The 51,109-nt window shown below is 39.8% G+C and overlaps 1 protein-coding gene across 2 annotated transcripts; it reads right to left on the bottom strand.

Moving 5' to 3' along the window:
• Positions 1-17,174: 17,174 nt before the first annotated feature.
• PDLIM3 (PDZ and LIM domain 3) lies at positions 17,175-47,476 on the bottom strand. Of its 2 annotated transcripts, XM_081220866.1 has the most exons (8): positions 47,317-47,476; positions 38,374-38,525; positions 36,651-36,735; positions 28,172-28,239; positions 22,938-23,201; positions 21,202-21,329; positions 19,466-19,577; positions 17,175-18,133 (listed from the first exon to the last, which is right to left on the bottom strand). In XM_081220866.1, the coding sequence occupies exons 1-8, from the start codon at positions 47,407-47,409 to the stop codon at positions 17,944-17,946; spliced, it is 1,092 nt and encodes a 363-aa protein (XP_081076992.1). In that variant the 5' UTR covers positions 47,410-47,476; the 3' UTR covers positions 17,175-17,943. The 2 variants fall into 2 exon arrangements, with proteins under 2 accessions (XP_081076992.1, XP_081076993.1); XM_081220867.1 differs by lacking the exons at positions 22,938-23,201; positions 28,172-28,239 and adding an exon at positions 28,645-28,832.
• Positions 47,477-51,109: the final 3,633 nt, after the last annotated feature.

The following is a 51,109-nucleotide window of genomic DNA, read 5'->3' as shown; positions in this document are numbered from 1 at the left end:
GTTTTTGCCCTTTTGGTCTCCATTATGTTTTAAGTTTTGAAATGAGATCACCAACTTATAATAAAGTTGGAAGTATAGTCTGATACATATTTCATTTTCTCCTGAGCCATTAAGAGTGAGTTGTTGACATGTTGTCCCGTCACTTCCGAATACTTTGATGTGTATCTTGTAAGGACACTCCAACATGAGTACAATACAGCCATTAAAGTCTGGAAATTAGCATTGATACATTACTGCCATCTAATCCTCAGACCCCACTAAAGTTTGACCAGTTCTTCCAATAATGTCCTTTACAGCAAAGGGATCCAGTCCAACATCTTGCTTTCCATGTAGTTGTCATGACAGGCCTCTTTACTCAGAGTCTCATGGACCCAGAGTTGCCTGTTTTATTCAGTGGGTTAGAATGGATTATCTCCTGTTGCTGACATGATTTATATTATTGCTTAAATTTCCCTAATTGGGTCAGTGGGAGTGTCTCCAGCTGGCCTCTGCGTACTTTTGACACATCTCCTTCATTACTAGAGCACTTTTTAATTTGCTTGACACAGTCAGATGTTTCAGGCTTATCCTGTATTTTCCCTGCCCTAGCCCTGAAATCAGCCAATTCTCTGAGGAGTTTTGGTTTCTTTTAGAGGAGAATGGTATTTAGAAGCCAGGATGTGAGTGCTAAGTTGCTATCTAGGTGTAGCTGCTCCCAGGCCATCTTAGTAGATAGAGCAAGGGAATGTCTGCCTGGGTATGTATATACATATACACAAGCACACATGCACATTCGCATCCACGTTTATTTATCTATATTGAGAACCATGAGTTCACAATGCCTCCAGTTCCAATGCAACATCACAGTGCTCTTTCTAGTTTTCTCCCTTTCCAGATGAGAAAGTTGACTTCCATTATCCCTTATATATTTACTTATATGCTCTCTCATGCCAGTCTTTCACCATCACCCCCACGTGGATGCCCTCGTTATCCTACTTAGGTTCCAGTACTCTGTATCGCCCCTTCCCAGCTCTGCTGAGACCCTGAACCCTATGCTGGGCCTCCCCTCCACCTAGACACACTCCTCATCCCTTTGGGCTCTGTCACTGTAGGCTGGACCTCCTCTCTGTGGAGAAGACCTTCACGTCCTCCCTGCCTCTGACACCATGCACCGCCCAGTCCCATGCAGGGCCACCCTCTCCACCTGCTTGAGCTCTGACCACTGATGCCAGTGTTCCCACCCATGGGGATGCTTTCTTTTCCCACCTTGGGATGGGACACCCAAAGCCTGCTTTTGCAAGGTCATGAGATGATTCTTCCATGCTTTTTTTTTTTTCTAAAAGCTTTATTGTTTTACCTTTCATTTTTAGACTCACTATTCATCTGGAATTTTTTTTTTATATATATATTTTTTATTAGTTTCTGCTTTATAACAAAGTGAATCAGTCATACATATACATCTGTTCCCACATCCCTTCCCTCATGCATCTCCCTCCCTCCCACCCTCCCCATCCCACCCCTCCAGGCGGTCACAAAGCACCGAGCTGATCTCCCTGTGCTCTGCGGCTGCTTCCCACTATCTATCTACCTTATGTTTGGTAGTGTATATATGTCCATGCCTCTCTTTTGCTTTGTCACAGCTTACCCTTCCCCCTCCCCATATCCACAAGTCCATTCTCAAGTAGGTCTGTGTCTTTATTCCCGTTTTACCCCTAGGTTCTTCATGACATTTTTTTTTTAATTCCGTATATATGTGTTAGCATACGGTATTTGTCTTTCTCTTTCTGACTTACTTCACTCTGTATGACAGACTCTAGGTCTATCCACCTCATTACAAATAGCTCAGTTTCGTTTCTTTTTATGGCTGAGTAATATTCCATTGTATATATGTGCCACATCTTCTTTATCCATTCATCCGATGATGGACACTTAGGTTGTTTCCATCTCCGGGCTATTGTGAATAGAGCTGCAATGAACATTTTGGTACATGTCTCTTTTGGAATTATGGTTTTCTCAGGGTATATGCCTAGTAGTGGGATTGCTGGGTCATATGGTAGCTCTATTTTTAGTTTTTTAAGGAACCTCCATACTGTTCTCCATAGTGGCTGTACCAATTCACATTCCCACCAGCAGTGCAAGAGTGTTCCCTTTTCTCCACACCCTCTCCAGCATTTATTGTTTCTAGATTTCTTGATGATGGCCATTCTGACTGGTGTGAGATGATATCTCATTGTAGTTTTTTTTTTTTTTTTTTTTTTCTTTTTTTTTGCGGTATGCGGGCCTCTCACTGTTGTGGCCTCTCCCGTTGCGGAGCACAGGCTCCGGACGCGCAGGCCCAGAGGCCATGGCTCACGGGCCCAGCCGCTCCGCGGCATATGGGATCCTCCCAGACCGGGGCACGAACCCGTATCCCCTGCATCGGCAGGCGGACTCTCAACCACTGCGCCACCAGGGAGGCCCTCATTGTAGTTTTGATTTGCATTTCTCTAATGATTAATGATGTTGAGCATTCTTTCATGTGTTTGTTGGCAGTCTGTATATCTTCTTTGGAGAAATGCCTATTTAAGTCTTCTGCCCATTTTTGGATTGGGTTGTTTGTTTTTTTGCTATTGAGCTGCATGAGCTGTTTATAAATTTTGGAGATTAATCCTTTGTCAGTTGCTTCATTTGCAAATATTTTCTCCCATTCTGAGGGTTGTCTTTTGGTCTTGTTTATGGTTTCCTTTGCTGTGCAAAAGCTTTGAAGTTTCATTAGGTCCCATTTGTTTATCTTTGTTTTTATTTCCATTTCTCTAGGAGGTGGGTCCAAAAGGATCTTGCTGTGATTTATGTCATAGAGTGTTCTACCTATGTTTTCCTCTAAGAGTTTGATAGTTTCTGGCCTTACATTTAAGTCTTTAATCCATTTTGAGCTTATTTTTGTGTATGGTGTTAGGGAATGATCTAATCTCAAACTTTTACATGTAGCTGTCCAGTTTTGCCAGCACCACTTATTGAAGAGGCTGTCCTTTCTCCACTGTACATTCCTGCCTCCTTTATCAAAGATAAGTTGGCCATATGTGCGTGGGTTTATCTCTGGGCTTTCTATCCTGATCCACTGATCTATCTTTCTGTTTTTATGCCAGTACCACACTGTCTTGATTACTGTAGCTTTGTAGTATAGTCTGAAGTCAGGGAGCCTGATTCCTCCAGCTCCGTTTTTCGTTCTCAAGATTGCTTTGGCTATTCGGGGTCTTTTGTTTTTCCAAACAAATTTTGAAATTTTTTGTTCTAGTTCTGTGAAAAATGCCAGTGGTAGTTTGATAGGGATTGCATTGAATCTGTAGATTGCTTTCGGTAGTAGAGTCATTTTCACAATATTGATTCTTCCAATCCAGGAGCATGGTATATCTCTCCATCTATTTGTATCATCTTTAATTTCTTTCATCAGTGTCTTATAATTTTCTGCATACAGGTCTTTTGTCTCCTTAGGTAGGTTTATTCCTAGATATTTTATTCTTTTTGTTGCAATGGTAAATGGGAGTGATTTATTGATTTCATTTTCAGATTTTTCATCATTAGTGTACAGGAATGCCAGAGATTTCTGTACATTAATTTTGTATCCTGCTACTTTACCAAATTCATTGATTAGCTCTAGTAGTTTTTCGGTAGCATCTTTAGGATTCTCTATGTATAGTATCATGTCATCTGCAAACAGTGACAGCTTTACTTCTTCTTTTCCAATTTGGATTCCTTTTATTTCCTTTTCTTCTCTGGTTGCTGTGGCTAAAACTTCCAAAACTATGTTGAATAAGAGTGGTGAGAGTGGGCAGCCTTGTCTTGTTCCTGATCTTAGTGGAAATGGTTTCAGTTTTTCACCATTGAGGACAATGTTGGCTGTGGGTTTGTCATATATGGCCTTTATGATGTTGAGGAAAGTTCCCTCTATGCCTACTTTCTGCAGGGTTTTTATCATAAATGGGTGTTGAATTTTGTCGAAAGCTTTCTCTGCATCTATTGAGATGATCATATGGTTTTTCTCCTTCAACTTGTTAATATGGTGTATCACATTGATTGATTTGCGTATATTGAAGAATCCTTGCATTCCTGGAATAAACCCCACTTGATCATGGTGTATGATCCTTTTAATGTGCTGTTGGATTCTGTTTGCTAGTATTTTGTTGAGGATTTTTGCATCTATGTTCATCAGTGATATTGGCCTGTAGTTTTCTTTCTTTGTGACATCCTTGCCTGGTTTTGGTATCAAGGTGATGGTGGCCTCGTAGAATGAGTTTGGGAGTGTTCCTTCCTCTGATATTGTTTGGAAGAGTTTGAGAAGGATGGGTGTTAGCTCTTCTCTCAATGTTTGATAGAATTTGCCTGTGAAGCCATCTGGTCCTGGGCTTTTGTTTGATGGAAGATTTTTAATCACAGTTTCAATTTCAGTGCTTGTGATTGGTCTATTCATATTTTCTATTTCTTCCTGAGTCAGTCTTGGCAGGTTGTGCATTTCTAAGAATTTGTCCATCTCTTCCAGGTTGTCCATTTTATGGGCATAGAGTTGCTTATAGTAATCTCTCATGATCTTTTGTATTTCTGCAGTGTCAGTTGTTACTTCTCCTTTTTCATTTCTAATTCTATTGATTTGAGTCTTCTCCCTTCTTTTCTTGATGAGTCTGGCTAATGGTTTATCAATTTTGTTTATCTTCTCAAAGAACCAGCTTTTAGTTTTATTGATCTTTGCTATCGTTTCCTTCATTTCTTTTTCATTTATTTCTGATCTGATTTTTATGATTTCTTTCCTTCTGCTAACTTTGGGATGTTTTTTGTTCTTCTTTTTCTAATTGCTTTAGGTGCAAGGTTAGGTTGTTTATTCGAGATGTTTCCTGTTTCTTAAGGTGGGATTGTATTGCTATAAACTTCCCTCTTAGAACTGCTTTTGCTGCATCCCATAGGTTTTGGGTCGTCGTGTCTCCATTGTCATTTGTTTCTAGGTATTTTTTAATTTCCTCTTTGATTTCTTCAGTGATCACTTCGTTATTAAGTAGTGTATTGTTTAGCCTCCATGTGTTTGTATTTTTTACAGCTCTTTTCCTGTAATTGATATCTAGTCTCATAGCATTGTGGTCAGAAAAGATACTTGATACAATTTCAATTTTCTTAAATTTACCAAGGCTTGATTTGTGACCCAAGATATGATATATCCTGGAGAATGTTCCATGAGCACTTGAGAAAAATGTGTATTCTGTTGTTTTTGGATGGAATGTCCTATAAATATCAATTAAGTCCATCTTGTTTAATGTATCATTTAAAGCTTGTGTTTCCTTATTTATTTTCATTTTGGAAGATCTGTCCATTGGTGAAAGTGGGTTGTTAAAGTCCCCTACTATGATTGTGTTACTGTCGATTTCTCCTTTTATGGCTGTTAGTATTTGCCTTATGTTTTGAGGTGCTCCTATGTTTGGTGCATAAATATTTACAATTGTTATATCTTCTTCTTGGATCGATCCCTTGATCATTATGTAGTGTCCTTCTTTGTCTCTTCTAGTAGTCTTTATTTTAAAGTCTATTTTGTCTGATAGGAGAATTGCTACTCCAGCTTTCTTTTGGTTTCCATTTGCATGGAATATCTTTTTCCATCCCCTTACTTTCAGTCTGTATGTGTCTCTAGGTCTGAAGTGGGTCTCTTGTAGACAGCATATATATGGGTCTTGTTTTTGTATCCATTCAGCCAATCTGTGTCTTTTGGTGGGAGCATTTAGTCCATTTACATTTAAGGTAATTATCGATATGTATGTTCCTATTCCCATTTTCTTAATTGTTTTGGGTTCGTTATTGTAGGTCTTTTCCTTCGTTGTGTTTCTTGCCTAGAGAAGTTCCTTTAGCATTTGTTTTAAAGCTGGTTTGGTGGTGCTGAACTCTCTCAGCTTTTGCTTGTCTGTAAACGTTTTAATTTCTCCATCAAATCTGAATGAGATCCTTGCTGGGTAGAGTAATCTTGGTTGCAGGTTTTTCTCTTTCATCACTTTAATTATGTCCTGCCGCTCCCTTCTGGCTTGTAGAGTTTCTGCTGAGAGATCAGCTGTTATCCTGATGGGGATTCCCTTGTGTGTTATTTGTTGTTTTTGCCTTGCTGCTTTTAATATGATTTCTTTGTGTTTAATTTTTGACAGTTTGATTAATATGTGTCTTGGCGTATTTCTCCTTGGATTTATTCTGTATGGGACTCTCTGTGCCTCCTGGACTTGATTAACTATTTCCTTTCCCATATTAGGTAAGTTTTCAACTATAATCTCTTCAAATATTTTCTCAGTCCCTTTCTTTTTCTCTTCTTCTTCTGGAACCCCTATAATTCGAATGTTGGTGCGTTTAATGTTGTCCCAGAGGTCTCTGAGACTGTCCTCTGTTCTTTTCATTCTTTTTTCTTTATTTTGCTCTGCAGCAGTTATTTCCACTATTTTATCTTCCACGTCACTTATCTGTTCTTCTGCCTCAGTTATTCTGCTATTGATCCCATCTAGAGTATTTTTCATTTCATTTATTGTGTTTTGAATCATTGCTTGATTCATCTTTATTTCTTCTAGGTCCTTGTTAACTGTTTCTTGCATTTTCTCTATTCTATTTCCAAGATTTTGGATCATCTTTACTATCATTATTCTGAATTCTTTTTCAGGTATACTGCCTATTTCCTCTTCATTTGTTAGGTCTGGTGGGTTTTTATCTTGCTCCTTCTCCTGCTCTGTGTTTTTCTGTCTTCTCATTTTGCTTATCTTACTGTGTTTGGGGTCTCCTTTTTGCAGGCTGCAGGTTCGTAGTTCCCGTTGTTTTTGGTGTCTGTCCCCAGTGGCTAAGGTTGGTTCAGTGGGTTGTGTAGGCTTCCTGGTGGAGGGGACTACTGCCTGTGTTCTGGTGGATGAGGCTGGATCTTATCTTTCTGGTGGGCAGGTCCATGTCTGGTGGTGTGTTTTGGGGTGTCTGTGGACTTTTTATGATTTTAGGCAGCCTCTCTGCTAATGGGTGGCGTTGTGTTCCTGTCTTGCTAGTTGTTTGGCATAGGGTGTCCAGCACTGTAGCTTGCTGGTCGTTGAGTGAAGCTGGGTGCTGGTGTTGAGATGGAGATCTCTGGAAGATTTTCGCCGTTTGATATTATGTGGAGCTGGGAGGTCTCTTGTGGACCAGTGTCCTGAAGTTGGCTCTCCCACCTCAGAGGCCCAGCACTGACTCCTGGCTCCTCAATTTGGGATGATTTGTTGTCTATTCATGTATTCCACAGATGCAGGGTCCATCAAGTTGATTGTGGATCTTTAATCCGCTGCTTCTGAGGCTGCTGGGAGAGGTTTCCCTTTCTCTTCTTTGTTCTCACAGCTCCTGGGTCTCAGCTTTGGATTTGGCCCCGCCTCTCCGTGTAGGTCGCCGGAGGGCGTCTGTTCTTCGCTCAGACAGGACAGGGTTAAAGGAGCAGCCTCTTCGGGGACTCTGGCTCACTCAGGCCGGGCGGGAGGGAGGGGCACGGAGTGCGGGGCGAGCCTGCAGCGGCAGAGTTCGGCGTGACGTTGCACCAGCCCGAGGCGCGCCGTGCGTTCTCCCAGGGAAGCCGCCCCTGGATCCCGGGACCCCAGCAGTGGCGGGCTGCACAGGCTCCCGGAAGGGCGGTGTGGACAGTGACCTGCGCTCGCACACAGGCTTCTTGGCGGCGGCAGCAGCAGCCCCAGCGTCCCACGCCCGTCACTGGGCTCCGCGCTTTCAGTCGTGACTCGCGCCCGTCTGTGGAGCCCCTTTAAGCAGCGCTCTTAATCCCCTCTCCTCGCGCACCAGGAAACCAAGAGGGAAGAAAAAGTCTCTTGCCTCTTCGGCAGCTCCAGAGTTTTCCTGGACTCCCTGCCGGCTAGCTGTGGCACATTAGCCCCCTTCAGGCTGAGTTCTCGCCGCCAGCCCCAGTCCTCTCCCTGCGCTCTGACCGAAGCCCGAGCCTCAGCTTCCAGCGCCGCCCGCCCTGGTGGGCGAGCAGACAAGCCTCTCGGGCTGGTGAGTGCCGCTCGGCACCGATCCTCTGTGCGGGAATCTCTCCGCTTTGCCCTACCCAGGTATGTGGGGAGTTTCTTGCCTTTTGGGAGGTCTGGGGTCTTCTGCCAGCGTTCAGTAGGTGTTCTGTAGGAGTTGTTCCACGTGTAGCTGTATTTCTGGTGTATCCGTGGGGAGGAAGGTGATCTCCGCGTCTTACTCTTCCGCCATCTTACCCCGGTCGCCCTTCATCTGGAATTGATTTTTATATAGAGTGTGAGGTAGGTGTCAGTATCCATTTTTTATATGCCTATCCAATTGACCCATCATTTATTATAAAGAATGTGATTTTCCATACCAGCTATATATTTTAATATATTTTACAATGTGTTTTTCTTTTGTGGGCTTATATTCTACTAATCTTGAACCTAAAGTTCCTCATTGCCAAGTTGCTGAAGTCAGGTAAAGTGATTATTTGCTTACCCAGCATATAGATTAGAGTTAGATAAAAGGAATAGTATAGTGAAATTTCCTTTAGACTGCAGAAATGGGGAAAACCCCATTCTCCTGAGTGAGACCAGGAGAACCCTGGGTATCTGAGATTCTCTGTTGAGCACCCAGTGTTTTCTATAGCACTCAGGTTTTCAGTACATAGAAATGAAGGCTCAGTGATATTCAGAAGAATCTGGCAAAAATTTGCATTACACTTGCCCGGCCCTACCTATCATTGTTCCTGCTCCTGTGACACGGAATGGGTTCATTATCCCATTTGAAATTGGTAAACAAAGTTGAGAATTAAAACACTTACTCTGGTGGATGTTCAATTTTCTCCCTCCCTAATGTAATTATCCCCCCCCACCAACCCCCAAATTAAGTTTTTGGTGAAATATTCTTGCTTTTACTTAATGGTGTTGAGAATTGTGGAATTTTATGGAAAAAAGTTATTTTCAAGATTTCTGTGGGGAAAACTGAAACATGGGGAGGTTTAGGAACTTTTCAAAAACTCTCTTAACTGGTCAGTGCTAGACTTCCTGATTCTGAAACCCTGGTTTTGCCCAAATCAGTTTATTTTGATGTTTTGTCCCCCATAACAAGTTATAATTTTATGAGATAGGACAATATTTCATCTAAATTTTCCAAAAGTATAAAGGAGTATAAATATTAATGCTAGAAACTAAGAGTTCCTATTTCCTGATACGGTGTCACACATCACCTGTACTACTTTCTCAGTGTAGTGAGATTGTTTCTGTTTCATTCGACCTCATATCAGATAGACAGTGGAGCATTTTCTGTCATGGGGTATGCTTTCTCTGGCCACACATGTCAGTCAGTCCAGCAACTGCCCTGAAAAAATCTGACTTATTTTTTTTATTGTGAAGTTCATTGCGAAAGGTTGGAATTAAAATCTGTACTGCCAGTCTTTTTTTTAAAAAACTGTGAGTCACAATATTTCAGAGTCTTCAAAGAGTAGCTCTTCTTAGAGAATCCATTTTCACCTGTTGACTAACAGCTGCAGATTCAAGAATCTGGAACAAATTCAGGAGCTTGGACAAAAACAAGGTAGTCAAATCTATTCTTAGCAATTGATGATCAGACTAAAATACTTCTGGGTTTTTCAGCTTCAGGGGATCTTTTTTAAAACCTGAGATCACAAGGCTATCATTAATCATAGCTGAGATCTATAGTAGTGTGAAAAAGTGACCAAACCACTCCTAAAACATAACAAATTCGGGCAATTGTCATAAGGTTGGTGCTTTGGTCAGAGACTCTTGGATGGGTAGTGGGGCCTTCAGCAACTTAAAGGCTTGGTGCCACAGCCAGCTTTAAGCTTCTTTTAGAGTTAATTTTAACCTGATTTCATCTATATAAGAGAATGAACCCCACAACTCACTAAGAATAACCACAAGCTTTGGCTCTTAGGAAGTTGGCTGCAGTCTTAGGGGACTTACTAATATGATATACTGTAGTGGGGATACTAAGAAAGTGGAGTCCATCTACCTGTATGAAGTTTGGTGTGCTCAGGGGTAGGCAGAGGAACATCAAGGGAGCTTGAGAAGGAATAGATGTTCGGGAAAGAGAGATTTCTGGGCTGGTGTAGAGTACTTGAGCATGCTTGCAGGCTGAGAAGAGTCAGTGACACAGAAAGACTGAGTGGGAAAAATAAATTGGAAAGAGAACTTGAGGAATAGAGTGATGGAGATGAGTTGGACCAAGAAGAAAGAGGGAAGAACAGTCTCTTTGAACATGGGAGGGTTTGGCCGTTCTATAGAGATGATAATGTAGAGCTTTCCTCCCTCTGACCAAGGCAGAAGCGATGGGGAATGCACTTTCTCTGGACTGAGGCATGTAGGTCAGATAAGTGCTGTTTGTGAAGCTTATCGAGGCTACGTGGGTGTTTATTGGTTTGAATAAATATAGCGGTCAGAGTCTCTGTAGCTTCTTGTAGACTTTAATTCAGCTCGCAGTATGTGACCTTCTTCTTCCTAATGCTAAGCTGCTTTATGCTTTTTAGATACCGAAGGAGCTGCACTAACTCAGGTCACTTGATCACACATTAATAATAAGAGTTCGTTTCCCTTGCTATATAAAGATACCTAGAATATGTGCTTCCAATGGAGCTAATGAATTTGCAATGATAAATTCATATTCCTTGCTTGATTTCAACTGTGAGCTATGACATGAGTCAGAGGTGGTATCCGTGACCATGGAACAGAATGAAACTTCTAAATTGAACCAAGAGCCTGGTCACATTGACAGCATGCCTTCACTAAATTGAATGTCTAGCCAGTTAACACCAATAAAGACAATGTCAAGAACAGATCAGTGACTTTTTGAGCTGGTAGAAGTCTCAGGGGTCATCCAGTCTGTTTCCCCCATTCTGCAGAAAAGAAGTTGTAGCCCAGTGAGTCCAGTCTTTATCCAGAGCTATTTGCATGACAGTCTTCTTACTTACGCCTTACTTAATCATATCATTACTTAATATTTTTATTATTCCACACTACCTTTTTCTAGCACTCATGGAAGAAATGATTTTTATTATAAAGAGAACAAACATAGACTATAAGTAAATATCGATGTAAATAAAATAATACAATAGAGAATTATAACAATGTCTAGGATTCATAGGTTTAAAGATTTCCAAGCCGTATGACTTATTACTGGGGAATATTAGTGAGGTTAAATGCTATTTTTTCCCCTACTTGTTTGGTCCTGTACCAAAGTTAAACTCTCTGAAACTTCTCCTCATCTATAAAATATTTAGTTGGCAAAGTTGTAAGGAAAAAATTACATTTGACTGTGACCAATATTATGTCAAGAATTTTGTAAGCATTCAATTAAAAATATATATACTAAATAAAATAGATGTAGGCAATTGAGGGACCTTAGTTTTCTTTCTAGCTATAAGATTATAATGTAGAATATTGCCAGTGAGTCTTTGGTGGGGACAGGTTGCTTGTGAGCTCAGGCTTTTAAAATTGTCCTCCTCAAATGAAGAAAAGTTCCAGTGGACTTCCTGAACCTGATCTGTCTTCGTGTGAAATGTCAGTTCTCCTGGGTCACCAAGGATAGGAATCTAGTTCTGGGACTCTTCCAATTTGACACAGTTGTGCTCATTGTAATTGGACCCGGATTTCCAACACCAAAGAACAATTAGAAGGAATAAAGCCACCATTTTGAATCTAGGATTAAACAGTGAAAAGTATACATAATAGTTAGGTGCTTACTTACGTATTACTTGCTAGGAAATTTGTTAGAGCTTTTGATACGAATTATCTTGATTTAATCCTTATAACAAACCTGTAAAGTAGGGATTATTGTCCTCATTTTATGGTTGATGAAACTGAGGTCTGGAGAGATTTCATGTTTCCCTATACCTTACAGCTAGGGGATTGTAGAGCTTGGTTTCAACTCAGCTCTGACCGTGTCCAAAGCTCATTTTTGTAACCACCAAGCTCTAATACCTGGAGTATGTTATACTGAAATGGAATCTAGGTGATAATTTTTACAAAGCTTACTGAGGGCTTTGTTGTCCCATGAAAGCCTTATAGTCATCTTAAACTAAAAGCTACTAAATCTCTCGTGCAGAGATAATGTGAGGTGGTCTAGAGCATGGATTTGGAAGCCAGGCCACCTGCGGTCAAATTCTGGCTCCGTCATTTACTACAGGAGAAACCTTGGATAACCTCTTTGTGTTTCAGTTTCCTCAACTGTAAAATGGGAAGAAAAAGAGGACCCACCTCACAGGGCTGCTGTTAAGATTGGATGAATTAGGGCTTCCCTGGTGGCGCAGTGGTTGAGAGTCCGCCTGCCGATGCAGGGGACACGGGTTCGTGCCCCGGTCTGGGAAGATCCCACATGCCGCGGAGCGGCTAGGCCCGTGAGCCATGGCTGCTGAGCCTGCGCGTCCGGAGCCTGTGCTCTGCAAGGGGAGAGGCCACAACAGTGAGAGGCCCGCCTACCGCAAAAAAAAAAAAAAAAAAAAAAAAAAAAAAAAAAAAAAAAAAAGATTGGATGAATTAATATCGTTAAAGCACTTAGGACCCTGCTTGGTACATAGTAAGAGCGATGTAAGTGCTGGCTATTGCTGTTGTATCAGCAGTGATCAAGCATTTTCCAGAAGATGAAAATGAAGCATCTAAATAAGAACGAACATTCCTACCCATGTTGTTTCTTTTGCTCCTGTGCATTTCTAGTCTTAGGACTCTATCTAACGGATTAGTGACAAATACATATTTATATTAATAGTGTTCTTTTTAAAAATAACAGCATTGTTGAGATATAATTCACATACCACATAATTCACTCATTTGAAGTGTGATTCTATGATATGTAGCATATTCACAGAATCGTGCAAACTGAGTTGAAGACTCTTCAGTCTAGAAGAGGCTACAAGACCCCCCAGTGCTAAATTTACTCAAACCAGTAAACACCTATGCACCCTCAGTGAGATTCACAAATGCAGCACTTACCTGACCTAAGTGCCTTGTTTCAGAGAAACTGCATTCCCCATTGCTTTGGCCTTGGTCAGAGGGAGGAAAGCTCTAGATCACCTGTACAGATCGGCCAAACCTTCCCAAGGTCCAAGAGACTGTTAGTCCCTCTGTCTTCTTCTTGGTCCAGATCATGCCCATCACTCTATTCCTCAAGTTCTCTTTCTAACTTTTTTTTCTATATCTAGAATTCCTACCCTTGAAGGCATTCCTTTAGATTAAAGGGCTGTCTCCAGAGCAAAACACAAGTATTAGACATAAAAAGGGCAGTAGAAAAGTATTAGTACTTGTTAGCAGGAATTAGCCTTTTCCATTGGCTGGCAGAGCAAGCATTAATCTGAGGATTGGGATCAAGGATGGTATTCGTGAGGAGGACTGAGAACGTTTGCAGCGTGAAGCAGTGTTCTGGAAGGGTCATGGTTGGGAGCTTTGGGAACTTGGACAGCAGCATCTGGAGCCCAGATGTGTGAAGGGGCAGGCAGGGCAGCATGTGCAGCTGTGTGTGGCATAATGGTCCACAATGCAGGCTCTTGCATGGGACGTTGGTAGCATAACCCTGGTGTTTTAGTGAACCACAGATATACGTGCACTTTGGCATTTATACACGTGATGAGTAATTCACACACCTGTGTTTTTCAACCCCCCCCCCACTTCAGAAAAGGAGATGGAATGGGAATTTGGTCTCATGAGAGGTAGTTCTGAAACTCACAACGTAATTTTGCTCTTGGTACAGAAATAATGACTTGTGTGTACTCCTTCGCCAGATGAATAGTTGAATAAATAAATGAATGGAGTAATTTTCAACCCAAACAAATATTTGGCATTTTGTATCTTAATTTTAAATCTATATGCTTAATATTTCTGATAGGGATAGCAATTAGGTTTTAAGAGCAGCTCTTGTATTATTCTTTGGATAATGGAATTGTGCTTTGGGTTTTTCATAAGTTGAGGTGTGCTGACATGCCTTATTCTTAGAGGAAGGAAAACATGTTGTTAGACATTCTCTGCATACTTGGACAAACTTTTGAGGTAATTCAGAAGATAATGTTAATATCTCATTTTATGTTCTTCTGATGTGAGCAGTGATGAATCATAGTACTACAGAATTTGAAAGAAAGAGATTATGATAAAGCAACCACTTCTTCTAGGTGCTTTGTTTTAAACTTAGTTGCATGAAGCATTCTAATTAGCTTGAAAATGTCAATTTGTAAACATAGCCAACGCATTCAAAAATCCATTTTCTTGTTGTGCCTAGTATTGAACATCTCTTACTTGGTAGGTGCTCAACTAAATATTTATGAGTACTCTACAACATGAATAGACGCTTAAGACGATTATCTTGAAATAGTCATGTAGATCAGGTAAATGGTTTATTTACTTCAATTATCTGAATACCCTCAATCTGTCTCCAAGTTTCCTTTTTTTATGCTTAAGATTCAGATGGCACAGCATTTAAAAAAAAACATTGGCCATGATAACAGGATAATACAGAATAATGGTTGTAAGTAGTAGTTTCCCAGGACTGAAATAAATCTGTTCAAAGGACAACTTGACAAACTTTTGCAACTCAAGTTGTTAGTACAAGAACCCCAAAGCTCCATTCTGCCTATCTTGGGATATTCCTGTGATGGACAAACTTTAGATTAGCTTATGTAGAGATAATCTAAACTGTTTGCATGTCACATTAGCCATTAGCTTTACCTTTGCTTACACAGGTGCAAGTGTATGTGATAACTAGAACTGTTTTTCACTCAAACAGTCCTATTGGTAGAGAGTGTAGCAACTCTATTCTGCATTTACTCTGAAAAAACAGCAATTTAGTTAATCATGAGTCCAAAGTTTGCAGATGCCCAGTTCTGTCACGGATCATTTCATTGCTCATTGCTAGCTTTAATAAGCTTATAAATATAAAAACAGTGACTACTCTGCTTTCTAAGAAGACATGGTATTCTGAGAGCTAAATAAAAACTAGTTGGCATCCTTTGTTCATGGCATGAATTCCTATATAAGACCTGGTGTGAATTCATTATTGAAGGACAAAGTGCTAGTATGGGGGAAATACTGTTATTTGTTTGCTTTTTAAACAAAGTTGTTTTTTTTTTTTTTTTTTTTACGGTACGCGGGCCTCTCACTGTTGTGGCCTCTCCCGTTGCGGAGCACAGGCTACAGACACACAGGCTCAGCAGCCATGGCTCATGGGCCCAGCCGCTCTGCGGCATGTGGGATCCTCCCGGACCGGGGCACGAACCCACGTCCCCTGCATCGGCAGGCGGACTCTCAACCACTGCGCCACCAGGGAAGCCCTAAACAAAGTTTTAATTCCTTTCCATTTTAACATTGCTATTTTCACCCTGTACGTTACATATTTTAAAACGATTTTTATATTGCATTCATTTCTATTGATTAATTCTGTCATAAATTCCTCTATATGTTTAAATTTCTAGATTTAATTGTCAAAAGAATAAAAATAATGAACACGAAATTTTAGAGTATGCTTCACAAGCCTTAGTCACAGAGACTGAATTATCAGCTTTAAGTCCTATCTTTCCTGAATTTCAGATTAGAACTATACTACTACTTTTTTTCAAACTGTACTACTTTTTTTTCTCATTATTGAACATCTGAACTTAAGAAGTTCATTATGTACTCTACTACATATAAAATGTGTCAAATATAATTTTAAGGAAAATATTGTCTGATATCCAGCATCAAATGTACATTAATGTACAATATAATGTCTAATCTACACTTTCCTTCTCATGCGTCTTTCATTCTTATCTAACTTCTTTTTAGTGTGGTACACATACCTTCAGCGGCACTTCCTGACTCCAGAGATGCTGTTTGACCTTCTCCAGATAACACCAGGCAGACGTACACTGACAAGTGCCTTGGGTGTGTGAGGGGGAGGGGCAGAGAGGAGACAGTGGGGATTAAGCGCTTTTCAAACAGCTTGTATGTGATCCTCCTTAGCATAACTCTACCTTTATCCCCTAGTCCAGAAATGCCTGGTGCTGTCAATACCCATGCTGTTTCAAATGCTGGAGAGTAAATTGGGTTGGTTTTCAGTTTTCTCCCGTTGCTGCTTTGGATTTTAACTTTCTCAGGTTTCCTAAGTCAGTTACCATGCATTTGCCCTCTAGCTTCCAAACTTTTAAGGTTATATCCTTACCAGAAAAAATATTTTAAAATAATATCTGAACAAAAAATGTAACGTATTTGAATACATTGATTTCTTTGATTGCAGAATTTTCTATTTTATTGGAATAGCTTTGTGAGTGAATTTGTGTTTTGGTTCAGGGGTTCCAGTTTTTTTTTTTTTTTTTGGCTCACGGGCCCAGCCGCTCCGTGGCATGTGGGATCTTCCCGGACTGGGGCACGAACCCATGTCCCCTGCATCGGCAGGCGGACTCGCAACCACTGCGCCACCAGGGAAGCCCAGGGGTTCCAGTTTTGATCTCAGATGCCCATAGGGGCCAGGCAGGTGTTCTGGCTCCTCTCACTGGTTCAAAACCTCAGACAGGTCAGGGTCAGAAATAATTAGTTAAGTTTGGGAGAACCCCAGAGCAATACAACCCGGGCCCTATTTTCCATTTGGGACAATAGGAGAATCCTTGCTCCAGGCCCAGAGGCAGCAGCTGCAGTAGGGTAGAGGTGACTTTGTGACACAGTGGTGAGACTGAGGGCTTGAGACAGTCCCCACCTCCCCAGCCTGCTGGTTCCCATGTTTGTACTTGGAGAGGACAGTTTCATCAGCTCCCCTGGGTCCCCAGTGAGGATCATGGGAAGTAGGTAAGACATGCAAGTAAGGGGGCATTGCCGTGGAGCCACCATAGTGAGAGGCAAGGTGACAAAGCAGAGCCAGGGGCCAGATAGGGTTCATGTCTGAGATGCAAAGGATCCAAGAATCCAGGGAAGGCTGAGCTGAGACTTTTGGACGTGGTGGTAGAGGTGGGCTTGTTGCCTGGTCCCAACTATGTTGAGAAAACAGAGCACAGGTGGAATCATGGATTTCAGCAGAGAATACAAGCAGGACCCCAGGAGACCAGCAGACCCCTCCCTTCCTCAGGGGGTCCCCTAAATGTCTCCTCTTGGAGGTGCCATCTTGGGAAGGAGAAGGTGGTGGTGGTCAGCCTTGAGAATAAAGAACTAGCCTTGATATAGTCTGAACCTTGACTTTGTATATTTATCTGAAAGAGACATTTAAAATGAAAGAGACTATTTCAAAGCAGCAGAAACTGTTTTAATCTGAAAGAGACTGCATCACCTTTAACTAGCAAATTTAAAATTTCCCCTCCTATCAGCAGAAATTGTGGGTTCAGAAGAGTGAATGAGTTATGAAAACTAAAGAAGCCACATTTTTCTTAAAATACCTGAGTTGTTAGTGTACACGACGAGATATGACTGGGCCCTCTCATTGGAATGTTGATTTTATCTGAATTCACTGAGTGCCACTTCGTTAGGTATTTTTAAAATGTTTTATGTATTTATTATGTATGCTGCATCCAGTAGTATAACTGTTTGAATATGAAACTAGAGAGATCTAGGGAATTTCTCCCTGACATGCACTATTATAGTTAAAACAGATAACAGACACCTGCAGGCTGTCTTAGAATACAAGATTGTCATTTGTCGTAAGTACTGTAATTGCAAAATCAACTGGTTAAGGAAGGGCAATTAGACTCCCCCTAAGATCTTGATGTTTACATGTTTGATGGTCATATTATAAATGTAAAATATAGAGTGTGACATAAAAATTATTGCTCTAAATTTCATTAAGTTATTGCTAGCCCCAAAGAGAAACACAGTTGAATGTATGTTTCTGTTAGCGCAGGCATCTGCCTCCCATTCCTTCTCCTGAGGATACAATGAGATAAGTGTCTAAAAGCTTGGTTCTAGATTTGGAGTCAGCCCTTTGCGCTACTTCTGCCCCGAGCCGTTAACGTCTGCCTGTGAGGGTGCGCCTGGGTGAGTGCGTGTTCCGTCTGCCGGAGACTTAAGCTTTGGGATAAAGAGTGACTGTGTCGTAGCCCTCTGGGGGCCTCATGCGGGCCCGCGCGTGGGTTTCGCAGTACAGCTCCCCCTCCACGAAGAAGTAGCCCTTTTGTTTGAGGTTGAGGTTACAGTCAGCACACACGAAGCACTCTGGATGCCGATGCTTGTCCCTCGCCTTCACAACCGCACCACTGTTGGGGGAAAAGGAGGCCTCATGAAAAAAAACCCCACAAAGCCAGAAACATGATACAAAGGCAGACAGCACTACAGATAAGGCAGGTGTTATCTGTTTCACGTTCAGGAAACAATAGCTGCAAAGCTGGGCACAGCTGTGGAACTGATGTAGTTGTCAGGGAGAGCCAAGACAACCATAGTAAACCTTCACATGTGTCTCTCTGTCGTTGACATGTGAATATTTTTCAGATCTTTTTCAAACGGGTTTTTTTTTTTTTTTTTAGAAAAATGATAGGATCCTTACTTCATGATCATTCCCCGTTGTTTCTTTGAAAGAGGGAGAGATGATACAGATAAAACAGACACCTCTGCAAAGGATTCTGACTTTGGCCAAGGTCGTTGTCTACACAACTAAAAGTCCCTCTGCTTACTGTCTAGCTTGGTGGTCCAGCCTCTATTCTATGGAACACAGAGAGAACAGATCAAAGGGCAGAGATAGAATTTCCCCTGGTGGGTGGACTTGGCCTCTACCGTCAAACCAGTTTAATTCCAACTTGGGGGCAATAATTGCTTCGGGTAACATCACAACCTGTCGTATGTTTTGAGGTCCTGTCTGCTCCCATCTCCCTGTCCTGCTTGTTTCTCTGTCTCACAGCCCCTTCTGTGCTGTAACCAGGCTTATCTCCCACTGCCCTCCTGGGATGAGTCCTGGGTAAGTGGACAGATGGTGCCTCAGTGTGTGAGCTAATGACAGAGGAACAGAAAAAAGGGGTGGAAGAGGCGACCACATGGGGCATGAGGTGGAGAGACTGAAATGCTCTGGTTCACTTGAAGGTTTGAACTGGCAAGTGTGGCTATTCACACATGAAGTGCCTTGAAATGGAAGCTGACTATGTCTAAAAATCATATTTCAATATTTCTGCAACTTAAGAAACCACGTAAAGATAATGTGTTTTAATTAATAACTGGGTGACCCCCATATTTGTTTTCCTGTGTTTATACAGAAAAGGAAGTGTTCAAAGACTATATACATTAACAAAGGGAGGGCTTTTTGAAGTGAAGTTATTCTTGGAAATGGCTTTGTAGATATACTTCTGGGGCAGTTTCTTTTCACCAGAATATGTCTGAAATTATAAGTCAAGATATCCGGCTCACATTCTATGCTAATTTGGGGGTACATCGAAGGAATTCTGGTCAAAATGTGCGGACATTATATTTCAAGTCAATGAATAGAAATTTGTTTTTCATAAAACTTAAAACCTTTTCTATATACGGAGTCTTAAAGTACAAGAAATAGAGAACTGACAGCAAGATTTATGATGAATTTTGGGGTTGAAAATGAAACTTACACAATGCCACTCCCACATCTGTCACAGAGTGGCATCTTCTGTGTGCTGCCAGCACCGCATGGGACTTTTGTAACTGGAGCTCTCACACTCCGAGTTCCAGCAGGACGGTCATCTGAAAAACAGAGTGTTTCCATTTATGGCAAGGGAACAGCTGGCAACAGTTTATACTTTGCTTCTATTTTAAGGTGTGCACTTTAACCTGAGGAATTCTTAGTTGCGCCCACAATATCATTTAGGAAGAAGCAGGACTGGTTCAAGCATAATTTGTTCTGAAACGGGACCTTACAAAACAAAATTAGTTAAAAATTGTCATAGTTGTTGTCACAGGGAGCTGTTACAAAATGCCCAGAGGGGCAGAGAGCATTTTGCATTCTTCTTTTTTTACCTGTGGTTAAAATATACATAAAATCGACCATCTTATCTATTCTTAAGTGTGTAATTCAGTAGCATTAAGTATATTCCCAATGTTGTGCAACCATCACCAATATCTATTTCGAGAACTTTTTCATCATCCAAAACAGAGACTCTGTATCGAGGAAACATTAATTCCACATTCCCCCCTCCTTCCAGACCCTGGTGACCTCTATTCTGCTTTCTGTGTCTATGACTTGCCTATTCTAGGGCCCTCATATAAATGGAATCGTACAATATTTATCCTTATGTCTCTGGCTTATTTCACTTAGCAGAATGTTTTCAAGGTTCATCCACGTTGCAGCATGTATCAGAATTTTCATTCCTTTTTAAGGCTGAATAATACTCTACTTTATGGGTATAGCACATTGGGTGTATCCATTCATGTGTGGATAGACATTTAGGTTCTTTCCACCTTCTGGCTGTTGTGCGTAATGCTTCTATGAGTGCTGATGTACAAGTATTGGTTTGAGTCCCTGCTTGCAGTTCTCCTGAGTATACACGTAGCAGTGGGATTGTGGATCCTATGGCAATTCGACGTTTAACTTTTTGAGGAACCACCTTACTGTTTCTCACAGTGGCTGCACCATGTTACATTCCCCATCAGCAATGCACAAGGGTCCCCATTTCTTCATACCCTCACCAACACTCATTTTCCTTTTTTTTTTTTGATAGTGGCTATATTAATGGGGCATTTTGCATTTTTGTGCAACTTCTGAAGGACAGTATATCTTTTGGAAGTGGAAAAACATTGGTAAGGGTATGAACTCTGAAGACAGCAGGAGTGGGCTGGAGACCCAACTCTGTTTCTTACTTGCTGTGTGACTTTGTACAAATCCACCCTCTCTATGCCTCATTTTCTCTTTTGTTAAATAGAGAAAATAATAGCTCCTACCTCACTGAGTTATTGTGAGGATTAAATGACCATGTGTGCAAAGCACTCAGCACAGGATTTGGAACACAGTAAGGGTTCATTCCAGTGTTATTTAAAAATTTTGATGATCATGATACCCTGGAATATGGGGGAGGCTGAGAAATTTTGCAACATTTTATGATCTATAAGCTGAGCTAGCCCTTGACTACTGTGGATGGGGTTTATCTTCAGCACCCTTTAATCACCAAGTTGGTGGCTACCCGGATATGTCTGGAAGCTACTTTCCTTAACCAAGCACCACCCGAGTCCTTTTCAGCAAAGAAATCATTTGATGACTGATTAAAATCGGGTTTTAGACTCTCATTCCCATTATGCTTGCTGCCCTCCCCCACCCTGCTCCTTCCAATAGCCTCTATCAATAACGTTTCAGCAGATGTTCACGACTGCTCACCATCGTTCACTAGTTCCTGGAGCACCCTGAAGGAGCCTGACTGGCGAGGCTGAGTCGGTTCATTCCGATTGTCGTGGAGCATCCGGTACACATCCGACTGGGGGGGCACTGGGGAGGCCGTGGGTTCACTGGAACACAACACAATGGTGGGTGAAGCAGCATCAGGAGTGTGTGTATGTGCAAGAAGCCACAAGATATCAACAAGCAGTGATCACTATATTTACAGCAACTCCTGGACAGAGGTTCAGTATTTTCAAGTTAATCTCTGTTATATCAATAGCTAAAAATATAATGTGAATTCACACGGGTTGCCTTAAAAATAACAGTAATTAACCTGGGGGTCACATCAGCATTTCTCCATGTGGCAGAATCCTTTGGAGGGCAACTAAAATGTGATTGTTAGGAAATAGTAATTTAAAAAATAATGCTTATATCTGATGGATATATAATTATAATGTGAACAAAATTAACATTTCTCAGAAAAAAAAGGACAACATACACGTGATAGAAAGTGCACAAGTGAGCCCAGTTTGATTATTCTCAGTCATAAAGATGTCAGTAAAATTCAGATTCATTTCTGATATTAAACCAACAGTGTATGGTTTAGTTTTGTTAACTCCTGTAGACAACAAAGGTATCATTTTGCTTGTAAATTGAAGAAATTCAACTTGTCAGTCTTTGAAAGTGCATAATGTAGCAACTTTCACATAGAAGTCAGCTTTGTTGGCTACTAAATAGCCACATTATAATTCATTTACAAAAATGATAGAAGCTTTATTTTAATAAACTTTCTACAGATACATTCATGATGAACAATAAAAAATGCCACAATAAAAATAGATGTCAGGCACTGAGTTGCTTTATTATTTTATGTCATTTAATTGCATTATCTAGATAAGGTAGTTGCTATTTGCACATATTTTTATTACCATTGTCATATTTGGAAATAATCATCTTATATATCTGAAACTCCTTGCAAATGGCTTTGAAATACATTATGGTATTATTATCACATTGTATTCATCCCAAGAGTTATCTTTGGGATATTGTTACATAGCATTCATAAGCATTATCATACTTTATAATGGCCCTATAATATTGAAAGAAGTAATAAGATTTTACCTTATAATAAATATTTTTAATTGAAAGTGCTTGATGGCAAAAGTACTTTGAACAAATATGCATACTAAAGGAGAAATGAGCCAAAATAGCGATCAATGGAAATTAAATATCTATAGCAGTAGCTTGAGATATTCACTTATAAACCCTTATTCATGGCAAAAATTTTAAATGAAAAATAATTAACTCTCCACAAGATGCCATTAGAAGAAAAAAGAGGTATCATCTCTTTTAAAACTTCTCTGAACCTCCCATCCCTTTCCCAGTTTTTGACCCCCAAAGGAGAAACATAGATTATCCCAGATTATAAATCACTTTTAAGAAGTATTGTACCAGACATTCGTAAACTACACTGTAGTTTTTCAAAAGACATATACATTTGGTCCTTCCATGATTTCAGTTTATTGCGATCTGTCACATAAAACTCTACTTGGTTAATTTTTCAAATCGCCCTTATCATTAGGCCTAGGTATCTGCAATAAATCCTTAGTATTTTTTCTGAAAGCTTTTCACAAAGCTTTCTTTCAATGATAAGACAGTGTTACAAGACACCAGTAAAGTTGACATTGCCCATGTGTTTAGTTAATATGCCAATGGTTCAAAAAGACTCATATTACCTCATTGAGGGTGTTTCCCCTAGAGCTGTTGAAACCTGACCCTGAAGTGTTTCCATAATATTGTCATCTGAGTACAACTGCATAGGTGTATTAAACTGAGCATGTATAATCTTCACACCAGGAAGTTCCATTTCCAAAGGAATGTTAGGGGCCATCTTAGCAGCAACTTTCAAGTCACCTGGGTAAATAGTACTAAGAGTACTGACAGAAGAAGGGGTGCTACGTCCACTGCCACCGTCAATACCGGACGGAGTACTGCATCCACTGTGTTAATGACCACGTTACACAGAGATGACACAGGAACCAGAAAATCCAGACAGGAGAACACAGAGAACAAGTACAGAAAAGTTAAAAGTAAGAGGTGAATTAAATCAAATGAAAAAAATATTTATTTCTGGCTAGAAGTTATTTTCAAAAGGGAAGACATTTAAAAATTCATGATTGAAAAACGTTTTAACAAAATTAAAAGGTACAGGTGATATTGCATTGTTTGGCTCTGTTCTACTAGACAGTATGTTCTACAAGACGAAGGCTTCATGTAAAAAGAGCTGTGCATAAAGGAAGTGGCTCAGGGAAATTACATTAGCGGGACATCCTTTTGCATTTCTGAGCTGCAGTTTTTTTTTTTTTTTTTTTTTTTTTTTTGCGGTACGCGGGCCTCTCACTGCTGTGGCCTCTCCCGTTGCGGGGCATAGGCTCCGGACGCGCAGGCTCAGCGGCCATGGCTCACGGGCCCAGCCGCTCCGCGGCATATGGGATCCTCCCAGACCGGGGCACGAACCCGTATCCCCTGCATCGGCAGGCGGACTCCCAACCACTGCGCCACCAGGGAGGCCCTGAGCTGCAGTTTTTAAAACTAAAATATTAATGAATGATCCTTCACAAATAGTAATATGAATATGTAGCATGAAGATCCAATCAAATATTTAGGCTAAACATTTCAAAATAAGAAGTATTTTCAGAAATGCAGTTGGGCCTTAATTGAATAGTAATTGGCAACTTGTAGGTTATGTGATAGAGATTATTTTTTAAGACTATTTTGTAAATATTTTATTGTTACTATTTTAACTTTTTCTACTTTCATTCTTTCATTTTGTGAAGACTACACTTTAAAAAATTGTTCGGTGATTTGATATAGGCTCTAGAAACAGCCAATAAATGCCTGTCACCTTGAAATGAATGATTAGAGGGGAAATAAGGTGATCTCAAACTCTGTGAATGCTACTTAGAGCTAAGATATATATATTTCTTTTATACATAGCTATTTCTTGTAAAATTTTGGAAGCACGCATATATTTCCATGCATAGTTCTCATTTCCTTTTAAAGACAATTTAAGGCAACTCATTATTAAAACATCAGAAAGGCCAGTCATGCAATTTTAAGGACAACTACAGAAATTTCTTATTCTCTATGAATAGAATTTGCTGTGGATAGGAGGTTAGTCATAACTGAAGCCAATGACTAAAAAATCATTTCTCTACATGTATTTTAAGTGCAGCATGAGAAATGCATTTTTTGAGAAAAGGAATATATTGTTTTTTTTTTAAGCACAGTCATTTAAGACAAAGCTAAAAGAAATAGTAATATTAATGTGAACTTCAGTCATGCCTGCAGGTTAGTGCCGCTGCAAACTGAAGGCAGAGAACAATTTATATAGTGTGTTTACCTGAAAGTCAGTGTCCTCTGAGGGCTCAAGTATGGCCGCATACCTGCATTTACTCTCTAGGGCTACTAATGCCAGCCTCAGCCCCGTTCAGAGAGCAAAACCCAAAAGCATATATTGGGCATTGATTTTACTGACTTCATCAATGCTGCAGCCTGGATAGTCTGGGCAACCCATGTCACTAGATGAATTAAAATTTTTTGTTGTGTTGTGTTACCCAGTTCAACCACCTGCAGAGACTGAATGGGGCAGGTATATATGAACTTGCTCCTTCACTTCCCGACTACTGAGAACTTGTTTGAAACTTAATCAGTAAATTGGTTGATCACATACAAAAATGTCAAATGGTTTATTCACCATTTTCATAGGCTCAACACTCTGCTGAAATTGACTTCAGTTGGTAAAAGAATAGAAATAACATTTCAGTTATAGTGCAGTTTAGTCAGGATTGTATTGATTTGACCTCAGTATAATGAAGCTTGTTAAATTGTAATTTAGGGATTTGAAACACTGAGTTTCAATATTGGGAGACTTGGGCTTAAAATAGCGGACCTTTTGAACAAGGATTTATAACTACACGACCTTACTGTGTGCCAGGCATGGTGCTAGATAGTGGAGAAGTAAACTATGGTCAACTCAGAACTTACAGATATACCTTATTTTACAGTTGTAATTAGTATTACATTTTTTTTCGTTATTAGTGTTCTTATACACATGCATGCTTGTGCATATAACTTTATTTAAGCAGAGACTGTGTCTTCTATTTCCTAGTTTCTTTATCATTCTATGTAGGGGCCCGTGTCTATTGAATAGATAGGAAATAAACCCTAAGCAAAAAACAATTATTTTTTTATAAATTTCTGGGACAATTTTAAAAGAGCTCTTGAACTGATGCTTTAAATAAAATAGTTTTCATGGACTCTAGTCACTGTGGAGATCATCATGGGTCACCATGACCTATTCCTGTGACCTGGAAAGGTAGATACCATTGAGATTTCTTGACATTGACTTACTGGCTTGGCAACGTGTAAGGTTGATGATATACTCAATTACTATCATACACCTGGATAGATCATTAGACAGAGAACTGACTTCCCTGGTGTGTATATAGACTTTTGGGGACATGCTTCCAGAAGCGACTTGTCCAAAAATCACTCACCAGATTGTATTTTATCATTTGGATCTAGCCTTATATGTATTTTTAATGATAGCTGTGGCTTTAAACATTTACATATTTTCATATGAAAATACTGGTCTTTTAATATGCTTCAATTAGGATGAAACCATTGAAAGAACCCTAACTAATAGTAAGACCCAGGGAAATGAATATATTAGCATCTCCAACTTACTTCTGATTCAAAAGTTGTTTATTAATGGTGTAGTTATTGCTTGGTAAGTAGCCACTCAAAATTCCACCTTGATGAAGAATCATTTGGTAAGAACAAGAAATTCAGAAACTAGAGCAAATAGTGAGGGGGCACAGGAAGAAAGGAAGGATAATAGAAGCATTTTTATAATTTTTTTAAAATTTGTGTACTGGTACCTGTTTTTTAAGTAGATCCTCTCATCTCTGTTTTTCCACTCCCCTCTTCCAAATTTAGCTAGATTGAAAGGCACCAGCTTACAATGACAGAATTATGAGTGGCTTATTATTATCACCATGTTTGAATTAAAATGAAAATGTAAAAGAAGGACATTACATGCCTGAATCTCCTTGACTTTCCCTGAATTTTTATAAAATTAAATGTTATTGGTCTTCAGCAAAAGCAAGATCTGTGTTACTCTAATGTATCATTTTATTTGAGCCTCGTGGAGTCCTATAGCTCAAGTTAGTGAGCTTACCATTATGCTAAGCTCAAAAGAATGCAAGTATATCCATTTTACTCTGCTTCTCTGGGAAGATGTATATATTATGTATATATTTATTCAATAGTAAAAGAGCATTTTAACTTTTGATCCAGTTTTTTAAATGTTATTTAGAGTGGGGTTGGGAAGCTGTTGAATGTGGAGAAATAGAGAAAAGATACAGAGGAAAATGGAAAATGAAGGAGGCAAAAACTAAGAGAAGCAAAAAAAGGATTGTTCAGAGTTGCCAGTATGAGGGAAGGGTAACAGCTCCTGATTCTTCTTGCTACTCAGGAAGTCTGATTAGGTCCTCTTGGGCTTTTGTTCCTTTACCTAATGAACATTTGTTGAGCATGTACTCCATCCCAGCCCCTTTTCTAGGTGCCGGGGATATAATATGTAGTGGGGGCAGATGTATTTGGTAGTCATTGCCTTTTTAGCATCTTTCTCCTGCTCTTTTACTCCACTCCTTCTTTCTGAGTCTGATATCACAAAATCGTCTGACTTATTTTGAGGTAATCCTCCGGCCCTGACTGTAGCTTATAGAAAGGTCTGCACACGGAAATCATATATCAAATGATGACTGACCGTCCACAGCAGGCATCATAAACTCAGATGTCTCCAGGGGCCAGGAGGGTCACACATACATGAAAATGGGCCAGGTATCATACGCTTAGGCATGATGGGCATTTTGGCAAGATAGAGAGTAGATGTTCCATCTTAAACTTAAATTCAGTATTTTTAAAAACGGGAGGGTTAAATAAAACATTGTCAATTGACTCCACCTATGGACCCCTATTAGTGACACCTGATGTAGATCATTATTCAATGATCCTAACCTGTTAGGATTGATCCAGCCTAACCCCCAACTTCCTTCCTCTGGGCTGATGGATGTAGCTGAGGTCAGAGGAATGTGTTTGGGTTTGAGGTTTCCCGAAGTCACTATTTCCTGATGTGGCAAGACAGGGCATTGATTTCTTTCCTCGTAGGTTGGAATTCAGTTTCTAGAGAAGATTTGAAAAGGGTCATCTGAAGATGATCTGTTTCTCTAACTGACAGACAAGAAGAGATCTTGCTCATTTTTATTCCAATGTGTGCACAGTTATCCATGAGGGTAACCCAGTAAATCCTCTGGCTCCAACTCTTTCTTTCTTTATACTTACTTTCCCCAAGTGGAAAAGTTCCTTTTCAAGTGGCTTCTCTTCCTTTGCAAGTATCCATAAGAATGCAAATTTATTTTTATGTAAGAGCTAGAATGAGTGGGGTTACCCACTGGGCTCTGATGGTGCAATGTGAATTAGGTGCTGAGATGAGATGATCAGAGACTGTCAAACATGGAAAGCTACACCAGCCTTTCCACGTTTGCCTCACCTGCTTCCTTACTCCTGACCGGGGGCTGGTTTTCATTTTTGTTCCTGCTGACTGGGGCTTCCTGCCCTGGGATAGGGTATGTCTGCCTGCCTCAAAAGGTCACTGTGTTCTGGATGGGATCCTCAGAACAGCAGTTATAAATACACACAGGGATTGCATAATATTTCACAGCTCTATAATCTGGTCAATATTTATTCTCTTCTCTGCTAAGTGAATTTGTTTCTTTTGCTTTTGAAATAAGCTTCAAAATGAGAAAAGTCACTCCAAACACCTAAGAGTTATGTGTCTTGGTGATTAGTAGGATTTATTAAAGATGCATGCACTCCAAACTTCACAATCTTAAAGCTTTATGACCTGCTTCGGCCTGGGATTGTGAAAGGTTTGGGCCGAATATTGTGCTTGTGTTCAAAGTAGTTCACATCCTGTAAAGACAAAGGGTTAAAAAAGTCCCTCAGTGGAAGACTAATATATATATATATATATATATATATATATATATATATATATATATTTAGATAAAATTAAATGAACAATAATCGTATAGAAAGGATTATTTACCACCAAATATTGACATGACTAAGAAGGGTGATGATGGAACCAGAGCGATTTCTTCCTTTTAACCATCTATTCACTAAATGTTCTGGAACTGGCAGATTGGACTCCAGAACATTAGAACCATGTTCTAGATGCTTGTCTTTAAGATAAAAATCTGATCGTGCCTTCAGGAAAGTAAAAATAAAACAGCAAGAGCTGGACTTTTGAAAGGAAGAGAAGCCATACTATCACCATTAAGAACATGGTGGCCAGAAACCAAGTGGAGTACTTACCTTTGAGGTGAGCTAGGAATGAGCCCCCGCAGCTGCCCGTGAAGCGCATCTTGTATATTGCTGGTTGAATAGAGCCCAATGGGTGAGTTATAGGAAGCGCTCACTACCTGTCTTTTGTCATCAATGTTTGCTGCTGCAACAAAAGGCTGGGCCCTTCTGTTGTACCCGGCACCAATGGGTTTGAACTCCTGTACAATGGCAGACAAAATACACAGAGCCACAGAATGCACAACAAAGCCGTTAATGCGCAAATCAACAGCATCGCTCTTGTTAATCAAGGTTTCTTTACCACTACGAGATTAATGGCCAGGTTAAAGGAGGACTGCATTCGCCGTGAACTTTACATGTGCTGTAATCACCCACCAAATGTTCAGGTGCAAAGGAACTGACCTTATTTGAAATATTATAAAATAATTCGAATATTAAACCTCTTGTCTGCTCCCTACTGACTTCTACATCTAGAGCTTTTAAGAAATTCTCATAAGACTCATTTGAATCCAGAAATTATGTGTTGGAAGTGAGATTTTTGGCTTAGAAAAATTATTCTACTTAACATTGTCTTAAGTAGAACTTAAATATGCTTTCTCTTCTAGTAATATCTTAAAATTTCCCCCATTTTAGAAAATGGGAGAATAAAACAATCAGAAAGGGAGTGAGCATTTATAAATAACTGTACTGAATCATTATAACTAATCCAAGTCTTTTTCTTAATTCCTACAACAAACAAAATTCTTAATTTGCATTAAGATATAACCTTAAATTTAGAAAAAAATAATAGGAATTAAAAGACTTTCCTTATGAAAGCAGGAATAACATTTATAGAAAACCCTCCCTTTCTATTGTGATGATTTCATGTTGTACGTTCAGGTTTACTCTAATCCCAGAAAGGCTTAAGTCAGCAATTTAGAGAGAGCTAATTTATATGATTCACAAAAGGATTTTCACTTCATTGCTTTGGGAGAAGGACCAAACTTCACTCCTAAACTCTGGGTGTGAAACATGCCTGAATGATCTGAAACTCTGTATTACTGTCTTCTAATGTAGGAATCACTTTTTCCAGTTTTTATACAGATTTATAATTTCGTAAAGTTCATTAAACTTTTTTTTCTTCTAAGCAACAGAAGAAAACCAAAAGGGAATGCTGAAATACACACAAGCTGGTTCTCTTTCCAAATCTTTTCATTTGGCAGAATTAGTAAGATCAGTCTTTACAATATTTTTGCTCACACATTCGCATCAACTTCCTTTACTTTTGACTGTGCCGCCAGTGTTTCACATGGATCTCAAACAGCACAAACATTTATGATTATTTGAATTGGTTAATGGAGACTGTTTTGATTAAAAGAATAAAAAGGTCTTGTAATATTCGTATCTTTTTTTTTCTTGTCATTGTAGGTGAGTAAGGTGTGGGATGGTGCTTTTAAGAAAAGAGATTGTATTCCTTTCTTAGGGGTGGAACCACAGTTTTGCGTGGTGATTCCAGAGAACACCAATGACTTCCTTTAGAGACCCAAGCAGCACACCGCTTCCTTTTGGTTCTCCTGAGCAGGCAGTTGTCACACACCCACTCCCTATTCCCCCATCTAGGCCTGTTGGCAAAGCCCACTTAAAAAATCGTTATGACAAGGCAAATGGGGTGCAGCTTCAAATACTAGCCCTGCAGAGTCTTTGACTCCAGGTGCCCCAAATCTCATGGTACCTAAAAATCTGTGATGTGGTAAAGAGGAGCTTTTCTCTCATCAACATTGGGCAGCAAAATTTAACAGCCTCCTGAACTTGAAAAGGTCTGAGTTGAATACAAAGCCTGTGATTCTATAGTATGATTGAATTGACTAATATCTTATTGATTCAGTTGTTTTATCTCCAGAATAATGACTCACTGCCTAGAAGTTGGTTGGGTGACAATGTAGTTGCTGATATTAGATAGCAGAATGACTGAAACAACCGAATACGGCTTTAGAAAAATGCTGAATCCCAGAACATGTGAAAATGTGTGCAAACATTTATATACTGGTACAATCTGATTGCTTTGGCTGATTTAATAATGAATTTGGGGTGGCTGTGTTTTATGATTAACCATTATGATTAGCTGTTATTATGGCATGAAAAAAGTGAATGGCAAATAATCGTAAGTAATGACAATGGCCATGATTCAAGCCTTTGCTCCTCTTTTGGATATGAAAGAAGACGGAAGACTAATTGCCTAATTTAGTTTTGGTGGACTATAAATCTCCCAGGTTAATTAAAAGAGTGAATCAGGAAGTACTGAAGGAATCAAGCTTTGTGGAATTTAGCTTTTGTTTTTTTTTTAACTGAGAGTGATATGCCTTAAAGATCTTGGTATATAGAATTGAATTTACAAAAATTAGGAAAAATAATGGGATGGCTTTATGGGGGAAAAAATCTCTGCCCTTATTTCTTCTGTCTTAAAATTATAAATAAACATGGTTGGCAACTGTCCTATAAATGAGGCATCTTCTCTGAAAATATTTGTGCAATAATAGTCTCTAGTAGTACTTCCAAAAAGCAGCACTTAGGTTAATTAGCTCCAAGCTTTTTCTTTGCCATTTTCGGTTTTAGTTACATATTGCAAAAGTCACAAAAGTGTAATTTGTTAAAATAAAACAGTAAAACTCTATTTTCCACTCAGATCATAATAGGAAGTGTTTCTAATACAGGCTTCAAACATTTGTATTTAGCTTTTGCAAAGCATTAGTTTATGGGCTGCTGTAGTCATTCCAAAAAAAGCACAATGAAGTGTATACACTAAAGGTAAACAAAACATTTAAATATGGCGCAGAAAGGCAACATTCTATCCAAGTCTTACATCATTGTTGATGGTCAAACAGAATCAAAAGACAAAACCAATGGGAAGTTTGCTATTCCACTTTAATTCCTTTTTATATTTTCCTGGAAAATCATTAGTAATGGAAAATACTAGTAAAAAAAATTATGTAGCAGTTAATAGAGTCCAGCTCTTGTGTTTATTCTACTCAGACAAAAGCATCTAAATGATTCTTACGTCTTAAGAATTCAACAAATAATCATTGCAGTTAACTAGATTTTTAAATATTATTTTTAAGTGTTAGGAGCTCATATTAAGGAGTAATATTCTGAATTAATGGAATGCTAGAGCTGCCAGAATCAAAGCTAAGTAACTTGACAGAGATCCGCTGCCATTGGGAGAATATGCACCTCTTGACAGCAATCTCCCACGTCCTTGAAATGGCCTCAGCAATGATGTCATTCAAAGACAGTTCACCTTTCAGTTTCTTACTTGGATAAACATTCAGTCTGAGAACTGAGACAATAACCAGCTCCAACAGATACAACATGTTTGATACATGTGTGATAATATACAGATCTATTTATTTATACGAAAAAAATGCCTGTGAAATGAGGGAAACTATGTCAAGTGATCATATATTTGATCAAGCCACACTGAGTAAATGATGATATTTTATCATGTTTGGAATTTATGAACAATCCCTACCCCCCTCCTCATGCTAACCCCTTAAATGAAAAATAAAGCCACCCTTATAATTATTTTTTCTTCAGTGATCTGTTTCAAGTGTTCCCCATATCTCATTGGGGAAGAGTTTGGGGAAGTGGGGATTTTATGAAAATTTGTTTTGTATAGGCTGCCGTCCAGTTATGAAAACATTGTAGAATAAAGTTATTTCATGAAAATATGACAATTTAAACCCATACCCCACTTGACTGTGCATATAGTATGTCTTTATTATCAAATCTTTTATGGAAAGGATGCAATCCTTTCTCATTTAGAAAACAGCATTTTTATTTCTGAAAAGCATCTTTCCTGCCTTGTGGTAACTGCATTATAATTTTGAATTGTTCAGCGAATATTAAACAAAGATGAGGGTAATGTTTTATTGGAGAATATAAGCTTTGAAGAAGGACAGAGAACTCTAGCACATACCTTTTCTCTAGAGCAATGCGTTGTATAGAAAAATGCACCTGCTCATAGGCCATGTTCAGGACTGTCTGGAAGGAGTTTATCCAATGGCCGGGGGTTGATCTAAACAACCTCTAAAGTTTCTTTTAAGCCTAAGATTCGAGTCTAAATTCATAAAACCAAAATTTAGCTATTTAATAATAGCATGGAAACATGGAAAAATCTAGATATTAAAATTTTGTATCATTATTACTATAACTGTGTCAGAAAAAGTCCCTAAAGCCTAAACCTATTCCTAGGGGAAAAAAAACTGGAAAAAATACACTAACATTTTATTATTTGTGGCTGTACTCGGATGGTAGGATGTAATGGGTGTTTTTTCCCCAAGACTATATATTGCTTTTAAAATGAAAAATAGTATTTAAGTCCAATAGCAAAGGTCGGATAACTTACAATAGAAGTTTGACTTGGGTTGAGAAACGCGCTCAAATATTGTATCGCTCAATGGCATTTTACTATTCATATAAGATGGCATTTTATTTTATTTTACTTTATTTTATTTATTTATTTTTTGGCCGCACCACGTGGCTTGTGGGGTCCTAGTTTCCTGACCAGGGATTGAACCCGGGCCCTTGGCTGTGAGAGCGCGGAGTCCTAACCACTGGAGTGCCAGGGAATCCCCTCATATACGATGGCATTTTAAACATTTAACGGTATTTGTTTTTCAGACTGACACACCTTTGTTGTCCAGAAGGGGTTGCTTTATTTGTAGAAAGAAAAGACATCTCTTTGCATAACTTTGTATTAATTAAAAAAAAAAAAAAGAATACAAATATAACCACAGTTTAGCCTTTCTCCAATCTCAGTCTACAAGTTAAATTCACTGTTTGATATTTATCAGTGCAGTTTGTTCTAGTTTGTACTATAGGATTTTCAGATAGGAGAGGTTATGCTGAAATTTAGCTATATTTCGTGGGGAATGTCCTGAAGTGCCAAGTTATGTGAACTGGTCATGCATAAATCTGGCCTGAGGTTCGTAAGGGGTAGGAATATTTTGGTCCTTTAGGGGCAGAACTGAAATGGTCCTTATCTCTGAGCCCTTCAAACATCCACCTCTTGGAGAGGGTGCAAGTAAGAAATTAGTCATGACTCAAACTAATGGAATGTTCAAAAGCTCCATCTGACTGACTTCTGTAGCCCTTAACCCAATCTTCACCTTTTTTTAAAAAACCTATCTCATTCTTTATCTTTTCCCCCTTTGCAGTATCATAAATATCCATACTGTCTGACCCCAAAATTCAGGACACATGGGCTAATAAATGATTGACAAGAGGCCAGAATATTTAAAATCTGGATTATCTTTTAAAATTAGTTCTTAGAATAACCATAGTCATAAATTAATACTCCTAGATCTGCAAAAGGGGCCTCTTCTAGAGTAAAGCTCAGACAATTGCCTTGAAAACTCCAATTCTGGAGAGATGTTAGCAAAACACAGGCTCCAATCATGCGTGCTCTAAGCTCACCCCATGCTTAATAAAATACATACTTGCTGAGTCACCCACATGCCAGAGTGGGCGCTGCAACATGATCAGGGATCACTGGAGATTTGGTACTTTGGTCAAATATGTGTAGTTGGTCCCATATCTTAGCATCTTGTATTGATGAAACCGGGTTTCAAAAGTTAGGAGAAATTGTGAATGGAAATGTGCAAAAGGGTGCAGTACAATTTTGGATGTGTACTCTATATCAGGGGTCCCCAGTCCCCAGGCCACCGACCAGTACCTGTTAGGAACCGGGCCGCACAGCAGGAGGTGAGCGGCAGACGTGCGCGAAGCTTCATCTGACGCTCCCCATCCCTCGCATTACCGCCTGAAGCATCCCACCCCCCGCCCCCGCCGTCCATGGAAAAATTGTCTTCCACGAAACTGGTCCCTGGTGCCAAAAAGGTTGGGGACCGCTGCTCTATATGGAAAAAGGAAACTCAGAATTCTGTGCGGTTTGTCCTAGTGATGATGAGAGGTTGGGGAGGTCAATATATGCGTGCACGTGAGCCTTAACTTTCCCTTTTCTGTCTTTTAAAGCACCACGTGATCTCTTTCTCGTGTGTTGCCTCTTAAATGATGAGTTGATGAGAGTTGCAGGAGGCAGGTAGGCTTGGGCATTCCTGCCAAGGGCTGTCTACAGGTGACAGCTCTGCCTGGAGAACTTTGTTCTTATTCCTTCTTGCAGTCTTTCTTCTATCAGGAAGATGTCGATTAGAGACATTATTCGCCTACCCACCTTGGATGTTGGGGTAAGCCACCATCAGCATGCAGAGCGCTTCTCACCACATTGATTACCTGTCTCGTCCATTTTACCTTTTACTCACCTACCCTGAAGAGCGGCACTCTTACCTGACCTAAATATCCCCCTCAGCTTTCGTGATTTCTTTGCCTCGTGTGCAGCCCCTGGGGGTGGCAGTCTGAGAGTTGGTTCCCAGGACTGGGGTGTTCGAATGAAGTTTATCTTTAGGGCCTCCAGTTCCTTTCATTCACTTGTCAGCTATTTAGTGAGCACCTGCTGTGTGCCATGCCTGGGGGACTCAGAGTAAGGAGAATAGACACACCGGTTCCGCCTTCTTGAATATTCCATATCCTGCTCACTCCCTTTGGGGCCTGTTTTCTCCTCCTTTTGCTTTTAGTGATTTTTAGGCTTAGGCTCTACCTTCCCTCCAATCAAAGTCTAGGACAAGGATCTAACAAACTCATTCCCTCTAAAAGTTAGACTACTTAGTATGTTTTTTTCTCCTGGGGTTGGGGTGGGGGTTTTATTTTAACTGAAAATAAGGTTTTAATCCAAAGTAATTTGTAATGACCCTTGGATAGTGATGAGGAAGACATTCCTGGTCTCCAGGGAGCTCTGCGCCGCCTTCTATCTCACTGTCAAGAAAGGCCAGGGGGCCTTCTGGTCACAGGCTGGTGGGAGGGGTGCCATGCCCAGCGATAATGAGAGCACCCACTTAACTGAACATCTCTGAGAGCAGTTCACTGTGCCAAGTTCTTTTTCTATATTATTTTATTTAAATCTTTAGAAGCTCTATGAGACACATGTACATATGGACTCTCCACGTTTTTACCAAGAGTAAAATGAATGGGGGCTTATGGGGGTAAATGGAAAACTTGAAGGACAAATTCAGGAGTTGATGGTCCTGAAAGGGGAAATCTTGCTGAAGCATAGATTATAAATATACTTTCAGTTCGTTTTCGTTAGATATATAGAAAAACTACACTTTGGGAATATCTAATCAGTTTAGTAGGGATACTTGTTTAAAAAGGGATATTCGATTTATATATCTCTGTCTCATTAAACTTGGGGAGCTGCTGACCAAGCAGAGGTTCTGAAATCCTTTTCTTGATTACACTTCCCATATAGCACAATTGAGGGTTGGTTTAATTGCGGTTTTTTGGAGGTTTTGAAAGTAGACATGGATAAGCATCAGATTATTAGATTAATTTAGCTCATTATATAGAGTTGCCTGAAGGGAAAATCCTTTATGTTTTGTAATTCAGCAGCCCAGGCAGCATATCATCATGATTACATAACGCAAAACTCTTCTCCTAGAGTAAACTTAATTATAGAATGCCAGAACTGATAATTAAAGAAGGATGTAACATAAGAGCTGGGTGAAGACCTTGAGGAATTGAAGTTCACAATAACTATAAGATTAGAGACACCTGTTTCAAATGGTTGACCCTATTTTTGTTTTGCTTTGTGTTAACATCTTAAATTTCTTGGATTACCTCATGGTCATTTGGCAGATGTCCATCATAAAAAATGAAAAAGTAAGTGGACTATACACAGATATAGCTGACTTTTTCCTCATGAGAACATATTTGTCTTTTAACAAGGTGTTTGCCTAGGCATACTTCTCTTTCTTTCTTAATGTAAGAAGACAAGGATAATATAAATTAATCTCGGAGAGTAAAGACAACCACTTCATCAGGTGGCTTATTCCAGTTTTTAAAATATTTGCCACTTTTCCCTCTTGGAAGGTATCCACATCATTTAAAAGGAAACATAATGTGAACATTATTTACTCCAAAATTCATACCTGTGGTTCTGATTCTAAGTTGATTTTGAAAGGATGAGCCTTTCCATCTTCAGTTACCTGTGGAGACCATAAGCGAGTTTCCGCCCTGTAAATAAAAACAACGTTTGTAAACCCCAAATTCTAATGGTACTTCTAGTTTTAGTATACTTTAATTTCCTATGTTTCTGAAAATACTAACAACCCTTGATACTTTGAGCAAAAGCAATATTCCTTGCTCATTATCCTGTATTGTCTTATTGAATTAGTCTTACGTTTTTAGTGTACTTCTGGGAAGACTTGAATGGATCAAAATTGCTTGGAGGACTGCTATGGACTGAATGTTTGTGTCCTCGCCCCACACCCCAGTTTCAAATGTTGAAATCCTAATCCCCAGTGTGATGGCCTTTGGAGGTGGGGTCTTTGGGAGGTAATTAGGGTTAGATTAAATCATTAGAGTAGGGCTCTCATGGTGGGATTAATGACCTTATGAAAAGAAGAGGCATGAGATCTCTTCCCTCTCTGTGTGAATGCACCAAAGAAGGCCACGTGAGGACATGACCAGGAAGCGGGCTCTCACCGAGAACCCGACCATGCTGGCTCCCTGACCTTGGACTTCCAGCCTCCATAACTATGAGAAGTAAATGTTTGTTGCTTAAGCCACCCAGCCTATGGGATTTGATTGCAGCAACCTGAACTAAGGCGAGGACATTGTACAGTGTCTGGAGAAAGTGGGTCTCCAGTGCATGTGGGAAGCAGTACAGGACAGGGAGATTCTGGAGGCACACCCTGCAGATGACCACAGGACAAACTAGATCCCTAGATCTCCTCAACTTCCTTCCTGTCCTACCTGGGGCACCACAGGAGGCAGTGAATGATTTGCCAGGTGGATTTGCTGTTGGCATCAAGGAAATGTGCTTTGTCCAACGCTTCTCATGTATCTACTTGGGCTCATGTGGCTCCTATGGGACTATGTGCTTGGCAGGAACACAGGTTATGCATAGATAGGGAAAGAGTCAATTTCACCTCGTGAAATGGCAGATTGGCTGACTGATTGTGCCTTTGGACCACAGCAGGGAAAATTGTGAATACAACAGCAAGAGGATAAACACACATGCTAACAACCACTATAACAAATCATTATTTTCACAATTCAGTTTCAGATCACGAGTCTGATGGCAATAGATCAATTTCCTAATGTTGTTTTTGGTCAGAAATGTCTCATTGTCTAAAACCTTCATGTACCTTGTGGGATTCTTCTGGGCTGAATTCAGTACAAAACAGCCAATAGCATACAGGATATTAGCAACCAGATTTTAACATGATCACATCTTGGCAAGCACGAGATTCTTTTAGGAGCATCTCTAAATTCCACTCCATGTTCTCTACCATGTTTAGAATAGCAGTATAACTGGACATGCTGTTTGGTGTTTATGTGGCCAATACCTTAAATGGTTCAATTTTCATGGTCAACTAACTACGTTAGTACAGGAAAAAAGTTATTTTAGCCTCTTTCATTATTCTGACATTCCAGAGGATTCTTTTTAGAAACTCTTTGTTAACAGCTACTAGATTGACTGACTTCAGTGAAGAACAGAGCAAAGTGGCTGATACATTAAAAAAAAAGCCAGTCAAAATTCTGGGTCCTTGATACTCCTTCTCACTGGGAAGATGAAATCATTTATACTTCTGGTTCAGGTTCTTCTGCAAAACAGATCAAATTTTAACACCATTAATTAAAGAGCACCTGTCAATTTTGAGACACAGCTGGTGTGCTGCTGCTTTAATCCTGTCCTGTGCATCAGCATGAGTCATGGACTCAGTACCGAAGCCATCAATAGCCAGGATGACATCTCCGGGACACAGGTTGGCAGCTGCCGCCTTGCTTCCTGGAGTAATCTGGAAGAAATCATCGCACATTTAAAATCAACACCCTGCAGCATCTTGAGTTTTGTGCCCAACGTTTATATTTCACCTTGGTAACATTTTAGATGCTTCACTGGGCAGGACATATTAAATCTCACTTAAAATAACTCTTAATTGATCAGTTGTGCTATTTCTATTTTCCCATTATGTGAAATAATTTTGTTTCTTACTAACCACATTTCCTCCATGATGACATCTCTGATTCTCTTTTAAAACATCTTCCATAACTCCCTGTTCGGATCATATTTTCTTTGCTTTAAAGAAAATAATTTGTTTCTTAGGATTTTTTGTCACCCAGAACTCTCTATTTGGGAATAGAACTTTACTACATCTGGGGAGCCTTACTATTTGAACTGAAACTACTTTAGCATCCCTATAATGCACCTGGGATACAGAAAGCTGGAAAGAGAATCACTCTTGTATTAACAAGAAGAAGCCAAATAATATGCAAAATTATGACTTTTCGTGGACTCTTCAGAGAGCTGAAGTTGCAGGGCAACCAACTAGCTTGGAATCTAAGGAAAGATGGGAGTCTCCAAGGAAAGACAAGCATGGGCTCACCTGTACCAGAGCATGGAGGAAGATGGAGCCAAATGCACTATTTGTTAAGAAGAGTTTAGCTAAAATTATGAACAAATTGCTAAAGGCCAAGTATGAGTTAAGCATTGAGAGTCTAGAACCCGTGGGAACCACAGATACAAGAGAAGTTTGTATCTACTCACAGTCTCTTCTCCATGAATGAAGAACAGATGGAACAAATAGAAAACAACTAACAAGATGGTAGCTTTTAATTAAACCATACCAGTAATTACATTATATGTAAATGGCCTAAAAACACATCACGTTCTGTTTTTTAGCAGAGTTTGTCAAACTAGGTAAAACAAAAAACACAACAACAAAAAAAGCAAGATCTAACCTTATGCTGTCTACGAGAAATCCACGTGGGTTTCTTTTTTGGAGGGGAGGTGGGGAATGATATGAGAAATGATAAGGGGGAAATGATATGAGAAATGATATGAGAAAAATATGGTTGTTAAATGTTTAGAAAGTGGCATATCTGAAATTATTTCAGATATTTCAAATTATTTCAACAAAAACATGTTGAGTATATAGTTAAAGGCGATGATTGTTTTGATGGGTATCTCCCAGTTTTTCTGGGTAAATCCCAACTATTTACAACTGCCTAATAGTCCTCACCTGGTCTCACCCTGCCTACTTCTCTAACATCATCTCACACCATTCTCGCTCCTCCGCCCCTCCCAATCCACTGCTCTACAGCTAGTCCGATTTCCTTTTAATTCCTCAAATAGGCCAAGCTTGCACCCTCTTCTGGGCTTTGTGCACACTGTTAACTTGCTCCTGAAATGCTTCCCCCGACTCTTCACCCGGTTGCTTCTTCTCCTCCTCTTGGTTTAAGCTTAAATGTCATGTTCTCAGAGAGACCTCCCCAGACATCTGACGTAGTTTCTCCAGCCCCCTCCCCATCATTCTCCACTGTTACACCCTGTTGTTTTCCTTTATGAAGACAGTTTGTACTTTCATGTTTGTTTATTTACTTGTGTAGTGTCTGTTTTCCCAACTGGAAGTTCTTGAGGATATCTATAATATTATGTATATTCCTAATGCTTCACAGTGTATACTCAGTGTTTGGAATTGATGGATAATTACTTGAAAAATGAATGAAATGGACATTTAAATCAGAACTTGTGAAACAAAATAACTAGTCCTTATATACCCAAAGATTATGGCTGTTAATGTCAACCTGTCATTGTTCCTTTTGCAAGTTCCCACTGTTTAGATCAGAATAATATGTAGAACTTGACTTAAACCTCAAACTGCTCCAGGAATAAACTAGATCATTCCTAACGTTTAACTTGAAGATCAGTCATTAATTCATTTTTCGTCTCTGCTTAATCTAGTCATCGATTCGATTTAACTCTGTGGCTCTAAGAGAGATCCAAGATTCATATAAATGAATAAAATTGCTAAAATGACAAATTCTCATGGCTCCTAGATCTTCAGTCTCATCACTAAAATGTTTATTGTACTCACTTCATGTCTGTGATCACCTCACTGTAGCAATCGTGATAATTTCCAGAAGGGACAGATGATGGGGGCTGGGTGAAGACAACTGGAGATTATTACATCTCAGCTTTTAGGAGGCATTTCATAGATGTTTTTCCATTTAGAAATTCTCCCACACTCAGAACTGTTAGAAGAATAAAAGTTTCCATCCCCAGTGTGACTTGCAGTGCTAAAAATAACCTCAAACTTTTAATTTTCTCTAGCTATAGTTCATCAAAATCAGTACCATCTATTTTTAAACTTCTAAGACCAAAATGTTTTTCTTTGAGTTAAAACATGAGAAAGCATGGCTCAGTGTGTTTGCTTTTAAAGCCTCACCTAGCTTTTCTAATATACTTTAATTTGGTTTATATATAATACTCGATCTAGGTTTAGAAGAGCCTAACATTATTTCTTAGCTCTGGTTCAGATGAGTGGAAGGTAGGGTTGTATGTATCTGTCTATATAAATTTTAAACGGAGGTATCTGGGATGCTGAACTTAGATACTGAATGTTACTAAATGTTATTAACAACGTTAATATGGAAGTTGATAACTATTTTATATTTATGCAAAATATTACATTTGCAAAGCTCTTTCTAATAACTCTCACCATTACAACTCTAAGATAGTCTGGACAAAGAAGGCTGCTTCTCTTTTTCAGAGAACCTGTGGCTTCTCACTAAGGTGGTTGCAGTTGTACAGCTATGTCACCAGCGGTTTCATTAGTTAAATAGGAAAAGTGGTCGATAGTGATACCAGAACCAACTTCTGACTTTGCGTTCAACCTGGCGATTGATGTCCTGGGACCTCCACATTAGGAGTTGATAAGAAAGAAAAGAATCTGTAGAGAAATGGATGAGAGACAAGGAGAAAACATGATCCTTCCCTTCTTAGTTCTCAAGTTTAGGGAGGCTAGTGATCAGCAAATGACCACTAAACTGGCCTGGTTTTAGCAAGGTAGACTATCTGTTTAATCATAAGAATGTATTATTTTCCAGCATGACTTTATATTATTTCTTTGCAGTTTATTTATATTACTTTATATTATTGCTCACAGTTTATTTTTAACGTTTTCCCAAATGATGAGAAGAGAGAGCTAAAATGAGGCCAAGAGTTTTTCAGTGGATTCTTCATTTTTCAGTTTCATTAGGGTCTCAAATGTCAAAAGCATTTGAGAGGCCATTGGAAATAGTACTGCTGTCAGTCACTTAGCACGTGTTTTCTAACTTGTCTCATTAGAAGGATCACCGAGCGTCTTTGCTTAACATAAAGATTCCAGTCCAATCCAGATGCCTGGAATCACGAAACAGAGGCTGCAGCAGAGGAACTAGGGAATTTGTGTTTTTAACAAGTCCCTTAAGATGATTTCTGTTTTTCACATCAAACTATTACTTGGGTTTATTTGGAAAATACTAACTTAAATCACAGGTAAAGCATCTATCAATGTCCTATTAACTGTGGGAAACATGAGGGAAGTCCAGAATATCGCCCTGGCGGGATTTCTGTATTAAGAATAAAAATGGTTGAAATAGTTATGGAGCAGGACAAGTATATACGGAAGGGCTGTCCTGTGGGGTGTGGATCTAAATAATGAGAAATCCCGTTGTTCAGTTGTTCTCCATTGCCTGCAAATAAACTTCAGTACCTCACCTGGCATCAAAAGCCCTTCAGCACGTAGCTGCAGTCTACATTTCTAGTTCAATCAGAATTGCTGCAAGTAGCACCTGGGCATGGGTATTTTCAACTTATCTGGGTTAGGCTAATGTGCAGCCACAGGTGAGAACTATTATAGTGTTGTTATACTGTTGGTATTGGTATCTTTTAAGATGAGAAAACTGTTGCTCAGAAAGTATAAGAAACTTGCTTAGGGTCACACATCCAGTGAAAATTTGAAATTCCTCGTGGGTCTGTCTAACTCTATAGCTCAAGCTCCTCCGCTATCCCAAAATGCCACCCCTGCAGGCACTCTCTCTCCCCTGACTCCGCCCATCTCTTTGGCCATACTTTTTTCATGGAATCCTGGACAAGTTATATCATGGTCATTTGTGTTCATGTCTCTTCTGCTGATACATGAACTTCTCAGGGGAGTAGAAACCTATTAAGTGATGACTGTATCCCGCACAGTGCCTTCCACATACAATACCTTCTGCGCTTAGTAGGTACTTGTGGGATGTATGAATGTTGGGAACAGATGAACCATTGCTTCCATGCAGACATGTCTTTGTCAAAACACAATTAAGTACAGTCACCCCTCTGAATCCGTGGGTTCCGCATCCAGGATTCAACCAACCGAGGGTTGAAAATATTTGAAAAAAAATTCCAGGGAGTTCCAAAAAGCAAAACTTGAATTTGCCACATGCTGGCAACTATTTACATAGCATTTACATTGCGTTAGGTATTAGAAATAATCTAGAGATGATTTAAAGTATAGGGGAGGATGTACCTAGTTTATATGCAAATACCATTTTATATAAGAGACTTGAGCATCCTGGGGTTTTGGTATCACTGGGGGGGGTTGGGGGCATAGAGGAGTGGGCGTCCTGGAACCAATCCCTCAAGGATACAGAGGGCTACCTGGAAAAAGACTGTATTCAACTGTAAACATTTCTTTCTAAAAGTTCAAATTTCAAATATAGTTTATATTAAAGTACTATTCAGTGTTAAAGCCTACAAAACTTAAGAATACACTAACATTTTCTATGTTGGTACCCAAGTCCATATATAGCATTCTCGGTTACAGTGATCTTGATCCTGGGTGTGGTCTATATAGAAAGGAGGGAAGAGGAACTGAGTGGGAAGGGACATAGTGGCATGAGATGTGTACAGTAGTTTTACATCGTGTACACAAAAGAGGCTTGTGCTTTATTCCAAATTGGACCATTTATGAAAACAAACCATCTGTAACTTGGCTGTGATAGTAGATCCACCTTCTGGGTGGTCCAGACATTTAAGAAAGAAAGAGACTCCTTAGAATGTTCTTGCCAGAAAAAAAACAGCTGCTCGCTTAGAGATCTGAACCTTGAACTTTATTCTGTGAAATGCCTAGGCCAGTTGTATATGGTGCTTGCAGTAGCAACACCCTGCTGCGTGCTGAACATCCGAAACTTAAATTCATATTGCACGAAGTAGAGCACACCCTTGCCTAGAAACTGCTTTCCTACAAATCGTATCACAACCAATGGCTCAAACATTTTTTTTGAGATTGTCTGGTGTTTGATTTACCTTACTTCTAATGTTCTGTATGATACACAGTTTCACCCAGCTGATTAATTGGATGGTAAACAATTGTAGGGTGGGGACCCTTTGTCCTAATTTTGTGAATTGTAATTTCAGCTGATGGAGAGAATTACTTTGTAAATCCTGCCCCCAGCAGAGGGTGGAGCAAAGGACCACGGTCTAAGGAGCATTTCTGTAATCTGCTTTTGTAGAGTGTGAGGAAGGGAGGGGAGGGCATTGCTTATAGGACAAAAATTGATTTAATTGACTTGAGGACTGTATCTCATTCATGGGACTTTTTGTGGTGTTAAGTGAAGGCATTGGCATTTTCATTCTTTGTATGCTTAAGAACTTATGTAAAACAGACAAATCAATGAACAATAAAACAGTTCTCCTTTTTCTTTATTGTGGAATACTTCTGAGGACACAGTTTGCACCTATTCTGAAAATAAATTGATGTCAAAAGTGAACAATTTATTCACTCATATTGTGTCTATTTGTATTCTGTGACCTGTATGAGGTACTAGACACTGTGCTTGGCACTGAACAGCCCCCACATTTGCCAGTTGTTGCCCTGAGGGGGGAGCATTCCATCTGTGGGATACAGATGTACTCAACCTTCTGTGGTACAAGGCATGTTATAAGGAGAGGTTGTAGGTCAAGAGCTACAGTAATTAAATGGATGACTCCTGGAAGAAGGCTGGAGAAGTGGTATTTGAATGGGTTTCCACAGGCACAGAGGACAGTGGAGTGGGTGGGGAAGAGAATTCTGGAGAAAAAGGACAGCAGGAGCAAAGCCATGTTACAGAAATCATAAGTGGTCCAGAGTATGGGCACCACTACCTATTTGTGGAGTGAGAGGAGGAAAGGAGAGGGGAGGAAATGGACTTGAAAACTTGAGCTGGCAGAGAGGGTGAAAGCCATGAATTTCGTGCTACAGACCACACATTTTATTCTCTATAAACTGTGGATGCCACTGAAGGATTTTTAAGAATGGGGAAGATAGGAGCAACCAGCAACCATCTCAAAGATGGCTGGTGAGAATATGCAGGGTGAATTGGAGAGGGGAGACAACAGCTAGGTGTGAAATTAGGAAACCTTGCCTGGGGACAGTGGTAGAAAAAAAGGAAAGTGGTAGATCTTAAAGATGTAGCGTCAGTAGGACCAGGTGATGAGTTGCATGGCACAAAACGCCTGTTTGGAGATATCTGTACAATAAGCAGAATCTTTCACGTGTGTGGGCTTCAGGATGCAGGCTTTGGAGGCAGGTCGACCTGCATCAAATTCTGCCCTGCCACTTGTGGTCATGGACAGGTTAATGAATCTCTTGAAGCCTCACTCTCCTCATCTGCAGAAAGGGATATTACTACTACTGCTCTGACAGGATTATTGTGAGATCTAAGTGAGTGTATACATAGGGCTTAGAAGAGTACATAGCAGGCAAAAGAGTATACTAACACACACACAGCCTCATTCACTACCTTTTAACACAGCATAAAAATATTAATAGAATTATTCTACTACCTAATTACAACACTGATAATTATGTTTGTGTAATATTTTTAGTCTTTTTTCCAAATGATTTTTAGTATTCTTATAATTTCAGAGGAAATACTCTCACTTAGGTGTTCACTAAGGCAAAAACGTTCACATGAATATGTTTTCATTTATTCAACAAGAATCTATTTATGTGAATGGCTTTGGGTACACTTGGAATACAAAACAGTTTAGTTCACCCACTCTCCTTGAGTTAAATTAAAGAGAAAAGCCATAGTCAAATGAAATAATCAGATGTGTTCGTGCACTGTTATTGAACCAAGCGTCAATATGAGTGATACAAATTAGTTGAGTTAAAAATTCAAACGGAATTGGCTTCCCAAACAATAACTGTCATCAGATCAAATATATTTACCGGTGGCTCCTGCAGTCAACTGCAAAATGTTAAGTTCTGCTTTGAAATAAACACTGTTTATAATGTCAACAACTCAACATTTCAAACATAAGATTAATCATATTGACATGTTCCACAGTAATAGTGAGATATTTCTTTTATAAATCACTGACAGGATTTCCGTAACAAAATTATTCCTTTAAGGTTTAATATAAATATGGTTTATCCTTTGTAAGGATTCAAAAGCTTATTTCATTTAATATAAACAAATGAACACTATACTTCAGAAACTTTAAAAATATTTATTCGTAGAGATAATGGAAACTGTTTCCTTTGGTAAATCCATAAAAGGCATTGCTTGGCCCAGGTCACTGAACCATTTTCTGCCTAATTTACTTAGGAACATTTTTGGGGTATGTTAAGTTTTCATGTCTCATATGAAAACACATGTCAGATATGTTTATATGTTTTCAAAAAATGTAAAACAAAGCTTGAAATGTTCCATGGTATGCATCTGTTCCATGGATACATGTTTTGAGATATTATAAAAAGCAATTCATTTTTAGAACTCGTAAGTAGAACAGAATTTAAAAAGTATTACCTTGTTCAAAGCCTATGTGAGGGTATCAGATTATAAAGTATACATTTATAAAATATAGTATAAGCAGTAAGGAACAAAATAAAGCATAGTAAAGGTATAAATTCTGGAAGTTTATGTTTTAAAATTAGGTTTAATAGGCTTTATATGTGATAATTGAAATAATAATAATTTTCTGTTAAGACAAACACATGTTGGAAGAAAGATCAACTAGACCATCTAGAAATTTACTGACGACAGATCCTGATGTACCCATTTTCTTTTTTCTTAATTAGACAATACTTTAGAGAATATTAAGTAAGGAAAGCTTGACTTTGATGGTCAAGTATTCAGAGCTATTAGGCTGAGGATGGTTCTCCATCAGGTAAACGAAACTATCTGACACATCTTCTTTGTAGTTTGAGTTGTAGATGATGATTTCTAAGCCAAGTTCCAGCTTTGGAAAATATTTACTCAAAATGCCTGGAAACCTAGGAATACGGATAAGTGAAATTGTCCCTGTCTAGGCTGATATGAGCGCCTCCAACTTGGCCAGCCGAGGTCTTGCCCTGCGAACAGCGCCCTGCTGAAGTTTTCCTCCAGACAGGGAAAGCGCTCAGTTGCCTGTCTCTCTCCAACAAACAGCCACCACTGTCTCTCCTTCTCTGGACCCCATCTCATTTGTTACTGAAAGGAGACCCGGAGTGGAGGGTGAGAAGGCAGCCCACCTCGCAGCCTCGCCTTCTCTGAGCGCAGGGAAACCGCGCCGTCCGTCCGTCTCTCCTCGGAAAGTTGCTGGAGGCCAACAGGTTGCAGACAGAGACCATTGGAACTGACTGGATTAATTCTCTAAGCTGCTCTGCATCCTCCAGACCTAGTTTGCCAAGGTGCTGTCCTCCCTCGAATCGTGAACCCGAAGCCGAGGCCCCACCCAGCGCACCCCAGTGCCTCTCCAGGGGGGCCCGCGGCACGCCAGAGTCCCCGACTTTCAGTAGAAGAACGGAAAACACCTACCCTGGTGATGATCAAAGGCTGGTTGAAGTCTATGCCCCCCGAGAGTCTGAAGCCCCAGGGCGCAGGGCCCGGCAGGACCACGTTTTGGGGCATGGTGCCTCCTGGCACGGCCTTCCTGGAGCGGGGGCGCAACGAGTGTCCCCGAGCGGAACAGCCCACTCTGCTCCTGGGGCAGTGTCCTCGCTGGACCGCGGCCGGGGAGCTTTATCCCCGCTCCCCAGTGACGTCACTGACCTCCCCTCCTCCCCGCCTCCTCCCACCAAGGAGAGCTCCAACTTTGGAAGAAAGAGACGCGCCAGACCCGCGGGAGTTTACAGACGCGCACCGGGCCGGCGCAGCCTCCCAGACCTCTTGGGCGGACGCTGAAGGAGGCTTCGGGTTACAAGTCCCATCACTCTCCCTCTTTTTAACATCTTTATTGGAGTATAATTTCTTTACAATGGTGTGTTAATTTCTGCTTTATAACAAAGTGAATCAGCTATACATATACATATGTTCCCATATCTCCTCCCTCTTGCGTCTCCCTCCCTTCCACCCTCCCTATCCCACCCCTCTAGGTGGTCACAAAGCACCGAGCTGATCTCCCTGTGCTATGCGGCTGCTTCCCACTAGCTATCTATTTTACATTTGGTAGTGTATATATGTCCATGCCACTCTCTCACTTTGTCCCAGCTGACCCTTCCCCCTCCCCGTATCCTCAAGTCCATACCCTACGTCTGCATCTCTATTCCTGTCCTGCCCCTAGGTTCTTCAGAACCATTTTTTAAAAAATAGATTCCATACATATGTGTTAGCATATGGTATTTGTTTTTCTCTTTCTGACTTACTTCACTCCGTATGACAGTCTCTAGGTCCATCCACCTCACTACAAATAACTCAGTTTCGTTTCGTTTTATGGCTGAGTGATATTCCATTGTATATATGTACCACATCTTCTTTATCCATTCATCTGTCGATGGATACTTCGGTTGCTTCCATGTCCTGGGGATTGTAAATAGAGCTGCAATGGACATTGTGGTACATGACTCTTTTTGAATTATGGTTTTCTTAGAGTATATGCCCAGTAGTGGGATTGCTGGGTCGTATGGTAGTTCTATTTTTAGTTTTTTTAAGGAAGCTCCATACTGTTCTCCATAGTGGCTGTATCACTTTACATTCCCACCAACAGTGCAAGAGGGTTGCCTTTTCTCCACACCCTCTCCAGCATTTATTGTTTGTAGATTTTTTGCTGATGGCCATTCTGACTGGTGTGAGGTGATACCTCATTGTAGTTTGGACTTGCATTTCTCTAATGATTAGTGATGTTGAGCATCCTTTCATGTGTTTGTTGGCAATCTGTATATCTTCTTTGGAGAAATGTCTATTTGGGTCTTCTGCCCATTTTTGGATTGGGTTGTTTGTTTTTTTGATATTGAGCTGCATGAGCTGCTTGTACATTTTGGAGGTGAATCCTTTGTCAATTGCTTCATTTGCAAATATTTTCTCCCATTCTGAGGGTTGTCTTTTGGTCTTGTTTATGGTTTCCTTTGCTGTGCAAAAGCTTTTAAGTTTCATTAGGTCCCATTTGTTTATTTTTGTTTTTATTTCCATTTCTCTAGGAGGTGGGTCAAAAAAATCCTTTTTGACCCATCACTCTCTTAAAGTATTGCCTGTCCTCCTGTTCATCTTCTGCTTGGAGCTCAGCAGTGAGCTTCATTCGAAGTTAGCACAGGGACCTCTACCTAATGCACTGTGGTAACCTAAATGGGAGGGAAGTCCAAAAGGGAGGGGATATCTGTATGTGCATGACTGATTCATTTTGTTGTGCATTGGAGGCTAACACAACATTGTAAGGCAACCATACTCCAATAAAATTTTTTTTTAAAAAGTCTATCTCCACCAAAAAAAAAAAAAAAAGCAGTTAAACCATGGCCTTCTGATTCCCAAGGAGAGGGAGATGGATGAGGGATGAGAAGTGTGAAGTGCTTTAAAAGCCCAAGAAAGAGAGTCTTGGACTTCATGCCCAATATGATAGGGCTGTATCAGTCCAGGAGAGCAACACACTTGATTAACAGCATAGTCTGTTTGGATGTGGTTTTAAGACTGATAGAGAAGGGAGATTCAGGAAGCTGTAAGCAAAGTGGACTAGCCTGGTGATAGTGTAAATCACAAAACCTGGATTGGAACTACTTTGTCCACTGTGGTAGATTATATAAAAGTCCCAGGGGGATAGGTGTTTTCTAGTCCCAAACATTTTCCAGTGCCCCACCTATGTTGGGTTATCAAGGAAGTAATCATATATTCTTGTTGATTTTTGCCTATTTGGGCTGGCTATATTGTCACAAAGCACATTTCCTTTGTCAGTCACTGGCTGTGTCTGCATGATAGACACACACACACACACACACACACACACACACAGGTCAATTCAGGAAAGAAAATCAGCTAAGTTATTTAGTATTGTGTAATTGTAACAATCAGTTGTCTATACCTTATCTCATGAGTGGCTTGTGTAACACGTTGATCGTATGTTTTTATTTTTTGTCATTTTTGTTTTATTTTTCTGTCTTTTTACCGGTCATTTTGGCATCATGTAGATATAAGCAACATCTTACAATATTAATATAATACCTGATGAGTTTGTAAGGCTTTGCAGAGAGCATGGAAATCAGGGACCTGAGATAAACAGTTTTCCTATATCCTACGGTTCACTGACATCACCAGAAAGGTGTTCAGAGGTGACTGTCAAGGTGGAGGTGAGAATAGCCATGAGGCAGTGTTCTAAGGGAGAAAAAACAGTGACCCAGTCCTAACTAGTCCTAGAGGTTCCTGCTTTTGGTTTGGGTACTGTCCTAAGAAGGAGTTCTTTCTGGATGAGGCTTTCATTTATTTTCTTTTTTATATTTGCCTTTTGAAAGGTTTATGATAAACTATGGTTCCATTAAATATTACTTTTGTGATTATTATTTGAAACTATGTTTAGAAAGCCCTTTAAGGTTTTCCTTTTAGAAAAAGTTTAATAAAATTGTTCATTCTACTCTAGTATAATTGGAAAACTTTTCTGATAGTTATAATAATCATCTCATCTATTTTAATCCTCAAACCTATAATCTTAACCTTGAACTTTCATTTATTTTCTGATCCTGTTTTTCTAACCACCTCCTGGTACAAATACAGTTCAACCTGTGAAAAACCAAATCCATCCTTTAATCACCTCAAACTGAATTCCTGGCCTCCATGCCTTTTAATTTTCTCATTTCTGTTCATTTTTCTACTACTGTTCCAGGTTTCTAGGATAGATGTTGTAAATTTTCCCTCTTCTTTATTTTGTATATGTCAAATATCACTATGTATTGTGACTTCTTTTATTCATTCATTCAACAAACATTTATTGAACATCTGTGACATACCAGGCACTGGGAATGCAAAGATAAGATGAACTTTCTGTCCTCTAGGAGCCAGTAATAAAATAAGGGAGATGGAGATGTAAAACGTGATCACATTATGTGTTGAGTGCTGGGACAGGATTTTGTACAGTGATGGAACAAGAGTAAGTAATCAGCTCTCCTTGAGGAAGGTATCCATGAAGGGATGCTGGATCTTGATGGGTAAGAGTTTTCCAGGTGATTGGGGATTGGAAAGGGAACAGGAAGGAAGATGTTCAAGGCAGAAGGACCTGTAGAGGATGTGCGGTGGCAGGGAGGCAAGAAACAGGTGGCAAATTAGGAAATAGCAAGTGATTTGTATGGACAGAGTTTAGCCCACTAGTTAGGAACTGGAGGCCAGGGTCATAGCAGTCAGAAGCCAGATAGAG

The sequence above is a fragment of the Mesoplodon bidens genome (genome assembly GCF_964165515.1).
Source record: "Mesoplodon bidens genome assembly, chromosome: 20".
Lineage (NCBI taxonomy): Eukaryota > Metazoa > Chordata > Mammalia > Artiodactyla > Ziphiidae > Mesoplodon > Mesoplodon bidens.
Note: the sequence above shows the minus strand (reverse complement) of the source record. Positions and strands in the feature narration are given on the sequence as shown.

What these genes read in the sequence shown, in the direction of transcription:
- PDLIM3 (XM_081220866.1), bottom strand. Translation starts at nt 47,409, where the DNA reads ATGCCCCAAAACGTGGTCCTGCCGGGCCCTGCGCCCTGGGGCTTCAGA. An exon ending in CTGTGTCTCAAAATTGACAG is followed by an intron (nt 36,736 to 38,373) that starts GTGCTCTTTAAT and finishes TTTTATTTACAG; the next exon opens with GGCGGAAACTCGCTTATGGT. An exon ending in GGGGAAACACCCTCAATGAG is followed by an intron (nt 21,330 to 22,937) that starts GTAATATGAGTC and finishes GTTGTGTTCCAG; the next exon opens with TGAACCCACGGCCTCCCCAG.